Source organism: Lepidochelys olivacea (genome assembly GCF_965140295.1).
Source record: "Lepidochelys olivacea isolate rLepOli2 genome assembly, chromosome: 6".
NCBI lineage: Eukaryota > Metazoa > Chordata > Testudines > Cheloniidae > Lepidochelys > Lepidochelys olivacea.
Window position 1 is genome coordinate 8049703 of NC_140416.1, and position 70297 is coordinate 8119999.

At 53.9% G+C, this 70297-nt stretch overlaps 2 protein-coding genes across 3 annotated transcripts in view; one reads left to right on the forward strand and one right to left on the reverse strand.

Annotated features, from left to right (window-relative positions):
- Positions 1 to 8794, forward strand: part of LOC311521795 (lectin-like) — a 10247-nt gene extending 1453 nt beyond the window's left edge. The window contains exons 2-6 of the mRNA XM_084630391.1: positions 511 to 629; positions 4090 to 4236; positions 4817 to 4931; positions 7213 to 7285; positions 7965 to 8794. Coding sequence (XP_084486517.1) covers positions 511 to 629; positions 4090 to 4236; positions 4817 to 4931; positions 7213 to 7285; positions 7965 to 7986 — 476 coding nt within the window. The 3' untranslated portion in view covers positions 7987 to 8794. The remainder of the gene's footprint in view (positions 1 to 510; positions 630 to 4089; positions 4237 to 4816; positions 4932 to 7212; positions 7286 to 7964) is intronic.
- A 9144-nt stretch (positions 8795 to 17938) lies between these two features.
- Positions 17939 to 43810, reverse strand: DTX4 (deltex E3 ubiquitin ligase 4). 2 transcript variants are annotated; one of them, XM_084631894.1, is made up of 9 exons: positions 42956 to 43810; positions 35366 to 36089; positions 30664 to 30725; positions 30029 to 30190; positions 29687 to 29748; positions 28698 to 28850; positions 26278 to 26439; positions 22882 to 22971; positions 17939 to 21312 (listed from the first exon to the last, which is right to left on the reverse strand). In XM_084631894.1, the coding sequence occupies exons 1-9, from the start codon at positions 43161 to 43163 to the stop codon at positions 21079 to 21081; spliced, it is 1857 nt and encodes a 618-aa protein (XP_084488020.1). In that variant the 5' UTR covers positions 43164 to 43810; the 3' UTR covers positions 17939 to 21078. The 2 variants fall into 2 exon arrangements, with proteins under 2 accessions (XP_084488020.1, XP_084488021.1); XM_084631895.1 differs by lacking the exon at positions 28698 to 28850.
- Positions 43811 to 70297: the final 26487 nt, after the last annotated feature.

Consider the following 70297-nt stretch of genomic DNA (forward strand, 5'->3'; position numbering starts at 1 on the left):
AATGAAGCAATCGGTTAAAATCATTAACAATTATAGCAACCTCTAGCTCACTCTTCTCCCTGCATGAGGGTAATGATACTGCTATGGTGGTGCCACCAGATGGTGCTGTTACACACAATCTTAGTATGTGAGCCAGAGTACAGTCTTGGCAGACATAGTCTTTTTAGTTTTGTAATGCAGTTTATTTTTGGTGGGCAACTGTTGCAAAGGGAAGGAGGGTTTGTTGCTCCCTGGGAACCTGGCACTGATGCGTGGACTGAGATCCCTGACAGAGGGGCTTGGATGTGTGCTGTTTGTGACCACCTCTGTTCCAGGACTGCTGGTGCATAAATGTAAATAAACAAGGTGCACTAAGAAACTACTCAGACTCCGTATCACTGATTTCTCCTGCAATGAGCAATTGGTGTAGTATTTACCTGCCTTTGGGACCAATGCATGAAATATGCTGCACTAATGTTTTATTCTCTCTTGCATGCTTATTGCACTTGTGGTTCCCAATCTTGACACTAGGTGCCTGCTCCCAGGAGAATTGTCTCTGCACCCGTGGCTTTTGTGCTGAAGGCTGGGTGCAGTATCAAGATGCCTGCTATAAGGCTGTGATGAAACCGACGAAGTGGCCCGAAGCTGAGGCAAGTCTGAATACAGGGAGGCAGCAAGGCCTAGTGGAAAGAGCCCCAGCCTGGGACATAGGAGAGCTGGATTCTATTCCCAGCACTGGTTTGCTGGGTGACCTAGGGCAAGTCACTCTCCTCTCTGTGCCTCAGTTTCCCAGTCTGTAAAATGTAAAGATACTGACTTCCTTTGTAAAGTGCTTTGAGATCTTTTAACAGTGCATGGACTCTGCTCCTATCTTTTTCTGAGCGCACAAAGCACTTGGAGATGCTCTGCTTGGGAACACTACGTGTAGCTGATTTACAGCAGTGATCACCAACCCATCGATTATGATCGACTGGTCGATCCTGGAGCCTCTGCCAGTTGATCGCAATCTCTGGGCCGTTAAAAGTCCCATGGCACAGCGGGGCTCAGGCAAGCTGCCTGTCTTCTGTGGCCCCAAACTGCTTCCAGTAGCTGCTGGCTGCTGGCACGTGTCCGTGGCCCCTGGGGAGCAGGGGAAAGCAGCTCCGGAAACTGGCCAATGGGAGTGGCGGGGGTGGTGCTTGTGGTCAGGGGCAATGCACAGAGATCCGCTGCCCTCCTCCCCCCAAGGGGCACGCAGAGATGTGCCAGCAGCCACCCGCTTCTGGGAATGGTGTGGTGCCATGGCAGGCAGGCAGCCTGCCTGAGCCCTGCTGCGCCACCTACCAGGAGCCACCTGTGGTAAGTGCCTCCTGGATGGAGCCTGTACCTTGTACCCCCTCCTGCACCCCAAACCCCTGCCCCAGGCTGGAGCCCCTCCTGCACCCAACCTCCCTCCCAGAGCCCACACTCCTCATCCCCTCCTGCACCCCAATCCTCTGCACCAGCCCAGAGCCCCCTCCTGCACCAAACTCCCTCCCACCACCCTCACCCCCTCATTCACCCCAACACTCTGCCCCAGCCTGGAGCCCACTCCTGCATGCTATCTCGCGTCCAGAGATTGCATCCCTCACTCCTGCACCCAACCCCTGCCCCAGGCTCAACCAATGCACACCCCACAGTTGAGAATGTTACACAAAATTGTGTCAATCCCTGAAGGATTTTGGATCCATAAACCACAAATGACACTAATAAAAAGTAAAACTCATGTCCAGTGGATTCTATGAGATTTGGTGCAGTGTGACCATATGACCCCTGCACCCAAACTCCCTCCCAGAGCTTGCACCCCTCACTCTTGCACCCCAACCCCCTGCCCCAGGCTCAGCTTGGAGCCCCCTCCCACACTCGGAACCCCTCAGCTCCAGTCCGGAGTCTGCACCCCCTCCTGCACTGCACCCCCACTCCCTGCCCCAGCCTGGTGAAAGTGAGTGAGGGTTGGGGAGAGCAAGCAACAGAGTGAGGAGGGGATGGAGTGAGCAGGATGGGGCCTCAGGGAAGGGGTGGGGCCTTGGGGAATGGGTGGGGTAAATACTGGGTTGATCTTAAATTCAAAAAGGGATCTAGTGTGTAAAAAGGTTGGAGACCACTGATTTACAGGGTTCCCTCATCACCTTTTCAGCAGAGTGCAGCACCTTATCTGCACTAGCTCATAATCCTCAGCCCCTTAGAGCAAGGACTGGAGAGGGAGGAGCGCTCTCCCTCAGAGACCTTGCCTGGGACTAATGCTGAGGGTATGTCTACACTGCGATTAAAAACCCCACTGCACAGTGTCTGAGCCCAGGTCAGCAGACTCGGGCTTGCAAGACAACAAATAGCTTTGGAGCTATTCGGGCTTGAGCTGGAGCCCAGCTCTGAAACCTTCCCCCTTCGCAGAGTTTCAGAGCTGGGCTGATGATGGAGCCTGATCGTCTACACTGCAATTTAAAGCTCCGTAGCCCGAGCCTCAGGATCCCAAGTCAGCTGACCTGGGCCAGCCATGGCCATGCTGTAGGTCTTTTGATTGCAGTGCAGACACTCTCCCCTGGCACTTCCTTCCTGGGCCTTTTCTACTTTCTGGGCAAATGGGCTCATTAGCCCTGTCTGTCCGCAGCCCATCTCTGATCTGTCAATTAGGCACAGCTCTGCCCCTCTGGTTTACTCTGGGGCTAGTTAATTGGTGCTCTGGTGGTCAGAGGGCTGGTGCAGCTGCTGTCGCCCAGCGCTCTGGCCCAGATCGGTGGATGAGAAGCACTTTACAAGCGCTAGGGAGTATTAACAGCTGGGCTTCTTTGCTGAGCGGGGAGAGAGGGAGGGGACAGGAAATGCTCTTGAGGGCAGGTTACTAAGGGCTGGATTCTGGCCAGCCCCGGGTGGTGCTGTACGTGGTTCCCTTGAGATCAGTGGCACTGTTGGTGGAGTGGGCTCCTATGCAGCGTCTGTTCAAAGGGGTCCACTGACGTCTCTCTTTAAATCCTGAGCCATGTGAGTGAATCTATCCCTTAAGCAGCTGGTGTGACCCCTGCTAGGGGGAATCTTGGAATCCCTCCTCCGCCACACGAACAAGTCTGAGGGAATTTCCCAGCCTTCCAGATGGCCTCTGTTCACCTCCTCTAAACATTCCTCCAATGGCCATTATTCCCTTCCCACCAAGATCTCTGTATCCATAAGCTTATACTCCGCTCGAGGGCATTTCTCCGTGGGTCTGTCTGTCTGCAACGTGATAACACTTGAAGGCCGCATGCCATCTGTCCCAAAACGTCAGGGAACTGTCCAGGCATCGATGCCCAGAGTTCTAGTGATCTGGGGGAAAATCAGAAAAAAACAAGAAAGGGGGAAATGGAGGACACAGGGCCAGTCTTTGCCATCTGGTTAGCAGAGCAGGTAGCTGCAACCACCGCCTCTTGAATTGTTGGTGGATGGCAGCCATTAACACCTTCCGGCATCACACAGCTCCTGATCTTAGCTCTGCCTGTCCTCCCCACAGACTTTTCAAATGTTGACACTCTGAGCCTGTGCCTACACCAAGAGTGGTGGAAACCTCTAAAGGGGGGGGGGGGCATAGGTGCCCGAACCATGGCCCCGCCCCCCACACTGCCCCTTCCTCAGAGACCCTGCTCCTGTGCTAGCCCTTCCCCCACTAGGCCACGCCTCCACATGGCTTCTTCCCTCACTTTTAAAAGTGGGGGGCATGTCCCCTTGCCCCCCTCCCCCCCATTCTGGCACCCCAGTCTTCACTCAAAATGCTATAATGGCACAACTGCAGCTGTGCTGCAGTAGCATAGACACTTACTACCGCCGTGGGAGGGGTGCTTTTGTCCCTGTAGCAAATGGACAAGTCCCCTCCCTGTGGCGGAAACCAAGGTCTGAGAAGCTACGAGACTTGCCCAAGGCCACCTGGTGAGTCTGTGGCAGAACTGGGAATTCAGCCCATCTCTCTTCATGGCTAGCCCACTGCCTCAACGAGAAGACCACTCTCCTTCTCTAGGGCCCTGACCCACTGATGTTCACAGGCCCTTTTTCATTGATTTCTCAGTGTTTTGGGTCAGGTGTGCAGGTTGCAGCCTTGTGTAAGCTGTCCTTGCGGTGCCTTTTCAGGTGGCATGTCAAAGCCTTGGCAGGAACTCCCATCTGGCCTCCATCCACAGCTCAGAGGAAAATGATTTCATCTTTCACCTGATGGGCAAGCCGCTGGATTACACTAAAGGGCAGGCCTACTGGATCGGCGCACACGACACTTTCAAGGTAGCTCCCGTCTCACCCGTCTGGCACAACCCATGATCAGAGCAACTGCAACTTCAGAGCAATTGCCAGGGACGGAGAGTCAGACTGGCCTTTCCACTTATACCCAGGGAAATCCATGGGGTTGAGAGAAGAATTTGGCTTCCTGTGTCTAAAGTTGTGGGCTTGTTATTTCAATCTGAAGCCAGGTCGGTGCTGCTCACTCTGCCAGCCCAACAGACAGAAGGATGGCCCAGCGCTTAGGGCAGTGCAAGGGGACTTGAGAGTCCTGGGTTCAGTTCCTGGGTCTGCCACTGTGTCTCTGTGTGACCTTGGTGCAGTCACTTAATCTACCCTGTGCTGAGTTCCCCTATCTGTAACATGGGGAGGACCCTTCCCCACTCCCCGGGATGGTGTGAGGCTGACTCTGTCTGTGCTGGAGTGGGCTGCAGTGAGGAAAGACATGGGGACACCTAGAGAAGGGACCTCCATAGCTGGGATATTAGGGGCAGCTGAGGTGCTAGAGAGAATGCTGATTCTTGAGTGGCTATTGCTCCACTCCTGGCCCCTGGTTTAGTCACTAACAGCATCACCTTTTCCCTAGGAGGGGTCTTTCATGTGGACGGATGGTTCCAAATACAGTTTCAAGACATTTCCTGCAGACCAGCCCGATGGCCTCCCGGGAGAAAACTACCTGGGCTCCTGGATCCTGGAAAACGGTGGGAGCTTTGTCCTGGGGTGGTGTGTGTGTGTGTGTGCATGTGTGCGGGGGGGCGGGGGCAGATGCTTGGTGGCTCTGTTTGGTCAGGGCTGGCTCATTATCTCAACCCCCTGACTCTCACCAGAAGATCATCGCCCAGCTTCAGTTCCTGCTGGTTGGCTGGACCATCCGATCAAAGCATTGAGCTGTCTGGTTTGGTCTCCTACCTCTGCCCTAGCAACTCAGTCCACTGACCTCTGCCTCTGACTGTCTCTGACTAGGGCTTACGCCAAAAGCTTTGGAGGAAGACAACCCCTGCCTCCCCCCCTCCCAAGACCACCCCAATCCAAACAAAAGCCCTCCCTAGTGGCTGGCCAGTTTCCTGGGGAGAGCCCTCTCCAATACATCCCGATCAGTGATCAGCACATGCACGTAAGCCTGAGGACTGACAATTCCAGTGCATTGTGACCCACTCTCAAAGTGAACTCCACATATGGAACAGTGTGTGATCACCTCGGGCTGGGATCAGCTCCGGCCTGCCCCATGTGCCCTCAGGTATACCACAGCTACATGGGTGCAAACAGGGGATGCGTAGTGGGGTCAAGCAGGGTCGCACCCACCCGCCCCAGATTTGCTGCTTGGCTTGTACTGAGCATGCTCAGTAACACTACTGAAGCTGGCTGCCCTCACTCCCGCCCCCCCCCACTATTGGCAGGCATGGGTCACCCAGTTACACCAATTTGCACTGGAGAAATTGAGGACCCAAGATGCAAGGTGGCAATGGAGCAGGGCAATGTTGCTCTCAGCCTTTCTTTTCAGGCCTCATCTAAGTTCCCACTAGGGTTTTCCACTATTTATCTATCTATCTATCTTTCTGTAACCCTTCTGCCCATCAGAGTTGGCAGCAACAAGGGCCGGGTTCAATATCTAGGGGATCCATTCCAATAACACAATGCAAACCGGCTTGAGCCCCCACCCAGTGACCTGGGACAAATATATACCACCCCCGCTGGGTGCCTCCAAGAGGCAATACTTCCCCTCTCGCAAGCACATAGTCTGAGTGTAGCAAAAAGCCTTTTAATAACAGAGAGAAACAATGTGGCATTATGTTGGGGAAACACCACCAACAGGATTCATAACACAACCCATGAGCAAAAAACCCACCCCAAGCAAATTGGGGCATGCCCTTTTCCCTTTGGTTCTTGAGTCCAGCAACCCCAAATCACCCAAAGTCCCAAAAGTCCAATGACCCAAAAGTCTCTGTCCCTGGTCAGGGCAGCCCCAGAGTTCGAAAGTTTATCTGCGGAGCTTTACCTCCCAACCTGGGTGGAGATGGGACGGGCGTAAGAGGCACCTTACATGATCTGAAGCTGACCGCCCCATAGCTCCATAGGCCTTCGCTTCGCTCCGCAGCCTACAAGCAGCTCCCGTCGTCCCCCGAACTGCTCCGCGTCCCACCAGCAGCTCCCGCCGTCCCACGAACTGCTCCACCAGCCTGTCCACAAGGCACTCCAGCCATCCCGCAAACTACTCCACAATATATCTTCAGGCTCCCCCACTACTTAACACAATACTCAGTAATTTCAGCTCTTAGTCAGTTCAGCTCTTTAGTGAATTCAGCCTGTAGTAGGGGAGCCTCAGTACTGGTGCACCATTAGCCCAAAGTGAGTTCAGCAGCCTATAACTAGACTCCTAATGGAATCAAAATTAGCTCTGATATTCCATAGTAGAGAGAGGAGGAAGTGCAATTAGCATATAAGGTCATCACCCAGAGATCCATGCTATCAAGTATTAATACTTATCCCCAACCACTCTCAATTCACAGAGTTTTAAAACCCATGACCCTTGCCTAGCGAGTGCTACTTAATTGATGGTGAGTCCCTCCATCATAACAAAAGGCCAAGTACAGTTCCAAGCACAGTTCCCATAATCAGGGTAATAACAATTTATTCTTCCTGCCCCAATAACAGAGACACTGGGGATCCCACAGCAGCCAAAGTGACCATTTGGGCAGCTATGGCCTCATTCTAGGCAGGGTGGGTGTGCCTATGCAAATGAGATCAGCCCCTGAAGTTCTTTTCCACAACTTGCCACACCTCACCACCAGATGTCAAGGTGGAGCTCATCCTGACACTGCTTACATTTCTATCACCCCAGTAATGACCTAACAGATGCCCGCACTGGTAGAGTTGTTACATTAGCTCTCACATGCAGATGACTTTCCTAGTCATGGATGTGCCTGTTCCTGCCAGCGGGCGGTTTGTTCCTGGGTTGATTCCTTCTGATTCCATCTCTTTCAGGCTTTGTCACCTGGAACGACTTTGACGGCAGCTGGTCCTTCCCATTCGTTTGCAAATACACCCTGCAGAACAGGTACCATCCAGCTTCGCTCCCACCAGGGCGGGCTCTTCTCCAGACAGGCAAACTCTAGCAGTGGCTGAAGGTGTCCCGGTGACTGTTCGGGCACCCACGGGGCCCTGTTGTTGTTTATATTGCACTTGTGCTCAGACTGTGCCAGCCACTGTACCAACACGTAGGAAGACACAGTCTGTCCCAGTGAGCTCCACATACAGCGATGGCAGTGTCCTGCCTGCATACCGCCTGCTCGGGAAGAGACGTCTCTAGGGAGCTTAGTCTCCAGGGCTCCTCTGGCCCAAGGGTGGGTGACTCCTGTGAGATGGGCGCCATCCTCCCAGGCTGAGATCCTCCAGCTCAGGCAGGAGCCACTAAATGGCCTTCATACAGGAGCATCTTTAGTTATTGCTGACCTGAAACTGGCCATACTGGCATTAGAGCCTCAAATGGGAAAGGCCCCGTATCCCCTTCCCTGACCCCCCTAAATCCGCCAGGACCACTGCCCTGGGGCCACATTGGAGCTAGCACCCCCTACAGGGCAAAGGCCCCATGTCCCATTTCCCATCCCCTGAGCCAGCACCCTGGGGCCAGATCAGAACTGGCGCCCCTAGAGAGGAAAGGTCCCATCCACATCTGGGCACCACAACCAACAGCTGTTTCTCTTCCTCTTTTGCATGGGCAATGCCTGTTCCCACAGCTTCAGGGACCAATCCTGGTAACAGGATGTGGTGGAAGACATGGCCTGTATCCTGCAGTGGAGGCTGCGTCACCTTCCTATGCTGTAGCTTCACATCTGGAACCAATTACTGCTGTGTCCTTATCCCGTCTTTTGTGTCCTTGGTAGAACTGGGCAAATAACAGGTCTTGGGGTTTGCTGAGAATTCTGAAAAATTGGGGTGGGGGGGGGGGTAAATGTTTAAAAAATATTCTGCAAATGGAGAAGTGGGGGAATCATTTTGCACCAGACAAAAATTTTGTTTTGAGTGTGACCATTTAAAAACTTTGTTTGTTTGTAATCAAACTAAAGGCCATTTCAAAAGGAAAAGTAGTTTCAGACCAAACACGCCAAACGTTTAGATTTGTTCTGGGTTGGTTTTTAGTTTTGACAGATACACTTTAGTGAAGCCAAAACAATTCACCAAATGGTTCGATTTCACCAAATCTGCATTTTTCACCGGAAAAGGGGCTGGTCTGAAAAATGTCACCCAACTGGATTCCCCCTCGGTCCCAGCTGGCGGGCGCCTGCTGGGAGCCACTTTCCAATGGGAACCCGCAGCAGGCCTGAGGCAGGGGGAACAAGGGTCACAGTCTCTTTGGACTCCAGAGCCACCCAGCTGTACACTGCGCTCTCACTGGCATGGCATCATTCGGCGATTCTGCTGATACAAGCTTAGCGAGCTCCCTGTTCCGATCCCTGCTTGTCTTTCTCCCTCCCCTTCCTCCTGCTTTATACATGTACCAGGTCATTCATACAAATGTTCTGGGCCAAAACAAAATGATCAATAAAAAAGCTGCGCGCCCAGAGAACGAATGTAGTCGTCATTGTTCAGCTCCTGGCACAATGGGGTCCTGTCCATGGGTGGGGCTCCCAGGTACTACTGTAATACACCTAATAATGTGCAGTGCCTGGCACAATGCGGTGCTGGTCCATGACTGGGGCGCTCGGGTGCTACCATAATACACCTAATAAATAATAATGCCTGTGACAATGTGGAGGCTGTAAGGCTCAGTTCTGCTCCTGAATGGTTGATGTTTTTAACCTTCAAAGCGAGGTGGGGTGGGGGGAGGAAAGGGCAGCGACCTGTGGGGAAAGGTTTATAAAACCACGGCAGCTTTGCCAGGTGGAACACTCACTTGCCGCGTTGCTTGGGGATAAGCCAGGCTTCCAGATTTCCTCTTGACTCTCTGAGATTTCAAGGGACAGGGAGATTTCTACCCTCTCCCCCAGCTGAATTTCCCATCTCAAGTCACCAACACGACCCAACGGGGCTCTGCTGAATCCCAGAGGTGGAATTGCTCTGGCAAGCCTTGGGCTGCGTCTACTCTTGACCATAACCACAATGGACTGAACCCCAGGGCCCTTATCCAGCCGGTGACACTGGGGCTTTTGCCTGGCTAAGGGATGTGTGAAATCTGCAGGCCCAACCTTACAGCCTCATGTTACAAGGTGCCCCATATGGAGACTCTTCTTCTGCAGGGAGGCAGTGTTTACTCCACGGCAGAAAAATGAGGGGCTCATCCCCCTCAGCCCACCTGGATCCCCACCTGCATCAGGCCATTGGAAGACTGAGGCTGACTTGATGGCAGCCTTTACATTCTGCCCAGGGGAGAACAGCCCAGGTACCAATGGGGTGTCTAACCTGGTGGAGAAAGGCAGCACAAGAACCAACAGCTGGAAGGTTAAAGCCAGACACACCTGAATTAGAAACAAGGCATGGATGTTTGAGGCAGGCTGGGTGAGTAACCGTGGCACAGCCTGCCAAGGGCAGGGGGGGGCCTTCAAACTCAGTTGGGAGGCCTTGGGGGAAGATGCTTCAGCCAGACACTTGTTACTGGGCGCAGGGCAGGGGGAAATGGGTGAACTTTGAGGCCTGTGATATACAGAAGTTCAGACTCGATGATCTAATGGTCTCTTCAGGCCTTAAACTCCATGGGTGTCTGCAAGGCACTGCACACACAGGCTCGCCAGGTAGATCTGCGTTGGATCTTGGGCTCCTATGGCTCTTCTCCAGGTCCCTGACAGCCAGCAGAGGGACACCTCAACCAACATCTGCCCCACAAGGGGCACCTCAGAAAAATCAGTGCGGTCTCTGGAGCAGTCTCTAGGAAGCCGGTGGGGGGTGATTTGTGCCCCCTGTGACAAGGTGTGACTCACCACAGTGGCACCTCTTGCTGGCAGGTTGGTGCACCTTCTCCCAACGGTGCTTTCCCTACCATCACATCTGCTCTCGGGTCCATCTCACGGCAGAAGGACCGAGGTATCCTCTGAGTCATGATCTGTGCTCCCCCCTTCTCGGGGGCTGGCAGGCAGCTGTTCAGTCACTTCCCCAGTGGCAAGTGGGGGGACTCAGACCCTGAATGTAAAGGTGCTGGGGGACCCAGTGGGGCAAGTGAAAAGATAAACTAGCCATTGCAAAGGGCAGAGGGAGACCTAGCATACCAGAGGGGAAAGTTTAGCGATGATGTACAGGACCAGGAAGACGTGTGTCCCCTGTTGAGGGAGGCAGACAGAGAAAGGGGTGAGCTATGGATGCAGCTTAGGCAGCTGCAGGGTCGGAGACACCCAACCCCTTGAGGGATGCAGTCTTGAGGGGGATGGTTTGTGATGGGGTGTCTACCTCACACACTGTAAAAGGGGTTAATCCTGCATGCGAGCAGCGGATGTGAGTCCTCCAATCAGCCTAGAGAGGCTGCATTGGGCGCAGGCAATCTGGGAAGGGCTGCAGGGAATGACCAATCAGGGCCTAGCAGGCTCACATAAAAGAAGCCCCTGGGCTAGAGGTGGTCAGTGGCTGCTGGGAGCTTGAGGAGGAAGAAGTGTGTCTCTAGCAGGCAGCGAGCCCTGCGGCACCATGGACAGAGCAGTGCTGGCGGGGACCGAGGGAACTCGCAGCTGGCTGCTAGGACAGACGCGCTGCATCCCTGAGGTAAGGGTGAAGAAGGTGCTGGGGTCGTGGGGAAGTGGCCCCGGAAAATGTGCTGAGCAGTTGGTTGGGGTGCAGCATGTGGCTGCCATCTATAGGGTCCCTGGGCTGGGACCAGGAGTTGTGGGCGGCCTGGGTCTCCCCTCCCCGCCACTGGGGAAGTGACTGGACTGTTAGGCAGGAATGCTAATCCCCCAGAAGGGGGAACACAGATGGTGACATGGCTGGAGGGCCGAGTCATGAAGAGGGTGCTGTGGTTCTTGAGGGGGGTTGCAGGCAGATGCAGTAATGGTGTGCAAGCTGCAGATGGGGGGGCTGGACTTGAGCTCCTCCCCAGCGTGACCAGGAGGAGGTGCCAGTCTGGTGATGCGCCCTGTGACACCCCATCCCAGAGACAGCATCCCTCTAAGCGCTTGTTGCTTTGCATCCTTCTACCCTAGTGTGTCGGTAGCTGCACTGGACACCCGTAGCCTTGTGCTTCACTGTCCTGTTCTGGGTGCCTAGCTCCTGCTGAGGTGTTTGCCTCAGACTGTTGCCAGCCAGCCTCACCTGGGACTTGGGCCCTTCCTGGCCCTGCAGGATTGGGTGGCCCAGTGTTTGCAGGGCTGGCTCGGTGCTGGAAAATGAATGGCAGTGCTTCCCCCGGGGGCTGTGGCATTCACCACAAAGCTTCAGCCCAGAGTGACAGGCCAGGGGCAACGCCCCACTAAAGGCTGTGGCCACAAACTCTTTGGAGGAAGAAACTGCACCACAGGACGTTTTACCAGGGTTGGCCCTTTGGCCCGAGCCATTAGCTGATGTTTGGGGCCTTGTTTCTGTTACCATGGGTCAGTCCATGATGTGAGTCAAGTCTATTCTTTGGTGGCATCTTGTGTATCTCCAAAGAATGTACACACAGTCCTGACAGCAGCAGGCAGCTTCATTGCCAGAAATCCCCACACCTGCCTCTCCAACAGGCTCTCTGCCCAAGAAGCCCAGCAGGTCCTTCCTCTCAGGGCCATGCTCACATCTGCTGCTTCTGGCTTTCTCTGTCTCCAGCACACACAGGCTTCTAAACCAATTACCCAGCCCCTGTGTTTGCAACTGGGGAAACCCCTTGTTACAGGGATTGATCAGCTGCCTCCTGATTGGGTTTGAGAGAGCACCTGGGCCCTAGGCCAGTCCACTGGGAGCTGCTTGACTCTGAGAAGGAAAGGAGAGAGCTGCCAGAGCGAGAGGAGCAACAATACCGAGAGCTTTGGGCATTGAGGGTGTAGCATTTTCCAGATCCAGACCCTGGTTGTCGGCAAGCAGGATCAAACCTGGGACCTCTGGAGCTAAATGCATTAGCCTCTACTGCATTAGCTGAAAGCCACATGGTGCATAGCTAAAGCAGTAGCAGATTCATTAATCTCAAATGGTCCCTGTGCCACTAGAGGGGAAAGAGAATCACACCCACAAGGTGTGTGGGTTACACAGGCAAACCTGATTTCAGTTTCTATGCTTCCTCCAGCTATCAAGCCACCCAGGATCCTTCCCACCAATTGCCTCCAGCTGACCACTGTTGTGCACAGTGATGGAGCACAAGTAGGTGTAGAAAAATGTAAGCATTTAAGAAGGTCGGGGAGGGGCTGTTCTATTATGTGGCCTAGTGGATGGTGCTGTGGACTGGAATTCGGGAGATATGGCTTCTATTCCTGGCTCTGCTGCAACACCTTGGGCAGGTCATATCCCCTCTCTGAGCCTCAGTTTCCCCATCTGTGAAAGGGGGATGCTAATTACTTTGTGACATGCTTTGAAATCTCCTGATGAAAAGTGCACTGGAAACACTAGGGATGACTAATCTGGTCTCCAGCCCTAACTACAGAGCTCGGTCGCAGCTCTCGGGTGGTAAGGTGATGTAGTAGATGACCCTGGGATTACAGGCTGTGATGCAATCAGGCAAAGACCCAAAGAATCGGAGTTAAGGTTGTGCATAGCCCCTTAGCTCTGGCATCTGCTGCTTTGCCAGCGCCCAAGCTTAATGCAGTATTGTTTTTAATGGAACAAATAAAATACATTCCCCATTAGGCCCATCCTGTGGAATGCTCCCTAGAGATTGGGGAGAAAAAGAAATGGGTAAAACAAATGGTGCTTGTATCCTGAAAGCTTTGGATTTCATTAGATACATTGTTCTGTTTCTGGTCTGCCATTGTCATCCAGATCAGACAAGGCTCCCGTTGTATATTTCTTCACGCTTCACAGCCTTAATTCCCAACACAGGTTGAGCTGTGACAGCCACAGTCAGAAAAATGAAGAGACTTCTCAGTGCCTTTATCTACACATCCTGCCCTTATCCTATTTCTAATATTGTTCAATTGTTCATTACTCCACAATTATGACATCATAAATTGAGTCCTACCAAATTCACAGCCATGAAAAACATGTCACACATTCTGAAATCTGGTCTCCCCTGTGAAATCTGGCTATTGGGGGGCAGGCAGTCATGATATTGCCACCCTTACTTCTGCGCTGCCTTCCGAGCTGGGTGGTCGGAGAGCAACAGCTGCTGGCCAGGCACCCAGCTCTGGAGGCTGCACTGCTGCCAGCAGCAGTGCAGAAGTAAGGGTAACATGGTAGGGTATTGGGGTTCTAACTCTGAATTTTAGCAGACATCCTTATCCAGGGCGACTTACAAACATTACAGTTGTACAGTACAATACTTGTGTTTATACTGTATGAACACATCCACAAAATTTACTATTTATGCTGTGATCAACCTTTGAAAAATGTGATTTCTCCACAATGTCAGTAGACCCTAATCCTAAGTAAAGCTGTGTTGTTACCAGTGTAATGATCTGTACCTGCAGGGCGGTATTCGGACATTAGATGTCTCTATGCACTTTATAGAGTTCCAAATGGGGTGTAGGTCCTGGTAAACAATAGTAACAAAACCGGAATTCACACCAGGTGGAAGCCAATTTGTTTGGCACTAGTTGTGGCTGTTTTCTTTCTGTTTATGAATGGTTAGAAGTCCATGGATCACAATCACAGCTAGAAGGAGCTATTGTACTAATTTAGCATAATCCTGCTTTGTGCGACTAATGACACCTCCCTGCATTGGTCTCTCACTTCCGGAGAGCAAAGAAAGGAGCTGCAGCTGGGCTCGTGAGGCGGGTTTAGTCCGTGCCCTCATGTCTGGACGGGGATCAAAAACCAAGGCGTGGTTCCTGCTGCCTTTGTCTTGCCAGCCCCTGTGTCCTCTAGCGCTCTCTTCCAGTCGATGCTGCTGCAGTTCCCCATGGCCAGTCATGGAGATGGATCTATGCACTTTACATGCAAGACCAGGCTGGGAAATGGCCCCAAGGACTGCAAGGAACCTACAGGCTCTAGCAGCTGAAGAGCTATGCAGCAAGGGACTTAGGCCCACATTTTCACAGAGACTTCAGTGCCCAACTCCCATCGCTTTTAATGCGGGTTAAGTGCCTAAAAATACCTTTGAAGATCTAGGCCTTAAAATATCATCCATGCATAGACCTAGAAGCCGCTGTGACCTTTGCTTAGGAGATCAATGGAGTTTTCTTGTGGTATTTGACTCTGTAGTGTAATCCTGGTTCTAGCTCTTTTTATGTACAGAAGGGCCTGGGTTCAAGCCCCAGTGGAACCAGCTGAGCCCTGCTGCCAGAGCGTAAAAGCCAATGCTGCAACTTTCTGGGATGATTTTATATCACTGGGGGAGCCTATGTTAGTACCCACCCCTCTTCTCAGCCATCTTGATTCCCAGAGGCTCTTTCCCAATGAAATGCAAGGGGGCACTGTGTGGCCTAGGGCACTAGATTGTGGCTGGAGAGAGCTGGTTCTAAGTCACTTCGCTTCTTTAGTGTGTTGGTTTTCTCATGCTTAGCACAGGGAGAATGATGCCGACCTGCTCTGGAAAGCGCTTTGAGATCTGCTGATGGCCAATCTGCTATTGGGACCCCTGGCCTGTGCTGCCACCATGTGGTCACTGGCACTCCGCATTCCCTGCTGAGTCCACCAGGGATCCTCATGAATGCAGCAAAGTTATGCATCTGCCTCACCTGCCCCCCCAAGCTGGGGCTGCACCCCACCCCACCTCCCCCACTCCTATCAGCACAAGTGCACCAGCTGTGTGTCAGCAGGGACTATGAGATGGGGCACAGGTATTCTGTGCCCTTTGGGGGGGCTCTTCTGCTGCAAAACAGGGAACCCCCTGGGGGCACCCACCTGGGGACCATGGATGACCCCTACCTGAAGTGCTGCCTGGTGGGATTCAGCCAGCACCTGGCTCTGATCAGCAACAGCTGCCAAGTAGAGTACTGCATCCAGTCTGGGATCTTCACCGGAGGGGCCCTCTCCCCGGCACAGCTCCCTCCCTATATTTGCCATGACCCTGGTGGGCATTGACACAGTCCTGGTGACCAATGCCAAGGGAGAGCGTTGCTGGGTCAAAGATGCCCAGACCCAGCTGTGGCAGCTCAGGGATCCTGCTGAGCCATGCCCTGCCACAGGGCTGGGTGGTGGAGGGGGCCTGTCTGGCACGGCCACGGGCCTGGCCATCCTCATCGCCCTGGCTGCGTATGGCTCCTGGAGGCACAAGGCCAAAGGTTACCGCACAGTGGAAAAGGGACAGAGCCTAGTCCCAGACAGCTCTGCGTATGGCCCCGCTGCTGAGCTGTGGGGGAGATGCCAGCCTGACCCGGAGAGCCAGACAGGTTAACTCCCACTGGCTTCTACTGGGAAAAGCCCCCTCCGGCCCCAGGCACAGCAACAAGCTTCCCGCTGCACAGAACCCTGAGCTCCCGCTCGGCAGAACCTGAACTCTTCTTTCCCTCCCCACGCTGCATGGCAGAGCCACACGCTCCTCTTCCTCTGCTGGGCAGAGACAGGAGATCCCTCCCCTCCCAGGCTGTTGCTGGGTCCAAGCCCCTGGAGCTAGAGATATATGTGCACAGGAGTCAGGGCAGGGGTAACGCTGAAGTCCACCTCAGAGAGCCGTGGAGCGTCTGTGCTCTGAACTGCCCAGTGATTCAATGCAGAGACAGTGAGGGCAACTCCCTAGCCTTCCCCCAGGGCTGACCTGTGGGGGTGGAATTAACCCAGCAGGGTGGTAGGGAACGAGCCACAGTTGAGATCAGGCTGTGGGTGGGGGGGGGATGGCCTGTGACCCAGCACTACACAGTGCAGGGATCACTCTAAAGGTCCCCCTCATGGGCCAGCCCAGAGCGTCTTTGCTCCTTTTACCTCCACCCCACTCCCCTGAATCCCCTTTGCCAATTCTCCGAAATGAGATGTGGGCCTCAATTTCCACAGGGCCCAACCTGAAGTCCCTTAAAGGGACCTGACTCATTGTCCTGGCACCTAGCTCTTGGGGAGTGTCACTTTTTGCCCCCCCCCCCCCCCCAAGTCATGAGTCCCTTCCCAATGCTCAGGTGTAGAAAGGAAAGCATAACCAGCCAGGGTAGGAGCCAGGAGCCTGTCTCCATGGGCAGCTCCAGGAGGAGGGCAGGGTTGCAACGCTGAGGTGCCTGAACAGGGGATGTCATCTATCTCCTGCAAGGTGGTGGCGGGGGGTGGGCAGAGTTCAGAGCCATCTCAGTCTATAGGCACATAGACACCCACCCTCCCATGCAGCAATGCCAGGGAGCCAACACCAAGGGAGGGGGAAATACATGCACTCTGTATTTCAGAGCCCCCATCCCCTCCCAGGAACCCTCAGTCTGGAGCCTGCCTCTTTCTAACCCCTGGCACCCCCTGCCCAGCCACACCAGCTTAATGCCCCTTGTATCACCTCTGCTTACATGGCCCCACCAGGGGTGCTGTGTAGTTTGGGGTGTCTTTAGGGTCATCCTTCAAAAAGGGGAACCTCCCCTACCTACGCCCCCAGCTCTCCTTCCCCCTTTCTCTCATGCTACAGGCCCCAGACCTCCTTTAGCTCTCTTCTGCAGGGAGATGGCTGCCACAGGGCTGCTGGGCTATAGCAGCAGATTGGCAGAGCTCCGTTCATAGCTCTGCGTCCCCACCCCTGCCCCATGTTAGTTTCCCCAGCTGGAAAGGCAGGATAATGTTCACACTGCAGGAGAGGGTGGTGGTAATGGATGGACAGACCTCATTTGCAACCCAGGAGGCAGAGCAAACCCCAATAGAAGCCAAAGAGCCTGCTTTTGGGCAAAAATTGAGAGACACAAAGAGCGGCGTGGCCTTTGTCCATCCATAGGAAGTTTTTCCAGCATGCTCCTAGGGGGCATCCATAAAAGCAAGAACTAAAATGGTTCAAGGTTGAGTTCTATTGAAAATACCCCCTCTCTCGCCCCCATTCCTTCCCCCCCCTTACCCGTTTCTGAGTACTCACAGTTGGCTCATATGCCATTATAGAAAAGGAACTCAGTATCCTGAGTCACCCACTACCTTTTCTCTCTAACCTCTGGCAGGTTTCCACAATAGATTAGAAAGATGCAGCTTTTCTTTTATTTCAGCTAGCAGTTAATTGCACAGGGGACAATGCATTAAAAAAACCTGTAAAAAAATATATATGTATATACTGTGTTGTAGTCTATGAAATCCAGCATGTGTTTGGGTGAACAGATTCCTAGATCAAGAGGGATTTTTCATAGATTGGCCCTGCTCTTCCCTAAGGAAACAATCCCAGGTTTTTAGTGGTGACTCCTAGTATAACCCACCTTGTTCTACCACTTGTGAACTCAGCCCTCTACCTTGGGGTAGAGGGAATTAAACACTCACAGCTCATGAGGGGGGCATCACCTCTGGAGAGTGAGAGGGGCAGTGCCTGCTCAGACAGACCAAAGCAGAGAACTGTTTCAACTCAACTCACTGATACGAAAAGATTGTTGGCAGCCATGCTCGTCCCAGATTTCAGCGAGAGCAGGTGGGCGAGGGAATCTCTCTTATGGAACCAACTTCTGCTGGTGAATGAGAATCAGACTCCGTAACTCCCTCTTGGCCTTGGGTTGACCATCCCCCTGGAAGGAAGAGGCTCTCACATGACCACTTGCCACAAACGGGTAACAAAAGACACACGGACAGGCCCGGGTGATGCAGACAGCAAACGCCCCCACCACCTCGTGGGAGAGCTCTCCGTTTATTAAACTGGCACATACACCCCACACGAGCAGGCAGCGCCATCGTGTGGCAACACACCAGAGAGATGGGCACAGCGCACCGTTCACAAACAGAACACAATATACAGCAGGACACTGCCCCACCCCAGCCGCACACCCCGCATCCAATGCCACGAGGACACACAGAGAGGAGGGATGACCCTTCCCACAGCCCAGCCACCCTGCCCCACCCTGGTCCTTCTAGAGAAAGTATAAAACCACAGTTAGAAATAAAACAAAAGCACAGCTGGAGGGGGAGGGAGGAAGAGACAATCAACACCCCACCCCTCCCTGGGAGGAACAATCACAGGGGCCTGTAGGTGACCCCTTCCAAGCCTCTTCCCCTATCCTAGAAACCAAGTCAGACTGGAGGCCACTCCTTGCTAGCGCAACAGGGGTAGGGGCTGGGTAACGTGTGACAATCTTACTGGCTAGGAGGGGGAATATGGGACTGGGGCGGGAGCTGAGATATACTTGGAGGGGGATAGAGGATGTGGGGGAGGCTAGGGCAGGGAGCTCAGATATGCACAGTGGGGAATCTCAAGGGTTGGGGGGAGATCTGTGTGATTAACAGCATTTTCAGTTTGCTGGTGGTTCAAAAAATAATAATTTAGAAACCAAAAAATTCTGGCAACTCAAAGAAAAAAAGATAGTTTCAAGTTTAGAGCATTTTAAAGATAAAAAAAAGAAAATGGAAAGCAATTTTGAATCAAAAAAGCATCATTTGCCTTGTAAAAAAATCAAAACATTTCCATTTTTTAGTGTTTTTTTTCCTTTTCCCCCCTGTTCTAGTCTGGGGGTAGGACTACTCCCCCATCATTAGCAAGTGCATGGGAAATACAGAAAAGGGTGGGTCTTGGGGCACTGGCCACCTCTGGGGGACAAAAGGGGTGCTCAGGACAAGATGATCTCAGCCCCTCGCTAAAAGGGGCTGTTGTGGCAATGAAGGGGGTTTCCAGGCAGTTTGGAACAGGATCAGTTCCTCAGGCATCCCAGCTTGGCGGCTGCTGTGATCTCTCTGGGGCAGGGTGAACAGGCCTTGTGAAGCCTCTGGGTTTCCCCTCCTCCTCTCCCTGCTCCTGCCACCACTCCGGCAAACTCCATCTGCAGCCAATCGCAACTCCTATCCCTCCCTAGTCCTGCCTCACCTACCCCCACCCAGCCACATCACCTGCTCCCCTCTCCTCTGCCCCACAGGGACTTCACAAGGGCTGCAAGGGGAAAATCCCCAAGCCAGGAAAGCCCAAGAAGCCAAAGAACTAAGCAACAAGACAGGAAAGGGTCAGGATCCCAGCAGGGAGCCACCTCACCCACCCCTTCCCCATCTCACTACAGGGATGGGACCTGGCGCATAGCCCATGGGACCCACCTCACTCACTAGCTGCAAAGAGGCCACTAGGTCGCAGCACCACAGAGGCTGAGCAGGGTTATGGATGAACTATAGATTTTACTGGGCTCCTGTTTCCCCAACATGGAGGCTAACCCCAGGTCAGGCATGTTTCCAATCAGCCCCCTGCCCCCCTCCAAACACTAACAGGAGCGTATTTGTGCCCTTTTCCCACCTTCCTGAGGGGCGTGTGGTGGCCATTTTGCAATGTGGCCAAGCCTGACTGGGCGCCTCTCTTTCAAGATGGCCGCCCAGCTTGCCTCGCCCCCATGCCATGGTGAACGGCCAGTGCCAGCGGACTTGGCCTCTAGGTCTAACTTAAGTACCGTTTCCTTTAAGCATCCTAGCGCCACGTCATCTTCAAGCGTGACGTGATAGATATACATACATATATACGACAAACCCCCAAAACATGAGGTATATAAATTCAGATCCGTATCCAGGGGGACTCCCCCATACAAACAGTTCAAAGAACCCATCTTATGGGGCCGGGGGGGGGGGGGATCAGACCTCCCCTCCCCACATAACAACTCACCCCCACCAGGCCTGACCAGACAGAGCCACCCCGGGGGTATGGCTCCTTCACAGGTACAAGGAGATCAGCTCACACAGTTCTGGATGGGACTGGAGTAAACTACACTCACTGAGACAGGGAGAACCAGACTTGGTTTTGAGCCGTACAGAAGGGATCAGGGAGTGAGGGATTTCTCTCCCGCACACCCCACTGCACAAAACTGAGCCAGCTGGACTGGTTCTGACCCAGGTGAGAATGGATTAGGGGGAGTGGGAGGGGAAGAGGGACCCGGAGAAGACCGGGTCTGGTTCTGATCCATCCATCACGGATTCCCATCCCCTGCTCTAGCACTGTTCACGTAGCGGCTGGAATGAATTATTAAGGAACTAGTTCTGCTCCAGCCCACTATGGACCAGCACCAGGAGACTCGTACCCAGCTAGTTCTGGTCCTGACCCAGTGTGGAACATATCAAGGAGATGGGATTTCCATCTCATTTCCCCAAGGCTCAGATCCAAGCAGGCAGCAGACCTGGTTCTGACCCGATGTGCGGTGGGATCGGGGAGGCAGGCAGGCAGGCCTGGGAGGGTGAGGTGGGTTGGGCGGGGGGTACCAGACCTGCAAACAGCACATTTCCAACTCACACTGAGTCCACAACATGAAAGCAGCAGTGACATAACAACACGCAACCAGTCTCCTAACCGGGGCAAGACTAGGACCGGTTTGAATCCTTGGCATTCCCACAGGCCTTTGCAGCGGCTCCCATGCGGTGCCGGAGCTGCCTTATGGGACAGGAGCACTTCCCGCAGGGTAGTGCCCTAAGAGGCAGTTCATTTTCACAGGGTTTAGCGGTTCAATCCCCCCTCCATTCCCAGCCAAGTGCAACAAGATTAACCTTGGTAACCTTGGGTGCGGGCGGCGCCCATGTTGGGAGACCGGCCCCACAGATATGCCCATTGACGAGGCACCGTGGGCCTCCTCCTCTGCTCCAACCCCAAGCCACACGTCTCAATGGTGCGACTGGTGCCCTCTGAGCATCACAGCAGTGGGAGGAGGAGGTGGGGGAGGGTGCAGGCACCGGGGCAGAGAGGAGGCGGCGAGTGTGGGGCACCGCCACGTGACAAAGCGCTGCTCCCGCCACAAAGAAATGCCATCTCCTCCCCTCCTCCTGTTCTCAGTCCTTCTCCTGGGCCGCGCTCTCCTCCGTGATGCCCTGCACCGCCAGCTCGGCCAGCACATTGTCCAGATAGTTGGAGTCTGGGTAGCCGTGGCCCGTGAGGTTAGAACCAAACTCCGTCTTGTGGTGGATCTCGTTCCAGATCACCGTGTCTGACTCGCCGGTGGTGCTGGAGGTACCGATGGCAAAGATCAGGCGGCGGTCCCAGGCCACGAGCAGCAGCTTCAGCACCTGGGGGAGTGCAGGAAGGAAAGGTTAATACACAAGCAGCTGAGAGCCCACCCCAAGACAGGCTGGAGTCTGCACACAGCCTCTCCCAAGCTTGAGTGGCGCGGTTCATCCCATTGTGTCGTTAACTCTGAAACATAACGATGACATAACATGATAACTCTGTTATTTCACAGCTGTTCATCCAGCTGATGTGCTTCACCACCACCAACCACCAACCTGGCTCCCCAACCAAAATCTCCAGCTGCCTCTCATGACAGGCAAGGCACTGAGTTTTCCATACAAAATGCGGCAACATGTTATGACCAGCACATTCAGAAGCAGCACAAAAGAAACATGAGTTTATTTTCATATCAAAATTCAATAAAAAACTCCAGGGTTTGATTTGGGGGTTTGTTTTTTGTTTTAAATGGTCTGCAACTGACCTTGTATCTGGTCTCTTGTACACAGAGCGCTGATGGACTTAGGTCTGGCTCGCTGTGGAGTATACCGGGGCTTTCTCTGGCATGAACCCACAGCCTCTGAAAAGGCCTCGATTATCCATTAGAGATGTCACTGAAATGGTGGGCTCCTGGCATCTTAGGTCTTTTGCAGGAGACCAAGTGAAAGGAGCTGGTACGTCCCAGAGCTGAAGCTCATCTCCTAAGAGGAGCTTGTGTCGGGGACGCACGCACCAGGCTATGATCCTGTATGAATCCCCATCATCATCCAAAGACCCCTGGGCTAGTCCGGCAACCCTATATCTTCTACAGATTTCCCTCCCTCATCGGCTCTCCAGTGAGGAGGGGGCAGCCTGTCCTATGACAGCCCCTTCTCTCAGCTCCACAGGACAATAACCCCACTCTGTAGGGATGCTCTGTCCCCTCTCTGGGTCTGGAGAACACTTTCCACCTGGGATATTAGAGGTGTGTGGTTCTTCCTTTGGCTATTGTCCCGCCCCAAACCAGCTGCTCTCTTGGGGAAAGCTCACCTCACCCCACCCCACACTGCCCTAATGAACCATTGACTGAAGGCAGAATCCCCCCACAGTCCGAATGTCCTGGGTTTGGGAGACATAGGACAAGACTTAAGTTCCCTCTAAGCTGCACGGCCACACAGCAGCCTATTAAGCACCCCGCAGGCACTCAGGGCTGTGGTGGGGAGAGGCCAACCCAGCCAAGCCCTAGAGCTTCTGTGGTGGGGAGAGGCGCCTCTCCCCTGCCACCCCCTCAGCCCAGGTGCTACTGCAGGGGAGGGGGGGTGAGAGAGAGCTGGTAGGGAGTCCTCTCTCCCCACTGTAGCCCTGGGACAGCCTGCATCCCAAACCCTTCATCCCCAGCCCCACCCCAACCCTCTGCCCCAGTCCTGAGCCCTCATTGCCAGCCAGAGCCCGCACCTCAACCCTCTGCCCCAGCCCTGAGCCCCCTCCCACACTCCAAACCCCTCGGCCCCACGCCCACCACACGAATTTTGTAATGTGCACAATATGAAGGTGATGTGTCACACATTGCCTTCATATTGATGCCCATAACAAAATTCATTCTGCATATGTGTGGGAAAAATCAGAGGGAACGCTGGCAGGACACCCCTCACCTTTCGGCCCTTCTCGCTGTCCGGGAGGTAACAGTGTCGAGGGAATCCACGGGCTGTGAAGCCTTTCCCGGGGTTTGGATGTTCTGGTCCCTGTGCAGAGGGAGAGAGAGAAATTGCATCCTTTGGGATCTTGAGAGGGTGCATAAGCGCTGTTTAATCTTGAGTCATCACAGCATCACCAGCTGCAGGGCCACACAACTGCAGGGCCCTCCAGTGCCCCCATCACCCACTGCTGGATCTACTACAAGCCCCCCGCCAGGGAGGAGGGTGCCCAGCCAGGGGCCCGTGGCCCTGCAGAGAGACATTACCCCGAACTCCCCATGCAGCCTGCCTGTCCGGCAGCACTTCCAAAAAAGGCTGCTTCTAATGTACGCGCCATCACCAAGCAAAAGACAGCTGCTGCACCAGCATGATCATTCCCTCCAAGAACTGGGTCACAACCAGAGACAGCCCTTGGGGGTATGGAGTTATCACAGATCTCTCTCCATGGTTGCACCAAGGCGGCTACACGCAACAATACAGCAACTGCTCTCACAAGAGGCGCCTTCCACACCCATCTGCTCTGATACAGGGGTCTCCTGAGGCCAGTGGGCAGAGTGGGTACATAGGGTTTTATAGGGATCCCCCGAGTTGGATATCTGCATAATAATTCACCAAAGGGTGGCACATGAGGTCTCTACAGAGCGCCAGCAGCCCACTGGTCATCACGATCGCTGTGACATGTATGTACAGATAATATTTAAGGGGTTATGCATCTATACTGAAAATTATGTTCTCAAGGTATGTGAGTTAAGGCTGGTGTGACATTGCACCCCATATTCTTCACAGTGATATGACGATATGCTAAGGACATAATTATGATGCATTTTGTACAAGACGGGTAATGTGGGGTGTCATTGGAAAAGTTATAATTTGCTGAATATGATTATTTGCGTGCATTAATCGTTTTTGTATATAAAATTAGGAATATATTTCCATCCTGCTTACTGTGGGTGACACCCACAACTAGCCTTTCTGGTACAACAATGAAGAAGCCAGACAGTGCTGATGGCCCATCAGCAAAGACAATGGACCATGGAAAAACTTAATCTTCCCCTGTAAACATTCCAGGCAGCCTGTAAGTAATGGCTGCTATAACTCAGCAAGGTATGCAAGGGCATTTAACCAGGCCCCATGACTCTGGGCTCCATCTTGGGGATGTCAGTGTTTTTCCACAAGCTGAGTTTGGGACAAAAGATTCACGCCATATGCTAAAGCTATATAAGGCAGGGAGTGACATCATCTGTTGTTCTTCACTCCACACACAAGAGGACTCCTGAAAACACCTGAGGAACAAAGACTGAACTGGGGGAAGTGCTGGACCCAGACTAAAGGGATTTCTAGCCTGTGTATGAAAACCTGGGGATTCCAAGCTGCAAAGCAAGCTTGTGCCTTAAGAATCTGCAGCCTCCTTGTATCATCCATCAGGGTGAGAGATTGTTAATTCAAATCCTATCTTTCTAGTATGTTGAGCTTAGTTTGCATTTTTGTTTATTTACTAAGTAATCTGCTTTGATCTGCTATCTTTTGTAGTTAAACTTATTTTATGTTTTAATCTAAATCAGTAAGTTTGGAGTGAAGTGCTTGGGAATCTTAGCTCAGGGGGCTGTTGCATTTCCTCTCCACATTTAGGGAGGGATGAACTCTATTAGCTTACAGTGCAAGATGGTATAATTTTGGGTTTATACTCCAGTGTGTGTGTGGGTGGCGGGGGTGGTGGTTCTAGCTGGGAAGCTGGTGGTTACTTTGGCTGTAGCCTCTCTATTTTTGGTCCATGCAGTGCCTGGTCAGAGAGCCTGAAGTAACTGCAGCTGGGTGTGCCCCTACCTGTATGAATGCTGGAGAAAGTGCAGGACCGGGAGTGAGTCTGTTGCTTGTCACAGCAGTATAGTGTGAGAAGAAGCGCCCAGGCTGGTGGGTCAGAGGGCTCAGTGGTACCAAACTTCCAGGTGGCACCCCAGGGGGAACCCATCACAGTGGGTAAACAGGTGACATGCCTCAGACCATTCCAGGCTGAGCTTACCTCCCTGTCTGAGCATTGTCTGTTGTCCACAATGCAGATCTATTTGCATACATAGCCAAGCTGCTAATCAAGTAAGGAAATATACAAGAGATCCTGTTTACAAGTACAGATGACAGATTCTCAGGGGATATCTGGGGGGGCAGAGGTACCCCTGGCATTCTTTACTGAGGACACAAGCGTGACTTGCCTCATGGGAAAAGGATCACAGCCAGGCCTGGCTGAAACACACTGGCAGGGCTTTGGGGGGAGCTTTAGCTGACTTGGTCTAGGTTATCGAACACACGTTATGATTTTACTTTAGATGTAACCTTTTGTTTCTAAAATTTCTACTTGCTTTCATTTGAATCTCCATGCCTATATTGGAATTGGAAAAGGTACAGAAAAGGGCAACAGAAAGGATTAGGGGCATGAAACAGCTTCCATATGAGGAGAGATTTCTAAGCTGAAAAGTCTCAATCTTGTTAAAGAGACAACTAAGGGGGGGGATATGATGGAGGTCTATAAAATCATGATTGGTGTGGAGAAAGTAAATAAGGAAGTGTTATTTACTCCTTCTCATAACACAAGAACTAGGGCTCACCCAATGAAATTAATAGGCAGCAGGTTTAAAACAAACAAAAAAGTATTTCTTCACACAATGCACAGTCAACCTGTGGAAGTCTTTGCTAGGGTATGTTCTGAAGGTCAAGACTATAAGAGGATTCAAAAAAGAACTAGATAAATTCATGGAGGATAGATCCATCAATGGCTATTAGCCAGAATTGGTAGGGATTGTGTCTGTAGTCGCCTCTGTTTGCCAGAAACTGGGAATGGGCAACAGGGGATGGATCACTTGATGGTGACCTGTTCTGTTCATTCCCTATGGGGCACCTGGCATTGGCCACTGTTGGAAGACAGGATACGGGGCTTTGGTCTGACCCAGTATGGCCGTTTTTATGCCTTGTTAAATAAACTTTGGCTTGTTTTCACGACATACTTGTCTCAGTGCTGTGTGTTTCACAGAGCCGTGACTGGAGGTGGAACTGGTAAACTGGGAGCAGTGAATCTGTGAACTTTGTGAGTGTCCAGTGGAGCGGGGGCTGGATGCTCCAGAGAGACGCTCAGAGGGTTTAAGGTTGGAGTGTGCTTAGCACTATGCCATTGAGTGATGGGGGGCTGGCGAGGCCTAGAGGGGATTGAGTCTGTTGCCTGTGGAGGCAGGGAGCAGGTCCCCTGTAGGCACAGACAAGGTTTCCTCACGCTAAGGGCAGGTGGTAGCGAAGTGCCTCCCAACCCCAGATAACTCCGGGAAGTGTCACACATGCCCCCTCCCTCCTGTAGAGCTGGGGTCTCACCTGGACCCCTGGCGCGATGTTGTAGATGATCCGAATGGTTTTACAGTCAGGGTGCCCAGGCAGCGAGTGAGGGATGAGGTGATATTCCATCTTCCCGGGGGGCTGAGTCCCAGTCTTCACCCCATATATGGTTTTGCAGGTTGGGCACTGCAAGCTCCCATCCTGAGAACAAGAGTAAGAAAGGAAGAAAGGAGACAAAGAAACCAAATCAGGAGAGCTTCCTCCTTCATATTTACTGTTGTCAGACTGACATTCCTCCAATCCCGCCACACACCCCTCTACTGAACCACACACACTCCCCCCGCACCTTGTCTAGGAAATAATATGAATGATCAAAAATAGTTTTTCCCGTAAAATGACTGAGAATGAAACATTCTTTGTTTTTTTCAAAAATGTTTATGGAATTTTTTCAGGTTTTTTGACTAAACAATTTCCTTTTCTCCCCCATTTAAATTTAAAATCGAAAAGTTTTGTTCTGAGTTTCATGTTTCTTCCTCACGCCTTTCCCTCGCTTTTCTTGGTGGGGGGACAAAACCCAAAAATGAAAAATCAAAATGATGCAAAACATTTTTGATTCCCCATAAAATTTCAAACCAAACAAAAATTTGTTTGGTTTGAAAAGCCATTTTTCATCAGAAAAATTTCAACCTTCCCTAGGATATATTGAATGGATCTTCTTCTCAAGACACACTGATCAATGGTCATCTGCGTGAATCATTTTCAAGAAGAAAGAGAGAGAGACCTGCCCCGGTGCCCACAGGACACTCTTCTGCAATGTGAGAGACCCAACTTCAAATCTCTTCTTCCGATCAGGTGGTGGGGAGGGAGGGGGATTGAATTCACGTCTCCCACAATCCAAGGGAGTGTCCTAACTCCTGAGAAAAAGCTTTTAAGGGAGGTGGCACCAATGCTTCCTTCTTTGGCCATTTTGTGACTCTAGATCAGTGGTTCTCAATCTTTCCAGACTACCATACCCCTTTCCAGAGGATGATGTGTCTTGTGTGCCACCCCCAGGTTTCACCTCACTTAAAAACTACTTGCTTACAAAATCAGACATAAGAATACGGAAGTGTCACAGCACACTATTACTGACAAATTGCTGACTTTGATCTTTACAATTAATTATAAAATAAATCAATTGGGATGTAAATATTATAGTCACAATTCAGTGTACAGCATATGGAGCAGTATAAACAAGTAATTCTATGAAATTTTAGTTTGTACTGACTTCGCTAGGGCTTTTTATGTAGCCTGTTGTAAAACTAGGCAAATATCTAGATGAGTTGATGTACCTCTGCAAACCCCCAGGGGTACGCGTACCCCGGTTGAGCACCACTGCTCTAGGCCTTTAAAAATGCCCAAAACAAACTTTTTTGATGTGGCAAATTTTTTCAGAATTTTCAAATTCAGCTTGACCCAAACTTTTTTTTTTTTAAATTTTGCAGAACGGTCAGCAAACCAAAAAAAAATGCAGTGATTCACCCCGCTCTACTCACAATACCTTCTGTAGTACAGATAGGGAAAATGAGGCACAGAGCAGGGACCTTATCAGAGTTGAATTTCAGCTGTCTCATGCTCCCATTCTCTTCTATGGTCTGGGCTCCTCAGCTGGACTTCAACTCCCGTGATGCATCATGGCTATACACCAGTCCTGATGCAACCACCTCCCCTCACCAAGACAAGGAGACCATGATGCAACAGGGGAGACATAGTCCAAGCAGGTAGCCTGGCCAATAGAGGAGAATGGCGTCACAAGGCACCCACAAAGTAACTCGTAGGAGGCACCACAGCTTACTTTCCAAATGGAAATATTGGGATTATAGCCAAGATACTCTAGCTTTAGATTTTTTTGCCAAAAACTCAAAAATTCTCCAGCAGGTGAGGGGACATTTTCCAACCATAACTGCACATCAGCGAAGGTCTCATGACTCCCCATCTGGATCTCTAACTACTGCCTCACGCCCAGCAGCAAACCAGATAACCTTTGCAGCACAGACAGGTATCCTAACGAAACAGGATAAAACCATGGGAAAACTGTGTAAAATTCACTGATGGTTTAAGGGAAGAGAATGGAAGAGGCCGTCTGGGGCAGGGATGGCCAGATATGAGGAAGACCCACACTGAGAATGGTTTCTACTCGACTTGCTAACGTTTACTGAGACAGCCAAGCATTCAGGAAGGGTCAATCGGCGCTCACCGCAAAGTGACTAAGCAAAGCCCTCCTGTTCCACAGAGCCAATGGAAGACACCAGCAGAAATGGTAGAGAGAACACTGGGCTCTTACAGCCTATCAGGAAGGAGGATTCAGCCCCAGGCAAGCGATCTGATTGGCTCAGCGTCCAACCCCAGGGAACGTTCTATGCTAGGAGCCAGTCCTAGCCAGGGCCCCGTAGTGGCAGCTGGCCAAGCCCCCCACGCACCTTGTTGCCGTTGTTGTACATGGCGACCAGGCAGTGGAGGTGGTAGATGTGGCCACACTTGGACAGTTTTCCCACTAGGTCGGGCTTGACAGCTGGCTGGGGTCCCTTGTAGCCAGAGGGGGTGGAGAGGCGCTCCATACAGATGGTGCAGTCCTGGGAGGGAGGGGGGGGGCAGCGGAGGAGGAGGAGGCAGTGAGAGGAGAAAGTTGAGTCAGACGGAGAGACAGACCTGGTCTGAATCCAGCCCAGGCTCGCAGCGATTGAGCATGTAGGCCAATGTGAATGAGCCATGTTGGGGGGGAGAGAGGAGCATTTTTCAGCCCAGGTCCCACTGGGCAAGAACTACTGCCATGCAGGTTCAGTGTGGCGGCGAGGCTAACCAGGAATCAGAGCCCCGTCATCAGGGTAGGGTCAGGGCCCACTGGCGGGGGAAGCCAGAGCTGGCCTTGCTCTGTGGAAGGACAGGCAGATGTGAGCTCCAGTGGCATCAGCCTAGCCCTGTTTGCTGGCGCGAGGATCCCCTTCCCGAGGACACACCAACAGCCAGAAGCAAGCAGCTATGAAACGCCCTCAGTGCAACTCTGCCATGTGCTTACACCCACCCAGACAACGTGCACACAGCATGCAACCCCCTACACCTCACATACAGCGTGAGCAACCTTTCCTCACAATTCACCCAAAAGGGTGTGTTTGCATGGCAAGATAACCAACCAGGGACAGCTCCAGCTTGCTGTACGATCCTGGTGTAGACGTGGCTCTGATCTCGCTGTAGCTGGCGGAGGTCACCTGAGGGATGCGGGGGTAGAGCATTGACTTTGTCCAGCTACACTGAGGTCAAATCTACCTGTGCCTTGTCTTCTCCAGGATTGTACAGCCAGAGCGCTAATGCACTGCAGAACTACAGAGATTTTGGCAGTGAATACCTAGCCCAAGACAGACGACCGACCCTACACCCCAACAGACGGCAACCTGGCACACCACGCTCTCACCTCGTCCGGAGGATGACGCACCTTCTGCAGGTATTTCTTCAGCACCTCCTCCGGGGTTTTACCTGGGGCAGGTAGGAAGAGAAGCAGCACATGGGAGCAAGAGTTACACTGCCCTGAACGTGTCTGGGGAGACATGAGGCACCCTAGGAAAAGGGCGCCATGGGGAAGGGAGGGTTGAGTGGGGACAGAGCTCTGGGGGGGGGGGGGGGGAGAGGAAGCTGTGCAATAAGGCTGGGGTGAATGGCACCCTGGTGGGGAGATTGGCAGGACATGGGGACAGAAAGGGGCTCCCGCTAGGGGTGTGCAGACTCCCAGAGGCTCTGAGTAAGGGCTCACACTCACCTTTCTTGGCCTGCTTTTTGGTCGTCTTGCGGCAGGTGTTGGCCACGCCCGGGATGGATTTGATTTCACTCTTGCTGACGGGTGGGGGGTGCAGCACCAGCTTGGGGGGGCGGGTGAGGCAGACGGGCAGCCCCGCCGCGCTCATGAGGATCCCGGTGATCCCTGCCGGAGAGAGATGAGGAAAGGCCCTGAGAAGCCAGCTCCGAGGAATCTCAGGCACCCCCACAAGCCCTTTGGGCCAGCAACCCGAAGCTCCACCCCGGCTCTAACAGATCCAGATCCACCCTGTGAATCCCCCGCACCCCAGCACCCTCACAGAACGGACATCCCAACCCCACTCACTCCTAAACCGCAGCCTATGAGCCCCCTGTCCTGCCCTCCAATGGTGCTCTCCATCCCCTACCTAGAACAGGGTACCTCTCCACCCACCCCTTACAACAAATGGACCAATATCACTGTCTGTCCCCATTCCTCTGAGGTACAGGCTTGCCCAGAACCCCCCATCCCTTTCTACACAGGTGCTGCTCAAAGCCCACTCCCCACACCAGCCCCAGAAGTGTGAGTCTGCCCCCCTGCCCCCGGAGGTCTTTATTGCTCAGTCACACTAGGCTGGCCCAACCGGTTGGCTCCCTCACCTGCCAGCGCGGGGTTAACAGGGCTTGAGCCGTTGAGGTTCTTCACTGGGACGGTGGGAACCCTGAGGGGAAGGAATTGGGGGGTCAGAATTCACTGTGAGTCCATCCCCTTGGGGAAAGCTCCTGGCCCACTGATTGGTGCAATGCATGGACCCACCGGTTCCCAGAGGCTCCCCTGTCTCAGGCCACTGCCCCCCACCACGGGAATCCTGGCTAGGGAGTAGGGGGGCGAGCGAGGAGCAAACAGAAGCCCTCCAAACAGAGAGGGAGCGGGAACGTCAATGGACAACGGAGAGCCCGAAAAGCAGGGGACATGGTCTGGGGCTGGGGCAGGCTGAGCGATCCGAGGACAAGGGGCTCAGCAAACCAGGGAGTGAATGTGGCTCAGCCTGAAGTTCACAAGACACCCCCCACTGGAGAAGGGGGCTGGCAAAGCAAGGGCACGTGGCACATTCCCTTTCCCAGGATGCCTTGCACTCAGCTCCCACCAGACAGCCCGCAGCCACTTGTCCTCTCCTCTCCACTCCAGGCTGCACCTTGCAGGGGATGGGAGCTGTTATTGTTCATGTGACCCAACCAGACCAGCAGGTTTTACCTCCGGCTAACATCCTGCAGTTCACACACCTTGTGGGCCAACCCAGTCTGGCAAGGGCCAGCATGTGCACATGCGAGCCAGGGTGTGCACCCAATCTGGGTAGGAGCATAGGGCTAGAGCGTGGGTGGGGAAGACACTCATCATCTGATCTGGAAATACAGCCACCAGAGACAATGACAGGCTGAGGGGAGTGTGGGGCAGAAGCTAGAGAGCTCTAGTCCCCACAAGGCCTTGCCCCCAAAATTTCCTTGTCCTGATGACAACTGCACTCCAGCGTATTTTTGGTCGTCTTGCGGCGGGTGTTGGCCATGCCCAGGATGGATTTGATTTCACTCTTGCTGACGGGTGGGGGGTGCAGCACCAGCTTGGGGGCTGGCCCTAAAAATCACCTCAGGCCACTGCTCCACCCACCCACGCACTTCAGACATGTCCGTGGCAGCCTGAGAGCAGCAGAAAGCTCCAGTTACACCCAGATGGTACACAGCCCTGTTTTCCGGGTTTAGCTCTTCCGCCAGGACTGACACGGCAGGAGCATCACGATAATCCAGGCAATGGGATTTTTATACGCACATCTCCTACTCATTCAAGAGATCATTTCTAGGGCTGGTGGGGCTACAATCTTTCAGACCTGGAAGCACAGCCAAGCTTTGGAGGTGGCAGTGCTGTTCTGGCCCAGACCAAGGCGCTGGGACTGAATATCACAAGACCTTGGGCTGGCACCGAATCTAATGACTGCACCACCTGAGATGGACTTACGAAAAGGAAAAGACAACACTGCAACAAGACTCGGGGAAATATACCACCAAGGGGGACTCTGGGTACAAGGCAGAACCCAGGGGGCAGAGGTCCCACTACGCAACCCACTCTCGTGTCCAGTGTTTGCTGCCAACCAGGTTGAGCCCAGGAAATTGCAGACATAGGCACCATCGCAGACTGCTGGCTGGGCATGTACCGCTCATTGCCAGTGAGGTCAGCTGAGCCCACAACTGGTGCCCCCCCCACTCTCTCTTCTCCATGCCCTGTGCTTTTTGCTGGTGTCCCAGTGAGGCCTGCTTTGCCCACTTTCTCCATCAATGCTTATGCCCCTGAAGGGCTAAGTGGCGTTGGAGAGTCGGGGAAGAAGTGGGGCTTCTAGGGGGCGATGATGGCAAAACAGCCCCACACACTTTGCACTGGGGGTGGCCCGTGTCCCATTCTGCGGCCTTGGAAGGGACAAACGGCCATGTGAGCCTGCGGAATGAGAGACAGCTCCCCGGCAAGACACAGGGGTCAGGTGGCACAACGCCAGGGCACCAGCGCGCCCGGCCGAGTCGGAATGTGCCATTTCATGGCTGGACTTTTGACATGGCTTAGGGCGGGGGGGGGAGCAGGGGGATCTATTTAATACCTGGGGGCGGCAACAGAGGAGGGCGAGCCAGAACCGGGCACCCTCCTAGCCGGACAACAGTTGCCGTAGTGACAGACCAAGGCCTAGCCAGAGAATCCTCTAATCTAGAGACATGCCCTCCCCCGCGCTCCTCCTCCCCATGTCCCTTTTCTCTCAATCCCCATGTCCCTTTTCTCTCAATCTTTAGAAACCCTGCCTGAGTCTCTAAACCATTCACAGCTCCTTTTGTTCCTGTGGCCCTTTCCTCCTGCTCTCTATCATGGGAAAGTTTCCCGGAGGGGTCACAGGCCTGGGCGAACCGCGACAGAAGGCTGATGGAAAAGACAGACAAAGGGCGAGAACCACGCTAATTAAATGGCCAAGAAAGGGATTTCTGGGGAGGGGGGCGAAATGTTTTCCTCATCAGGCAGCGGCATGAAAAGCTTTCTATAGGCCTTTTGATAGCGCCTCCCTCCCCCTGCAGGGCCGAGTGAAAGAATGTCCCATAGCCTCATTAAGATTCAAAAGGGGATTGCGGGCCTCACCCATTTTATCATTAAAGAGGTGTCTGGTATTTGTCAAGGGGGAAAGAGAGGGGCTGGGATGTGAAGAGGGAGATAGAGAGGGGCTGAGGTGTGGGCTACAGTTACAGCAGGCTTTACTTCTTCCTTAGGGACTTTCCACCACCCTGGAGGTTTGTGCCATATAGATTTGGAGGTGACAAATAGCCACCACAAAGATTCTGGGCCTGATCTGCAGTGGGTGTAAATCAGAAGATGAAGTCAATGGAGCGATGGCCCATGTAGCTCCAGTGGAATCAGTGGGCCAGATCCCCAGCTGGGCTCAAGCTGATTTATACCAGCTGGGATCTGGACCTTGGGGTTTCCTCCACCTACGGCAGCTAAAACACAAATACTATGGAATCCCCAGGCCAATTGTTAACGAAATTCCCAGGTCTTAATGGCTGGAACTTGGGACTGGCTGACATGGTCTACACCCCAGTCACCTGGCGTAAATGCACCCTGCACACTTGGGCTGGGACTCGCAAGGAAACTGCCAGTCTGGATCAGACCCCAGATCCAGCTAGCCCAATCTCCTGTCTCTGACAGTGGTTGGCACCATATGCTGCAGAAGAAGCTACATGAGCCTTACAGGAGCAGACAGGTTATAATTTCCCCCCACATTAGGTCTCATCGTGGTCTCTACTAGAGACTGGCTTAACCCCTGCAGCAGGAGGTTTAATATCCCTGCTACCTTTGTCATCACTTACTGTTATAACTCTGGGTATTCTTGTTAACAGTGAAAATGTCCAGTTCCTTTTTGAACCTTACTAGGTCGTTGGCCTCAACGACATCCTGTGGCAGAGAGTTCCACTGGCTAATGACAAAATGTGCGGAAAAGTATTTCCTTTCATCAGTTTTGAATTCCCCCCCTCTCCGTTTCACTGACTCGCCCTTGTTCTTATGTTATGAGACAGGGATCTCCCTTCTCTAGACCAGTCAGTATTTTACATATTTCCATCACGTCCCCTCTTATACAGCTCCTCTTTAAGGTAATCTTTTACAATCTCTCTTCATAGAAGTTTTTTCAGGGCCCTAGCCATTCACACCGCCCTTCTCTGAACCCCACTAATTCTACAACATCCTTCTGGAACAGGGTGACCTGTGCTGTCAAAGGCATCCAGGCAAAGCCACCCCACTGACTGATGTATTGGCACTACAAGTGTCTGTGTTATTCTCCATCCCATTCCTTGAGCATCCTAACAGCTTTTTTGCTTTTCTGACCATAGCTGCACACTGCGCAGAGGTCTCCACTGAGCTATCTACAATGACAACTTATTCCTGAGCTGATGCGATTAACGTACGGTGCACGAGTGGTTTAAATTTTCCCCTCCAGTATGCATTACACAGCATTTATTGACACTGAACTTCATTTATCATCATGTTGCCCATTCCCCAGGCTTGTTTGGGTCTCTCTGAAGTTCCTCGGAGCTCTCTCTGGTCCTAACTAACCTAAATACCTTTGTGTCTTCTGCACATTTTCCTGTCCACCCTCCTTTCCAGATCACTAATAAATATATAAAATACCGCACGGTTCAGTATGGAAATTATATCCCTCTGTTCACCTTCTGCCGGGATGAGAACTGACCACTGGACCCTACTTTTTGCTTTCCGACTCCTATCCAGATTTTGATCTATGACAACACTTGGTCTCTCATCCCATGCCAGCCTGGTGTCTTGACTGCCGAAGGCCTTTAAAGTAAAACAGCAGCAACACCAGAATGAAAGTATACACACAGCACGAGACTGAAACAACAGATGCATGGTCCCAGATGGGCAGCCGTGGCAGACGGACGCATGCTACAGTGGCAGCACAGATGTCCATGGACAAGGCCGAGGGTGCAGGGCACCGGAAACAAACAGCGGGACCCGTGATGCAGGCTCTCCTTTCAATGGATGTTAACTGAACGCAGCTGAAAGGGCCAGTGGGGCAGCCCTCGGAGCCCATTCCCAGAGTGGGTACTGGACAGGTTACCCCAGGGCAAGTTCCCCCCTCCCGCATGCACAGTCCTGCCAACAGCCACCAGGGAGTTCGGCCTCCATAGCCTACTTCACTGACCCTTGGCTAAGAAGCTGATTAGCACCAGCTATTGGAGGGCTGGCATTCTGTGCTGTGGGTACCCTGGACCTGGGCTGATTATTAAGAACCCCAGGGGGAACCTCGCTTGCTCGCTCACTCACCCGGAGGCAATCAGCACACGGGACTGAGCGATGGCCAGGCGCTGCAGGTGGGTGCGGTTGAGGGTGTTGAGGCTGGCGCGTGTGGTCTTCCCATTGGCGGCAGGCAGGCTGGTGGCCGAGCTCAGGGCCGGTGTGCTGGCTGCCTGCCTCCGGCTCACCTGGGAGGCCAGCGTCTTCAGCGAGCTGCGCGTGGTGGCTGTGCCATCTGGGGGCTTGAGCCCAGGTGCTGGGATGGGAGGCTTGGGGCCACCCAACGGGGCGGAGGCTTTACGCTGCTGCTGCTGGGGGACCGCGGCGCCAGTCCCACCATTGGCCCCAGCCGCAACCGCCGCCTTGACACTCATGACCAGAAGGCACTGGGGGCAGGTGCAGGGTGGGGTGGGAGGTGAGCTGGAAACGCCCGGGCTGGCCGGCCATGACTGGGACTTAGGCAGGGTGCCGGTGACCAGCGGGTAGACCAGGTCGAGGCGTCGGCGGATGCGGCGCTTGCGTTGGGTCTGCCGGTTGATCTGGCCCATAGTGCTGAAGTCAATGACGTAGCAGAAGCCAATGGAGGTGAGGTCGATCCAGGGGTGCTGCTTCTCGTAGGCATGCTGGATGGTGATGCCCACCTCCATGTCATAGGCTGTCCACGAGCCGCTGTCATTCTCCCACTCCCACACCACACCCTTGCCCGGTGCCGAGGAGGGGTCATAGTAACTCCGCCGCACTGGGCGGATGGTGCCTAGGGAGAGCAGGGAGAAACAGAGAGATGAGAAGAGTCTGTGGTAGCCAGGCTACATACATTGTCCATACCCCACTCCCCAAGAGCATCCCTGGGAAGGGACGGGGGTTACAAGCTGGGGGCCCACAGCCTCCATGGGATGGGATGGGGGTACGAGCTGGGGGATACAAGACGTAACCAGCCTAAAGCAAGATGTCAGAGCCTTAGACCAGTGGTTCTCAACCAGGGGTATGTGTACCCCTGCGGGTACATCAACTTATCTAGATATTTGCCTAGTTTTACAACAGGCTACATAAAAAGCAATAGCGAAGTCAGTACTCTCTAAAATTTTATACAGACAATGACATATTTATACTGCTCTATATACTCTACACTGAAATGTAAGTACAATATTTATATTCCAATTGATTTTTTTTTAATAATTATGTTGTAAAAATGAGAAAGTCAGCAATTTCTCAGTATTAGTGTGCTCTGACACTTTTGTATTTTTAGGTCTGATTTTGTAAGCAAGTAGTTTTTAAGTGAGGTGTAGCTTGGGGGTATGCAAGACAAATCAGACTCCTGAAAGGGGTTCAGTAGTCTGGAAAGGTTGAGAGCCATTGCCTTGACTGTAATTGAAATCAATGGGAATTAAGCACTAAATACCTTTTAGGGGATCTGGACTTACGTTTTTAGGGGCAAAGAATGTTTCTTGCACTTCAAACAAAGTCGCATAAGCTTAAGGGGAAGGGCTGATTTTATACCAGTTTATTTATCAGCACAATTGTGTGTGTGGACTCTCTTCCATCAGGCTTCATCTCCACTAGATTCATAGATTCCAAGACCAGAAGGGACCATTGCGATCATCTTGTCTGACCTCCTGTCTAATACAGCCAAGAGACCTGCTCCAAAACAATTCCCAGAGAACAGCTTTTAATAAAATCATCCCATCTTGATTTAAAAATGACCAGTGACGGAGTATCCACCGCGAGACTTGCTAAATTGTTCGAACGATTCATTAGCCTCCCTGTTACAAAGGAAAGCATTTGCAGGTATAGTGATCCTGGCAACCCCTCCTACTGGAGACACAGCTGATGCCAGCAAGAGTTCCTCCGCTGGTAGAGTTTATACCTGTTCTCTGAACAAAACAAGCAAAACCAGCAAAAGGACCTTTTTTGCCAGTGTAACTTTGACTACACTGGAACTTTTACCAGCACAGTTATGTTGACAAGAGGTGTGATTCTCCCTCCCCCCTCGTAATCAACATAGCTATGCCAGCAAATATTTTAAGTGTAGACCAGGCCTTAATCTAGCTGGTAGTAGTCTGTCCCTCATCAGTAGATTTACAAGCAGAAACTAAACAGATATAACCAGCACTAAGCTGGTACACAAGTCCACTCAAAAGTTGCACTCATTTGACTAAACCAATTTAAGTTAGACGAATGGAACTTGGGAGCAAAGACAAGCTGAGGGTCTGTGCAGCACCCACCACCATGAAGCCCAGCTGGAGCTGGGGCCTTTATTGGCTACAAATAATGATTTTTTTTAACTCTGTAAAAGACAGAAAATTTACAGTCATGGTTCCACAAACAGCCTTAACTCAGACCCCACCTCCCTACCCACCTCTCTTTGGACTCTGCTGCTCATGTGGAGGTTACAGATACAAGGTGTATTGCAATCAACAGGGTAGAAAGGGTAGCCTGAGCTTTCTGTCCCCTTGGTTTTGATTTCCTCCCACACAATCACCTCCAAATGCTGTTTGCATCAATGACATTATTTGAATTGGACCTGAATGCAGTTTGACACCGCCCATAGCACTCAGCCCCAGCCCAGCTATGCAAGTCGTAGAGGGCTCTGCTACAAAATGTAGCCACCTCTGAATATAGTCAAGCCACAGGTATCCAGGGCAGTATCATTTCTGGGCTGTAGGCAGAGGGGTAAGAGCAGAAATGTCTCTCTCTGTTGACAGGTGGCTGAATGGAAGGAGAGTCTGTGTGTGAGTTGCTGCTCCATGGAGAGGTGAGAATGGAGGAGTAGAAGCGTATCTACATTACGGTAGTTGATAGTATTCCCAGCATGAATCAGAACCCAAAATTCACAGGACTCCAGTACTGGGAGAGCCCCAGTGAGCTTTAGTTCTCTGGGTGTGGGCACCCCAGAATTGGGCTGAGCCCCAGCAACTCATTTCATCCCTGGCACAGTGCAATGGCATTCTGTGTATTTTTGGTAATTCAAGGTTTGTGGTACATACCGAGAATGCGGATGAAGGGTAGGGGTAGAAGGGAGTGGGGCATGGGTAGAGGACAAGCATTGGTAAAAGTGCAGAGTCCAGTTAAATGAGGTTCCACAAACCAGGAGATTCCTGAATTTCAGATGTTTTGTTGTTAAAATTACTACAAAATTTCTCTTTCCATTTTAAGAACCAACCTCCATTTGTAGCTTTCACACAATTGTGCATTTGGGAATTTCCTTAGTTTTTAAAGGAAATGTTTTACGACACTGATGCAAAAAAATTGTCAAAAGGCAATACACGTGGGACTACAGTCCCTGCAAAGCTGAACCATGTTAGGCGATGGAACCCAAGAAGACAACACTCGGATCCAGTACTCCACGGGTGCCGCATGGACCCTCTCTGACCCAGCGCAGCTCAGTTGGTGAATCTCACAAACTCTGACAGTGTTAAGTTTTAAAACCCTGCTGGGCTTATTCTGATCACATGAGATCTCAGAGAGAGACACTGCTGGGGCACACTAACTGCTCTGCTGTGGTTCCCCTCTTGTGCCCGGTCCTGCCACCACCCAGGGCAGCAGCACAATTTCCCCTGACTTCGACACTGCAGGATCAAACTTCTCAAGAAAAAACTAACCTTTAGCTCTGTATGCGATACCTCATCCAGTCACTATTGCACTAAACAAACATGCAGCTGCTGGACCCAGCCCTCTGTGAGTAGGGCGTTCCCAAAAATAAAAAGCTTCTAGAGACTTTAAAACAAACAAACACAGCAATGGAACCACACTAATCAATACTAATGACAGATTCCCATTAGAAATCCCATCGAGGATGGACAGCCCAGAGGTTAGAGTACCAGCCTGGGATTTAGGACACCCACGGTCAATTCGCTGCTCTGGCACAGATTTCTTGCAGGTTCTTGGGCAAGTCCCTTAGTTTCTTAGAGGTTCCCTTAGAGGATTGGGCCAAAAGAAATCTGGTTCAATGAGGTTCAACAAGGACAAGTGCAGAGACCTGCACTTAGGACGGAAGAATCCCATGCATCACTATAGACTAGGAACCGAATGGCTCAGCAGCAGTTCTGCAGAAAAGGACCTAGGGGTTACAGTGGATGAGAAGCTGGATATGAGTCAACAGTTTGCCCTTGTTGCCAAGAAGGCCAATGGCATTTTGGGCTGTATAAGTAGGGGCATTGCCAGCAGATCGAGGGACGTAATCATTCCCCTCTATTCGACATTGGTGAGGCCTCATCTGGAGTACTATGTCCAGTTTTGGGTCCCACACTACAAGAAGGATGTGGAAAAATTGGAAAGAGTCCAGCAGAGGACAACAAAAATGATTAGGGGTCTGGAACACATGAGTTATGAGGAGAGGCTGAGGGAACTGGGATTGTTTAGTCTGCGGAAGAGAAGAATGAGGGGGGATTTGATAGCTGCTTTCAACTACCTGAAAGGGGGTTCCAAAGTAGATCGATCTAGACTGTTCTCAGTGGTAGCAGATGACAGAACAAGGAGTAATGGTCTCAAGTTGCAGTGGGGGTGGTTTAGGTTGGATATTAGGAAAACCTTTTTCACTAGGAGGGTGGTGAAACACTGGAATGCGTTACCTAGGGAGGTGGTGGAATCTCCTTCCTTTGAAGTTTTTAAGGTCAGGCTTGACAAAGCCCTGGCTGGGATGATTTAGTTGGGGATTGGTCCTGCTTTGAGCAGGGGGTTGAACTAGATGACCTCCTGAGGTCCCTTCCAACCCTGATATTCTATGATTCTTTGGGCCTCAGATCTGCATCAGTAAAGCAGACACACACACGGATGTGTGTGGATAAATATCAGAGATTGTGAGGCACCCAGACACTGCAATGGTGGAAGCAGAATAGAACACACTGAATTTTGCAGCTCAGCATATGAACAAAGAATAAACTGGAGTTTAACTGTAATTACATACGGTGCTTCGTAACATGCACGTAAGCATGCTGTAAAGCACAAGGAAGTCTCAGAGCTGGTCTACACACCAGTTTGGTACCACTGTAATTATTCTGGTGAGATTCTACCTTCACATTTAAATCAGTACAACCCCTAGCATGCTTTATACTGGTATAGCTTCTGCCTCTTCCCAAATGGCAACAGCTATCACATCTTAAGCACCAGTATATAGTTAAAGTGCTACAATTTTGGGGTACAACCCCTCACTTTGTCAGCTCCAACACTTCATTACATCTCCATGGGAGGTCACGCTTGGATTTTTAATTGTGCACATTAACATGGCAGGGGAAGGGAGTTCGAACGCTTCCCATGTGATTTTTCGAACTCCGAGCTTGACAGAATTCCTCAGCCAATTAGTCTTGAGTTTTCAGTAGAAAATATTTTAACTCTCCTCCATCGAGAAAGGCCAGAGAATGAGACGTGAGGGGGACAAAGGGGGAATTGCCAAGGGAGCTGTGTGTGGGGAGGGGTGGGGAGAGAAACCAAGCTCCGAACAGCATCTGTAATTTATTATAATCCCAGATGAGAAGGGGAAGGAGCCAGTGCTGGCATTCAGCATCTGGCAGGTCCAGCGCCATGCAGCAATCCTGTGGGAAAGTCCCCCCTCCCCTCCCATAGCCAGGGACATGCGGCCAGCCTCCCATTCAATAAGGGAAGAAAAGAGACAATAGCTATTCAAGGCTCAGCTGGGGTCGTGACCCCCCACATCAGAACCCCTTAATGACCCAAAACAACAACATTCAGAGCAAGCCAGCCAGAGGCAGAACAATTCCCCATTCAGCCCAGCAGTAGGGCGGGGGGGGGGGCACTCTAGCAGCCAACACCCCACCCCCCTCCCTCCCTCAGAGCCCCTGTTTCACTATTACTCCCTGCCTTCCTCTCAGATGGAACCTGGGGAAAGAGAGGGTTGCCACTGGGAGCCCCATGTATGTAGGGGTGCCTCCACTGGAAACCGACTCCGCATCCCACCAAAGTGGATGGGGGGGCTCTGCTGTCTGCAGATCTCAGGCCTGTACAAAAATGGAGAACCCCCCTCCCCTATCACCCCAGGGGAGATCTCAGAGCTGGGAGTGGGGTGGGCTTAACTCTCTGTGCCAGGAGCACCAGCCCGCCAAGGGGCAGTTCATCTGGAGGGCTGTGGCGCCCTCCCCAGCCACATGGGAAATGAAAAGGGATCTGAGGACGGGTGCAATCACCATTGGGCCACAGCCCCCAGCCACGGACACCTGTAGCTTCTGCCAGGCTTCACGCCAAGAGCAAAACCAACATCCCATTCAGAAAGGCTGCCCGCACCCTGGGTCACCGCCCCTCTCCCGGGCATCCACCTGGGGATCACCATCTCCCTCCCAATCCTCTGTGCTGGCTCACCATGTCACTTTCTGGGCAGACCGTGAGCAATGGATTGCCTGGCCCTTCCATCACTGGGAGTGGTGTGTGTGTGTGGAGGGGTTATTCTGGACAGTCTCTAGAGAAAAATCTGGCCCCAATGAACCTGGACAGACAACTTGCCTCTCTCTCCATGGTGACTAGCCCACTGAGTGGGGTGATTTTGGAGGGCCTGGACCGAGCAGACACAGGGCCAGCGGGAAGGATGAGGAGTGGGAGCTGAGCCACGCCCCATGGGGGAAAGGAACCCACAGCAGGAGCAGCGCCAGTCCATGATCCATCCCGCTTGGGAACATCCAGGACTAGGAGCATGGTGCCCATCTTCCCCAGCATCATGTCCAGCCATGCACAGGCCACCACTGCACCCTTGTTTCTGGGCAGGGCCACTGATGTCTCCAGCTCAGCCCCCACAGCCAACTTATACCCTTGCATCTACGGGGCTGCACGGGGCACCAAGCCAAGAGTGCCAGAGAGGCTAGCCGAGGAGCCAACCATTGTGGCCCCACAGTAGCCCCAGCCAGCACTCTTCCCCATGCCAACAACCAGATTCTGCTCTGCCCTTTCGAGCGGCATAGCTTCAGCCAAGAGTCAGCACTTCCCCACTTTATAACAAAGCGGGGAGGGGCTGCCATAAAGCTGGGAGCCCCTGTGCTGTCAGGGGTCTCCCCATCCCAGCTGGCACTCCCCATGCTGCCATCTCTTCCCCCCACCCCTCCCAGTTCCACTCCCTCCCCCCCCCCCCGGTGCCAGGCTAGGCTCACACTGCTCCACACCCTGCATGTTGGGGGAGCTGCCCCACCTGCAACCTCTTCCCCCCTCCTCTCGGGATGCAGTGGGGATTCCCCAGCTCGGTGTGAGCTCACAGGCGCCCAGGGATTCCCAGGCAAGCCGCCTTTCCTGGGTATATTCCCGTTCTCGGAAACACCCACATCCTTCCCATTGCGAACCGGGGGCTGCCTCCCCGCAGGGAGCCCAGGTGCAGCTGGGCTGGAAACACCAGCCTCCAAGTCTCGAGGACTGAAAAAACCACGGGCACCAACCACAGGCACTGTCACGCTTCGGGACCCCCGCCCTGCCAGTGCCCCTCCAGCCCGACACCTCCCCCCCCAGCTCCCGCCACGGCTCTGCCAGTGCCCCTCAATCCGGACCAGGGCGCTACAGGGCAGAAAACAGAACGACCCGAGACAGGGACGGGACAATGCGGGTCGGGCTCCCCTTCCCCAGGGCGATCCGGGTCAGGCCAGGCCCGGCAGAGCAGGGCGATCCGGGTCATGCTGGGCGCCCCCCACTCACCGGTATCCTGGCGGAACTGGTGCATAGAGTGCAGATCCAGGAGGTAGGGCGCCAGCCGCCGGTCCGCCTGGCCCAGCACCACGCTGCCCGCCCGCGGCCCGGCCCGGATCACCGCCTCGATGTGGTGGCTGACGGCCGGGCTGTAGGGTCTCCAGCGGCCGTGCTCGTTCAGCCATTCCCAGACCACCACGGCCGAGCCCAGCAGCATGGCTCCGCCGGCCGGGTTCAGCGCCGCATCGGCCCGCGACCTCAACAAATCGGGGGGAGGGGGTCCTCCGGGCTGCTTGTTGAGGGGGGATGCGGCTCGCCCTCACTCCCCCCTCCCTGCAACGTGCCCCCCCGGAGCTCTCCTGCAGCGCCGAGACATTGCACTCATCCGCCAAGACCCAGCTACGGGGCGCTGCTCTGCAATGGGGCTCCCAGGAGGAGGATTAGCTCGCTCTGGGTTTCTTGGGGGCGGGGGTTTAGTTACACTAGTTGCAGCGCCTCCGCCTCCTGCTGCTGCTTCTTTCTGCAACAAGCCCTTCTCGAAATTTCATGCTCTAGTTTTTTTCTCCCCCCCTTTGCACGGGATGAGCAGCAGCTCCACCTCCCTGTTGCTCTCCTGCCTCCTTGTTTTAAAGGAATCTGGGTGGCCGGGCTTTCCCGGACGCAGGCAGGGAAATGCAAGCCGTCACCCAGCTCGACGTCCCCTTTCCAAAGCCGGGAAGCGACGCCCCATTGCACGGCTTGGTTGCTTCCTTCCCTCCTGCCTATTGTATCCTCCCCAAACAACTTCCTTGGGTTTTGCAGCCGGGGAGTCTGAGCCGCAGCGCGAGCTCCCAGGAGCGTAGCGTCTCCAGGGCCCTCACTGCCCCCTCCCTACTCTCACCACATTACCTCATGCCCGGCCCAGCGCCAGGACGCCACCTGCTGACCACGTAGCTGGAACTGCAGCTGCAGGGTTGGGTTGAACCATCTCACCCCAAAAGAGGGGGATTTCACCTGGGGGTTAAACCATTTATCAGCACTTTGATGTAAAGAGAGATGAGGTGGGGGGATTCCCCCAGAAAAGGAAGCTCCAGGCCCTGGGTGGGCCTGAGGGTGTCTGTGAGACTCCGCCACACACACAGCTGGGCCAGTGCCCTCGATCCCAACCCACAGCACCCTGCTATCCCAGGCCTACACCCCCAGCTCTGCTCCTGCCTGTCAGTCCCAACTTGCAGCCCCCTAACTATCCCAACCTTGTGTCCCTCAACCTGCACCCCCCCACACGCTATGCCAGCCCAGTGCCCCCAGCTCTGCTGCTGCCCCTCAATCCCAATCCAAAGTTCCCTGCTATCTCAACCCTGCCCCCCAGAGCCTGCCGGTGCCCCTCAGCCCCAACCTGCAGCCCCCCCACTATCCCAGCCCTGCCCCCAGAACCTCTCAGTCCCCACCTGCAGCCCCCACAATATCCCAGCCCTGCACCCCCTGCTCAGCTTGTGCCCCTTGATCCTGACTCACAACCCCCTGCTATCCCAGCCCAGGGCCTTCCCCACATGGCTCTGCAGTTGTATGCCTAACTCAATTGTAAAATCAGACCTGTGGCTTTTTTAGCCTGGCAGGATCCCTTTTAGAATCTTCCTTAAGGAAGCTCTCAGGGCTCATTCGCTGCTTCCCAGCCAGCACTCCCCTTCCTAATCATCCTTAGAATTTGTCAACACAATCTGCTTAGTGTTTGCAGATAGAATGCTGTGCGCAGCCAGAACTGATTTGAACAGCTGCAAACCCTGATTAATAGGCAACTCCTATCCAGGTGTCTGGGTCTTTATGACCCGAGCATGCCAGTAGTGCAAATCCTTTCAAAGGAACATGATCCCCACAGCCAGAGCCATTTGAACTGGCTTTTACTGAGAAGTGACCTGAGTATCAACCCTGTGTGTTGTTGAGTCATTCTGTTGGAGCTGGCTTCCTAGAAACTTGGGCGTAGGCCCAAGGGGAACAGTGACCATTGCTTAGTGACTGGAAGTTGGAACCTGGAAGGTTCAACTCACCAGCAACCATCGCCCATTTCTCTCCCCATTGCCCTTCACACCTGGTAACAGCCACAAAGCCAGCATGTCTCACCTCACCACAGCATTGCAGTGACACCCTAGATCAGTGGTTCTCAAACTTTTGTACTGGTGACCCCTTTCACATAGCAAGCCTCTGAGTGTGACCCCCCTAATAAATTAAAAACACTTTTAAATATATTTAACACCATTATAAATGCTGGAGGCAAAGCAGGGTTTGGGGTGGAGGCTGACAGCTTGCAACCCCCCATGTAATAAACCGCATGACCCCCAGTTTGAGAACCCCTGCCCTAGATAGCTGCGCTGCAGGGTTTGAACCCGTGAGTCGCCGTGACTCTGGGCAGCTATAAAGCAGGGGCTTTGATTGCCTGAGCTAAAGGATGGGCTCCTGCAGCCCCGAGGCTGTAGAAGTCATAAATCTCTATAAGTGATGCCCCCACTAGAGGAAGACAGAGTGCCGCTAGCCTGGGTTATGCATACAGCTCACTGCCCCACTTGTCTGTGAATTGCAATAGCTTCTCCTGACTGGTTGCCAGCAGCACCTGCAGCAGGACTGCCCTGAAACCTTGATGCTACTTTCACACAGCGAGTGTTTCTCTCAGCTGTTCGCTTAGCTTTTGAGTTAAACAGGTAAAAATCACACTCCTCAGAGGAAGAAAAGGAGTACTTGTGGCACCTTAGAGACTAACAAATTTATTTGAGCATAAGCTTTCGTGAGCTACAGCTCACTTCATCGGATGCATTCAGTGGGGATCCTCAGAGGGGAATTGCCTTGGTCAAGAAGATGCCTCCCCAAGACGTAGGCAGTTCCCTGGGGATGCTAGGGTTATAGCATGGCGGGAAAATTGTCCCCTAACTGTCTCAGCCCTTTCCTAACTGCGACCCTGCTCACTCCTGGCTGCTATACCCCCCCCCGCAACTGATTCCCCCTCCTCCTCTGCTCCCCATTTGGCTGAACGAGTCTCCAATCTCTTCCAACCAACAGGGCTGGCTGCCCAGAGAAAGATCTCCCGCAACCATGGGGAGGAGACCCATCCCTGGTTTCCTCTTCACCTGCCCAAGAGCCTCCCGCTCCCTACGCATGAGCAAGGTGCCCGCACCCCCAGCAGCACGGAGCCCAGGAACTCCCTAGCACGGTAGGTGCAGCTGGGAGAGCAGATGCCAGCTGGATGGGAGTAATCAGCAGCACTACATCTGCCCCCCACAGGCCTGAGACCCCACGCCAGGAGCCCAGGGTCGGATAATTTCACAGTAGCGAAGGCGGCCCCAGCCCAGTCAGAATGTTCTGCGTCACCTAGCTGGGGCTGCTCTCATACCACTAGGAAATCCCCACAGATCCTAGCAGGGGCACCTGGTAAGTTTCTCGGATTCATTATCATTCACCTAACAAGGGAAATCATTATTGTGGCGCTAGTGATGAGCCCTGAAAAGCGGGTCGGAGCCAGCTGAGATCTCAGCTTCCCCCTTCCCCCGCGAACCAGCTAGATCATAGAATCACAGAAGATTAGGGTGGGAAGAGACCTCAGGAGGTCATCCAGTGCAACCCCCTGCTCAAAGCAGGACCGATCCCCAACTAAATCATCCCAGCCAGGGCTTTGTCAAGCTTGACCTTAAAAACCTCTAAGGATGGAGATTCCATCACCTCCCTAGGGAACCCATTCCAGGGCTTCCCCACCCCCCTAGGCACCCCCAAAACACCTCGCTCCCTGGTGCCCCCAAACACCTCGCTTTGTGCCATGGGCGAATGCCACAGCTGCAGCACTGAGGCCTAACATCCTTCCAGTGGGTTTAGTGTCTGGGTTCACCTCCCAGCTCTGCTCTGGACTCTTTCCAAGGCCTTGGGTGACTCAGGCAGCTGAATACCTCTGCGGCCCTGGGCCTGTCATGTACACCTTGTGCACAGCAGGTTGCAGGGGTGCTCCTAGCAGGTCAGGCACCTGTACCAGATATGGACTGGCTGCAGAGCTTCCATCAGAGAAAGCATTACCAGAGATGTGTTCCCTTTAAGGGCCATGAATACACTGCCAGGTATGGCTGGTGTATGCTCAGGGAAGGGATGTTACAGATGTTGCCGCCTAGTTGGCATTCTAGCGTAGGGCCTTCTTAGGCCACGTCTACATGTCTACAGCTGTTACAGTGGCCTAGCTAGTACTGCAGCTGTGCCAGTGTAACCCTAGTCTAGATGTGTCCTACAGCAACGGAAGGGATTTTCCATCAGTAGAGTTAATCCACCTCTCCGAGGATTAGGGTTCCCAACCCTCCCTCTTTCACCAGGAGTCTCCCACAATCACTCTCTATCTCCCGGAGGCTACCTCAGCCAAACCAGGAGATTTTGGGCGCTAACAGTCGGCACGGCAACGGAGCGAAAGCAGGCCCCTTTACCTTCTTTCACTCTGCCCCACACCTGGAAGCAGCCAGCACCATCCCTGCAGCCTGGAGGGGAACAGGGAGTCTCCGCGCACTGCCTCCACCCAGAGTGCCGACTCCACAGCTCCCATTGGCCGGGAGCTGTCTCTGTCTCTCTGGGCCTCAGTTCCTTCCCCTGAGATGATTAAAGGATTGGAAAACATGCCATAGAGTGAGAGAGACAAGGGGCTCAATCTGTTGAATTTAACAAACAGAAGATTAAGGGGTGACTTGATCTCAGCCTGTAAGTACCTACATGGGGAACAGACGTTTGATAATGGGCTCTTCAGTCTAGCAGACAAAGCTGTAACAAAATCCAATCGCTGGAAGTTGAAGCTAGACAAATTCAGACTGGAAATAAGGTGGACATTTTTAACAGCGAGGGTAATTAACCATTGGACCAATTTACCAAGCCAAGCCTTGTGGTGGATTCTCCATTACTGGCAATTTTTCAACCAAGACGTGATGTTTTTCTGGCTCAAACAGGGATTATTTGGGGGCAGGTCTCTGGCCTGAGTTAGAAGAAGGTCAAACTAGATGATCACACTGGTCCCTTCTGGCCCTAGAATCTATGGATCTCTGTGCCATGAAGCTATGACCTGGTCCTTCTTTGGAAAGTGCTTTGAGATCCAGCTATAAAAGGTGCCGTAGCTGTTCCATGTCGTATTGTTATTAGCTGAGATGAGATGATCCACTCCATGTAAACCAACAGTCCTACCCATGTCTCTTCACTGACCAAACAATCTACTGCTACATAGCTAAGGGTCATCTATGCCCCAATGCCTTGTGCATCCCACAATCACGCCAGTGCTATCTACCCCCTTGCTACAGAGAGGAAACTGAGGCATGGAGAGGTTTAAGGGCCAGATTGGGCACTTCTGAAAATCTGCTAGACACCTTTGCATCTTTAGGTGCCCACATACCTTTGCAGAGCTGGCCCCAAGTGACTTGCTCAAGGGCAAATGGGTAGTTTGTGCCAGAGCCAGGGAGTGGAACCCAGGGCCCAGGCTAGGGCCTTACCCATCGGGCAGCCTTCTTCTGTGTGGGGGAGCTCAGAAGAGCCCTTTGTGGCCAGATTTGGTGTGAAGAGAACCCCTGCCAACAGTTAGGAGAGGAGAGCCCATGCAATCCACACACAACTCATCTGCCTTGAGGAGTGGACGGGGGGCAGGCCTGCTGGGGTGAGCCTGGGGAGGGGAGCTGAGGGGGGATGGGACTTGGGACTCTGTGGATATGGGGAAAGTGGTGGATGTGATATATCTTGACTTTAGCAAAGCTTTTGATACAGTCTCCCACAGTATTCTTGCCAGCAAGTTAAAGAAGTATGGATTGGATGAATGGACTATAACGTGGATAGAAAGCTAGCTAGATTGTCAGGCTCAACAGGTAGTAATCAACTGCTCAATGTCTAGTTGGCAGCTGGTATCAAGCGGAGTGCCCCAGGGGTCGGTCCTGGGGCTGGTGTTGTTCAACATCTTTATCAGTGATTTGGATGATGGGATTAAATGCACCTGCAGCAAGTTCGCGGATGACACTAAGATGCGGGGAGAGGTCGATAAGCTGGAGGGTAGGGATAGGGTCCAGAGTGACCTAGACAAATTGGAGGACTGAGCCAAAAGAAATCTGATGAGGTTCAACAATGACAATGCAGAGTCCTGCACTTAGGAAGGAAGAATCCCATGCACCGCTACAGGCTGGGGATTGACTGGCTGAGCAGCAGTTCTGCAGAAAAGGACCTGGGGATTACAGTGGATGAGAAGCTGGATATGAGTCAGCAGTGTGTTCTTGTTGCCGAGAAGGCCAACGGCGTATTGGGCTGTATTAGTAGGAGCATTGCCAGCAGATCGAGGGAAGTGATTATTCCCCTCTATTCGGCACTGGTGAGTCCACATATGGAGTATTGCGTCCAATTTTGGCCACCCCACTACAGAAGGGATGTGGACAAATTGGAGAGAGTCCAGCGGAAGGCAACAAAAATGATTAGGGGGCTGGGGCACATGACTTACGAGGAGAAGCTGAGGGAACTGGGGTTATTTAGTCTGCAGAAGAAAAGAGTGAATGAGGATTTGATAGCAGCCTTCAAATACCTGAAGGGGGGTTCCAAAGAGGATGGAGCTTGGCTATTCTCAGTGGTGGCAGTTGACAGAACAAGGAGTAATGGTCTCAAGTTGCAGTGGGAGAGGTTTAGGTTGGATATTAGGAAACACTATTTCACTAGGAGGGTGATGAAGCACTGGAATGGATTCCCTAGGTGGTGGAATCTCCATCCTTAGAGGTTTTTAAGGTCAGGCTTGACAAAGCCCTGGCTGGGATGATTTAGTTGGGGATTGGTCCTGCTTTGAGCAGGGGGTTGGACTAGATGACCTCCTGAGGTCTCTTCCAACCCTGATATTCTATGATTCTATGATTCTACAGGCCAGGTAGGGAGGACCTGGGGAGGGGAGCGGAGGAGGAAAGGAGCAGGGGAGCTAAAGAGGGATGGGACATGCCAGGTGGGGAGGATTGGATAAGGAAGCTATGGGGGATGGGTTAGGCCTGGTGGGGGACCATGGGAGGGGAGCTGAGGTGCGGAGGGAGCTAGCCAGGTGGAGTGTGGGGGGGATTGGCTGAGGGAGTTGGGACGTAGTAAGGCTTAACAGGGAGCAAAGGTCTTAGCATGGCTAAGAAGGGACAAGCCTACTGCGGGCACCTTTCTAGACTTGGGATTTTTAGTGGGGAAGTGCTGATTTGTAGGGAGCGGGGAGGTATGGGATGGAGCAGGACCCTGCATGGCTTGGGAACCTCTGCCCAGCAGCTGCATCTCTCTGCTGTGGAGCGCCTGAGCTGCCCAGGGCTTGTGGATGGATCCGGCTTGTTTCCACACGACAAAGGATTTGTGAAAGTGTTTCTGCGGGGCTGGAGGGCCCAGGAACAGTTTCACGAGCTGCCACTGCCAACCAGCTTTGTTCTGCTCTGTAGCATAATCGTTCGAGCGACGCACAGCTCTTCCCAGACCCGAAGTAGAGCTGTGGGTAGCTGGAAAGCTAGTCTCTTTCACCTACAGAAGTTGGGCCAATAAAAGATATTACCTCCCCTACCTTGTGTCTCTAGTAAACTACTGTGGCAGTAACTGAGCGCCTGGGAATTTATGTTAGCACCAGGAGAAAGCTGGAGGTCAGGGCCATATTTCCGCACTGCATTCTTCTGCCAAAGGTTACAGGCCCAGCGTGTGTGTGTAATTGATGGGCAGGCCCATGCATACAGATGATGGTGTGTGCTAACAGCTTGGGTAGCTGAAAAGGAGCTCACGGCACAAAAGCGATTCCAAGACCATGGGTTTGAGCAACGGGAAAACTGGCACCAGAGCCTGGCAACACCATTTACCTTCCTACTGCTGGTGAAGAGGGAGTTTTGCGGGGTTAGCTGGGGGTTTGTGCCTCAGGGGAGAGGAAGGATGTCCCAGTGGTTAGAGCACTAGCTCAGGATTCGGAATAGCCTGGTTCAGCTCCCTGGTCTGCACAGACTGACTGTGCAACCTTGGGCAAGTCACTGAAATACCTTTACAATTCTGGCCCTAAGTGCCTAACTCCCCAAGACTCTGGCTCTTAGCCTTTCTATGCCTCAGTTCTCCTGCTGAACAAAGTGGAGAATAGCACTGCCCAGCCTGACAAGGGTGTGCAAGGATGACTACTCTAAGGGGTCACACACATCACAGCGTCTGTCAGCTGAGCTTATTGCACGCCCCAGGGATGGGGCTCCTTCCATCTCACCCTTCCCCAACAAGCTCCCTGGGTACCACCCACCTATCCCCCTCTACTTAGACACTTTGCACTTGCCTGCCTCCCTGCTCAGACCAGCGGTTCTGGATTCCCCCCTCCCACCCCCGGTCTCCCCTCCTCCCATGCCAGGTCCCCCCAGATAAGTTTCATAGCTAGGCTGCAGGATTTAGGATTTCAGTTTACAGTTATGAGCTCTTCTGGTTGTAAGGAACCATGAGCCTGGTAGTCCTGAGTCTGCAGGCAGGCAAGCATTGTAGCTCTGAGGGGGGAACTAGCCCTTTGCTAACACTCAAGCCTGCAGATCTCCCCTACTGGGCCTGAGCCAAAGCCCTCTGGAAGCAACGAGAAGACTTAGAGTGAGGACAAAGGCACTGAGCCTCAAAAGTATTTAGGTTCCTAACTCCCACTGGTTTCAAGAGGAGTTAGGCACCTAAATACCCTAGAGATTCTGTGCCAGTGACCATTGTATAGGCTCACTGGCTGGTTCCACCTCCGTCCACACTACAGCCATGGTTTTCAGAAGCGATTAGCAATTTTGAGGGCTTCAGTTTCTGGCAGGGGGCGAGGAGGGAGGTGGGTTTGTCAGCTGGAGATACTAACTCACTGGAAGCCAGGCCTTTGTGGGGAGTCTCCCTTTCCAGGCACCCCTGAGATTAAGGCCCTCCCAAATCACTAGTCACTCAAACTTTGGCCTTATAAGCCCCACCCCATTTTTATAAGCTGTTTGGGACGCACTCCTTTTCCCTGGCTACCAACACAACCGGTCTGCAACTGCACAGCAAGGGTTGTCCCATGGCACGCCCTGCCATCAACCGCATTTGTGCACCGGTATCGCCCACACTGTGTTTTGAACCATTGAATTGTGGGGAAAATCTAGGCCATTTTCCCAGCCTGCCTTGCCAGGGGATAGAGTTTGCACAGGACGTGCACACGGAGCAGCACTGGCTAGGCAAAGCATTCTGGGGCACACTATTGCACAGACAGCTCAGCCGGTTCGGTGACAGGGGCACAGCTGGGAGACTCCCCTCCCCTCTGTGCAGCTAAGACAGTATTAGGCCCTGGTTGAGGAGCTGACCATGTGCCATGCCATTGAGGTCACCAAGAGAAGGGCAGGCACAAACTACGCTCAGAGCCAACCAGCTGGCTACAAACTCAGTTAAAAGTTCTAGTACGAGACAACCTTAGATTTACTCCTCTGTGCCTGGAGCACCAGCAATGAGGAAGGAAAGGAAAATGGTTGGTAACGAGCAGAGATCCTGAGGATCCTTCGCTTCCTCAAACCTGTGAGCTTCCAATGGATACAGTCAAACCCTGGTTTGTTCTGGCTGGGCCAGGCACCAGAAAGCAGTTTCCTGCAGAGATAGCAAGGGTGCCTCTGTGCCCTTCCAGCAAGCAAACTGTCAGGGAGCGTGTGCTTAGCCAGCCGCTGCTAAGGCTTTCCAGGCCCAAGCAAAAGGTAATTAAAGGGCAGACCTGTTTAGAAAAAAAATCCCTTCATTTCTCTTCTGTTCCTGATTTAAAAATAATTGGGCAGAGGTGTGAATGCAGAGCAGCTGGCAGAGATCAGCAAGGTAAGGGCAGCTGAGGCGTAGTTAGGACACCGTGGAGTGAAGTGGCAGAGGACCAGAGACCTCACCACAGATAAGCAGAAGCTGAGGAAGCCAGGGGGAGCCTAAGAAGCTCCTGGCTGCCTGGCCCATCACTCTGGACTGAGCACAGTTACGCACACTGCAGCTGTGTGCAGGGAAGCCGCAGAACACCAGTCAAGAGGCAGAGGCAGAGGCAGAGGCAGGGCCGGGAGCAAGGACAGAGCAGGGAGAGGAGAACTAGCACCTATCTCAGACTCAGGAGGAGCAAGGTAACCCTTTGATGGCAGGCTTTTCCCAGGGGTCACACCAGCTGGGGTTCAAGGGTTAATACCCAGAGCAAAGATCTTACATTCCCTGAATGACCCAGACTGATATAACCTACAGGCAGGGGCTGCTTCCCGCAGTGCCAAGATGCAGCCACCTCTGGGGAAGAGTGTGGCAAACGCATGGTGTTTAGCACAGGAATCAGGAAGGGATCCCATGGTGAACTGAAGCTGCAGGGGTGAGGTTTAATCCCACTGGAGTTTGGCCAGGACCGCAGGGTTAGCAGCCCTACCCTAGAGGGTATCCCTAGCTAGGTATGTGTTAGATTATGATTTCTTTAAATGGCTGAGAAAAGAATTGTGCTGAATAGAATGACTATTTCTGTCTGTGTGTCTTTTTTGTAACTTAAGGTTTTTTCTATGCAGTTCCAGCAGAGCTTTGATGTGTTTGCCTGATTCTCGAATCTCCTCCTTAAAGAACTCTTTGATCAATTCACTTTGGTTCTTTAATTCAGGATACTGTACCAGAACAGCTAGGTTAAATTGATAGAATGCTTCCCCCGTCGCTCCCGAGTGGCCCCACCAAGCTGCTCATTCCTTGCCTTAACGGCACGCTCAGATACAACCTGCACCTCACTCAGATGACTGATTGTCTAAGTCATTGACAAAATTGTGACTATAGTGGAATGTTTCGCTGTTCTCCACTAGATACCACTCGTCTTCCTCCAAGAGGGGCAAAAACCGTCCATCCTTGCTCAGAGCAGTCTTGATGGTCTCCCCTTTTGGGGCAAAGACGCATATCTTGCAGCACTCTTTTGTAAGCTCCTGGCACAACATTATTTTTTGAATTTGCACCCCATCAGGCCCTTTCTTTCCAGTGGAAGTGATATAAAATACAATGCATTCAGTCCTTGTGCTGTCGAGCTGGCGGTATCCTTGCTCACCACCTTTCTGGTCTCTCTTCACTTTATAAAACTTCATTGCAAAGTGGGACTTCTGAGGAAGGCACTTGAGGGGCATTCCCAACTTCACAAACCCCTTAATCTGCCTCTTCCGCTGCAGATACGTCTCCTTGCCCTGCTGCTTCTCGATGTGAGTCCGGATACGTTTCAGAGCCATCAGGGCCGTGTAAATACTGTCACTGGCTTTGCCTTTCACCACATACTTCACTCCATTTTTACCTAAGTTAATAGTGAATTTTCTATCCTCACTGTCATCGGATTCAGGGTCTCGGGTTCCAGGTTTTTCAGTAGACATCAGCGTATTGCCAATGTCCTTCAGAGCACTGCACCAGTGTTTGATCTCATCCTGTTTGGCGTGAGGGGGTTTGAACCCTGCACATTCTCTTGCTGAACAACAACAACACAAACCAGTGTGAATGAACAACAGCTGCAGTTTCCCTTTTGTAGCCCTACGTCAGTGCTCTTCACTATTTTTGAAGTGTGGGCCACTTTGGCAAAAAACCTTCAATGTGAGAGCCACATGGGGTGGGGTCGAGGGGTTCAGAGTGTGGGAGGTGACCCAGGGTAGGGCAGAGGGTGGGGTGCAGGGGTGAGGCCTGCCAGGTGGGGCCAGGGATGAGGGGTTCACGGTGCAGGAGAGGGCTCAGGGCTGGGACAGAGGGTTGGGATGCAGGAGGGGGTGAGGCTCTTGTTCGGGGTGCAGGCTCTGGGGTTGGGCTGGGAATGAGAAGTTTGGGGTGCAGGAGGCTGCCCGGGGGCTGGGACCATATGCCAGAAGACAACAGCCTCTGTCCTCGAGCTCTACAGTGAGTACATAATGTTCCCATAGCCAGAGGACTCCCCCCAGCCCTCTCCCTGCTGGTGGGTGGCACGGGAGCTCCGGGGGAAGGAGCCCTTTCTTCCCCCTGCTGGCGGGTGGCACGGGAGCTCCGGGGGAAGGAGCCCTTTCTTCCCCCTGCTGGCGGGTGGCACGGGAGCTCTGGGGGAAGGAGCCCTTTCTTCCCCCTGCTGGCGGGTGGCACGGGAGCTCCGGGGGAAGGAGCCCTTTCTTCCCCCTGCTGGCGGGTGGCACGGGAGCTCTGGGGGAAGGAGCCCTTTCTTCCCCCTGCTGGCGGGTGGCACGGGAGCTCTGGGGGAAGGAGCCCTTTCTTCCCCCTGCTGGCGGGTGGCACGGGAGCTCTGGGGGAAGGAGCCCTTTCTTCCCCCTGCTGGCGGGTGGCACGGGAGCTCCGGGGGAAGGAGCCCTTTCTTCCCCCTGCTGGCGGGTGGCACGGGAGCTCCGGGGGAAGGAGCCCTTTCTTCCCCCTGCTGGCGGGTGGCACGGGAGCTCCGGGGGAAGGAGCCCTTTCTTCCCCCTGCTGGCGGGTGGCACGGGAGCTCTGGGGGAAGGAGCCCTTTCTTCCCCCTGCTGGCGGGTGGCACGGGAGCTCCGGGGGAAGGAGCCCTTTCTTCCCCCTGCTGGTGGGTGGCACGGGAGCTCCGGGGGAAGGAGCCCTTTCTTCCCCCTGCTGGCGGGTGGCACGGGAGCTCCGGGGGAAGGAGCCCTTTCTTCCCCCTGCTGGTGGGTGGCACGGGAGCTCTGGGGGAAGGAGCCCTTTCTTCCCCCTGCTGGCGGGTGGCATGGGAGCTCTGGGGGAAGGAGCCCTTTCTTCCCCCTGCTGGCGGGTGGCACGGGAGCTCTGGGGGAAGGAGCCCTTTCTTCCCCCTGCTGGCGGGTGGCACGGGAGCTCCGGGGGAAGGAGCCCTTTCTTCCCCCTGCTGGTGGGTGGCACGGGAGCTCCGGGGGAAGGAGCCCTTTCTTCCCCCTGCTGGTGGGTGGCATGGGAGCTCCGGGGGAAGGAGCCCTTTCTTCCCCCTGCTGGCGGGTGGCATGGGAGCTCCGGGGGAAGGAGCCCTTTCTTCCCCCTGCTGGCGGGTGGCACGGGAGCTCCGGGGGAAGGAGCCCTTTCTTCCCCCTGCTGGCGGGTGGCACGGGAGCTCCGGGGGAAGGAGCCCTTTCTTCCCCCTGCTGGCGGGTGGCACGGGAGCTCTGGGGGAAGGAGCCCTTTCTTCCCCCTGCTGGTGGGTGGCACGGGAGCTCCGGGGGAAGGAGCCCTTTCTTCCCCCTGCTGGCGGGTGGCACGGGAGCTCCGGGGGAAGGAGCCCTTTCTTCCCCCTGCTGGTGGGTGGCACGGGAGCTCTGGGGGAAGGAGCCCTTTCTTCCCCCTGCTGGCGGGTGGCACGGGAGCTCTGGGGGAAGGAGCCCTTTCTTCCCCCTGCTGGCGGGTGGCACGGGAGCTCCGGGGGAAGGAGCCCTTTCTTCCCCCTGCTGGTGGGTGGCACGGGAGCTCTGGGGGAAGGAGCCCTTTCTTCCCCCTGCTGGCGGGTGGCACGGGAGCTCTGGGGGAAGGAGCCCTTTCTTCCCCCTGCTGGCGGGTGGCAGGGGAGCTCCGGGGGAAGGAGCCCTTTCTTCCCCCTGCTGGCGGGTGGCAGGGGAGCTCCGGGGGAAGGAGCCCTTTCTTCCCCCTGCTGGCGGGTGGCACGGGAGCTCTGGGGGAAGGAGCCCTTTCTTCCCCCTGCTGGCGGGTGGCAGGGGAGCTCCGGGGGAAGGAGCCCTTTCTTCCCCCTGCTGGCGGGTGGCAGGGGAGCTCCGGGGGAAGGAGCCCTTTCTTCCCCCTGCTGGCGGGTGGCAGGGGAGCTCCGGGGGAAGGAGCCCTTTCTTCCCCCTGCTGGCGGGTGGCACGGGAGCTCCGGGGGAAGGAGCCCTTTCTTCCCCCTGCTGGTGGGTGGCACGGGAGCTCCGGGGGAAGGAGCCCTTTCTTCCCCCTGCTGGCGGGTGGCATGGGAGCTCTGGGGGAAGGAGCCCTTTCTTCCCCCTGCTGGCGGGTGGCATGGGAGCTCCGGGGGAAGGAGCCCTTTCTTCCCCCTGCTGGCGGGTGGCACGGGAGCTCCGGGGGAAGGAGCCCTTTCTTCCCCCTGCTGGCGGGTGGCACGGGAGCTCCGGGGGAAGGAGCCCTTTCTTCCCCCTGCTGGCGGGTGGCACGGGAGCTCCGGGGGAAGGAGCCCTTTCTTCCCCCTGCTGGCGGGTGGCACGGGAGCTCCGGGGGAAGGAGCCCTTTCTTCCCCCTGCTGGCGGGTGGCACGGGAGCTCCGGGGGAAGGAGCCCTTTCTTCCCCCTGCTGGCGGGTGGCACGGGAGCTCCGGGGGAAGGAGCCCTTTCTTCCCCCTGCTGGCGGGTGGCACGGGAGCTCCGGGGGAAGGAGCCCTTTCTTCCCCCTGCTGGCGGGTGGCACGGGAGCTCCGGGGGAAGGAGCCCTTTCTTCCCCCTGCTGGCGGGTGGCACGGGAGCTCCGGGGGAAGGAGCCCTTTCTTCCCCCTGCTGGCGGGTGGCATGGGAGCTCCGGGGGAAGGAGCCCTTTCTTCCCCCTGCTGGCGGGTGGCACGGGAGCTCCGGGGGAAGGAGCCCTTTCTTCCCCCTGCTGGCGGGTGGCACGGGAGCTCTGGGGGAAGGAGCCCTTTCTTCCCCCTGCTGGCGGGTGGCACGGGAGCTCCGGGGGAAGGAGCCCTTTCTTCCCCCTGCTGGTGGGTGGCACGGGAGCTCTGGGGGAAGGAGCCCTTTCTTCCCCCTGCTGGCGGGTGGCACGGGAGCTCCGGGGGAAGGAGCCCTTTCTTCCCCCTGCTGGCGGGTGGCACGGGAGCTCTGGGGGAAGGAGCCCTTTCTTCCCCCTGCTGGCGGGTGGCACGGGAGCTCTGGGGGAAGGAGCCCTTTCTTCCCCCTGCTGGCGGGTGGCACGGGAGCTCTGGGGGAAGGAGCCCTTTCTTCCCCCTGCTGGCGGGTGGCAGGGGAGCTCCGGGGGAAGGAGCCCTTTCTTCCCCCTGCTGGCGGGTGGCAGGGGAGCTCCGGGGGAAGGAGCCCTTTCTTCCCCCTGCTGGCGGGTGGCAGGGGAGCTCCGGGGGAAGGAGCCCTTTCTTCCCCCTGCTGGCGGGTGGCAGGGGAGCTCCGGGGGAAGGAGCCCTTTCTTCCCCCTGCTGGCGGGTGGCAGGGGAGCTCCGGGGGAAGGAGCCCTTTCTTCCCCCTGCTGGCGGGTGGCACGGGAGCTCCGGGGGAAGGAGCCCTTTCTTCCCCCTGCTGGCGGGTGGCACGGGAGCTCCGGGGGAAGGAGCCCTTTCTTCCCCCTGCTGGCGGGTGGCACGGGAGCTCCGGGGGAAGGAGCCCTTTCTTCCCCCTGCTGGCGGGTGGCACGGGAGCTCCGGGGGAAGGAGCCCTTTCTTCCCCCTGCTGGCGGGTGGCACGGGAGCTCCGGGGGAAGGAGCCCTTTCTTCCCCCTGCTGGCGGGTGGCACGGGAGCTCCGGGGGAAGGAGCCCTTTCTTCCCCCTGCTGGCGGGTGGCACGGGAGCTCCGGGGGAAGGAGCCCTTTCTTCCCCCTGCTGGCGGGTGGCACGGGAGCTCCGGGGGAAGGAGCCCTTTCTTCCCCCTGCTGGCGGGTGGCATGGGAGCTCCGGGGGAAGGAGCCCTTTCTTCCCCCTGCTGGCGGGTGGCACGGGAGCTCCGGGGGAAGGAGCCCTTTCTTCCCCCTGCTGGCGGGTGGCACGGGAGCTCTGGGGGAAGGAGCCCTTTCTTCCCCCTGCTGGCGGGTGGCACGGGAGCTCCGGGGGAAGGAGCCCTTTCTTCCCCCTGCTGGTGGGTGGCACGGGAGCTCTGGGGGAAGGAGCCCTTTCTTCCCCCTGCTGGCGGGTGGCACGGGAGCTCCGGGGGAAGGAGCCCTTTCTTCCCCCTGCTGGCGGGTGGCACGGGAGCTCCGGGGGAAGGAGCCCTTTCTTCCCCCTGCTGGCGGGTGGCACGGGAGCTCTGGGGGAAGGAGCCCTTTCTTCCCCCTGCTGGCGGGTGGCACGGGAGCTCTGGGGGAAGGAGCCCTTTCTTCCCCCTGCTGGCGGGTGGCAGGGGAGCTCCGGGGGAAGGAGCCCTTTCTTCCCCCTGCTGGCGGGTGGCAGGGGAGCTCCGGGGGAAGGAGCCCTTTCTTCCCCCTGCTGGCGGGTGGCAGGGGAGCTCCGGGGGAAGGAGCCCTTTCTTCCCCCTGCTGGCGGGTGGCAGGGGAGCTCCGGGGGAAGGAGCCCTTTCTTCCCCCTGCTGGCGGGTGGCAGGGGAGCTCCGGGGGAAGGAGCCCTTTCTTCCCCCTGCTGGCGGGTGGCACGGGAGCTCCGGGGGAAGGAGCCCTTTCTTCCCCCTGCTGGCGGGTGGCATGGGAGCTCCGGGGGAAGGAGCCCTTTCTTCCCCCTGCTGGCGGGTGGCATGGGAGCTCCGGGGGAAGGAGCCCTTTCTTCCCCCTGCTGGCGGGTGGCAGGGGAGCTCCGGGGGAAGGAGCCCTTTCTTCCCCCTGCTGGCGGGTGGCACGGGAGCTCCGGGGGAAGGAGCCCTTTCTTCCCCCTGCTGGCGGGTGGCACGGGAGCTCCGGGGGAAGGAGCCCTTTCTTCCCCCTGCTGGCGGGTGGCACGGGAGCTCCGGGGGAAGGAGCCCTTTCTTCCCCCTGCTGGCGGGTGGCACGGGAGCTCTGGGGGAAGGAGCCCTTTCTTCCCCCTGCTGGTGGGTGGCACGGGAGCTCCGGGGGAAGGAGCCCTTTCTTCCCCCTGCTGGTGGGTGGCACGGGAGCTCCGGGGGAAGGAGCCCTTTCTTCCCCCTGCTGGCGGGTGGCACGGGAGCTCTGGGGGAAGGAGCCCTTTCTTCCCCCTGCTGGCGGGTGGCACGGGAGCTCCGGGGGAAGGAGCCCTTTCTTCCCCCTGCTGGCGGGTGGCATGGGAGCTCCGGGGGAAGGAGCCCTTTCTTCCCCCTGCTGGCGGGTGGCATGGGAGCTCCGGGGGAAGGAGCCCTTTCTTCCCCCTGCCGGCAGCAGGAGCTCTGGCTGGGGAGAGGCATACAGCAGCCCTGCAAGCCTCAACTTGCTCCTGTCCCCAGTTCCCGCTCCCCCCCTACTTCTCTCCTCTCCGGGTCCCTGCTGTGTGGTCACCCAGCCCCAGTCCGCCCCTAGCCCAGCTCTGCCCTCGCTCCCTCTCTGCCCTGCAGGCCAGCTCCACCTTCAGCCCCAGCTGCTCCGCTGAGCCGACTCTGCAGTAGTGGAGCGGGGTACAGACAGATTCCATTAGGGGGCGGGACAGGAAAAGTTTGAGCGCCACTGCTTTAACGGGGCTGGGACAGGAACTGGCTTACATTATGTGTGCAGGCAGCACCTACCACAGTAAGGTCCTGGACCATGACTGGAGCTCCTATGTGCTACCACAGTGCTAGTAAAATAATAATACATCATATGAGGAAATCTGATTTAGAGTGAATTACCAGAAAGTAATATGGGATGGTGTATTTCTGGGGGGCACTGGCTGGACTCCTGCCGATGGGTGGCTTCCTGGCACTCATGCTGGCTCAGGAGCGGGAATAATAAACTAAAGAGTCAAGAGATTTCAGTGTTAGGAGACAGCTGAGAGAGAGTACGGACAATCCCTATTCACGTCCCATCTGCTTTGTCCTTCATCCTCCCACCTCATCACCACCCCTGCATCCGTGACACTCAGCAGAATGAGTATGGAAACAGTGCACCATTGCACACAAGTTTTTGGAAACACGGCTACCGCTCTGAAACCTGTCCTCTTTGGAAATCCCCGTGGATCGTCCCACCTGGCTGGGGCAACAGGTCACACTCAGTACTGACCACACAACAGTGTGGTGGGGCAGGCAGATACCACGGGGAAAGGGAAGGAAGAGCTGACTAGGTGAGAGGGATTTTTTGTTTTCTCTGCAAAAGAGATTTTTGGTTCATTTACCCACTTGACCCTCCCTGAGAGGTCCTCCCCGACTCATGAGATCCAACCCCCCCCATTCCCCCATGGGGGCCTCCCCCTCCTGATCCCCACACAGCCCTCCCCTGCTCAGCCCTCCCATCCCCCCCAGGGTCCTGCCCTCTCTCCTAGTCCTCACAGGATCTTCCCCCTCCCACCCCCCGACAGGGTCCTGCCCTCTCTCCTGGTCCCCACAGGATCCATCCCTCTCACAGCCTCCATCTAGGACAGTGGTTCCCAAACTAGGGGTGCCGTTTGTTCAGGGAAAGCCCCTGGTGGGCTGGGCCAGTTTGTTTACCTGCTGCGTCCGCAGGTTCGGACGATCGCGGCTCCCAGTGGCCGCGGATCACCGCTCCAGGCCAATAGGAGCTGCAGGAAGCGGCGTGGGCCGAGGGATGTGCTGGCCATCGCTTCCCGAAGTCCCCATTTCCCTGAACAAGTGGCGCCCCTAGCTGGGAACCACTGATCTAGGACCTGCCCCCATGGGATCCTCTCCCCATCTATCCCCCTTCCAGGCCAGTCCCCCAGGGGCTGCTCGAGCCTCTCACTGGGTCTCGGCTGCGCAGGTCGCGAGGCCAGCGGACAGTCACATGGTTCCCGCCATGGGGGAGAGGCGGGATTCACGTCTCATTGGCCGCTGGGACATGGAGCGGGGGGAAGAAGATGGGGCGAGTCCTCCTCGTCATTGGGCCGCCCTCAAAAGCTGATTGGCTGCAGGCTTCGCGGCGGTTGCTGAGTTGGGGAGAGCACGGGGCAGGGAGGTAGTTCGGCTTCCTTCAAGGAGCGCAGCCAATGTGGGGAGAGGGGCTCGATCACCATGACAACCCCGTCATGTGCCTGGCCCCGCCCCCACGAGGTGGGAAGGCGGCTGGAGATTTCCCCACAGGTGCAGGCGGGGTGACTCCTCGGGGCCAGGGCCGGCTCTAGGCACCAGCAAAACAAGCAGGTGCTTGGGGTGGCACATTTCTAGGGGTGGCTTTCTGGCGCCGGCCACGCCGCCCCAGGAACGTGCCCCCACCGCCCCAGCTCGCCTCCACTCCACCTCCACCTCTGCCTGCTCCCCTGAGCGCGCCGCCGCCGCTCCGCTTCTCCCCGTCCCTCCCAGGCTTGCCGCACGCGAAACAGCTGTTTGGCGCAGCAAGCCTGGGAGAGAGGGTGGAGAAGCCGAGTGGCGGCGTACTCGGGGGAGGCGGCGATGGTGGAGCGGAGGTGAGCTGGGGCAGGGAGAGGGTCCTCTACCCCCCCCCCGCTACTTCCTGCTCTTCCGCATTTCCCCCCCACCCTCGCTCACCTCCACTCCGCCTGCTCCCCTGAACGCGCTGCCTCTCCCTCGCCTGAGAGGGAGGGGGAAGCGGAGCAGTGGCATGTTCGGGTGGCAGGCAGAGCGGAGGTGAGCTAGGGCGGGGGGTTGTGGGGGGGGAGCCGCAGGAGGCAATGGGGGAGGAATCCGGCACACCCAAGGAGGATGCGGGGCCGGGGATTTGGGGAAGGGGTGGGAGGTGGGGGGCACGAAAAAAAAGCAGGGGCTGCCAAAAATTTTTTTGCTTGGGGCAGCAAAAATCCTGGAGCCGGCCCTGCTCGGGGCTGAAGCCCTAAGGGGAGGGGTGGCAGAGGCTGACCTGGAAATGGGCCAGTTAGAGTCTCTTTTTATATTTTACTCCAGCTCTCGCTCTTTTTAACTCCCTTACCATCCCTGTGCTCTTTGATCCCCACTCACATATCTTCCCCTTCAGCTACCCCCTGTGATTTTCTACCAGTCTCCATAGGGCGATTCCCTCACTCTCAGAACCACATGGCCCAAAATTCTTCTGCATTACACCAGGATACATTGTGGACACAGTGGTTTAACGCACATCTTTACCATGGGGGCTTCTTGAGCTTGGTGATATCCCAATAACTTGAAGACCACTCAGGTTTCAATGTAAACAAGAACAAACTTTATTTTACAGGGACTTACTGGCACCCCTTCTTGGCTTTTCTTCCACATGACCCCCCCCTGGGGCAGGGCCCCTTCCTCTTCTGGGTTTCTAAAAAGAGCCACACCTCATAAGCAGACATTCCCAAACACTACAAGCTTGCCATCCTACCTACCTGGAGCTTAAGAACAAACCATATGCCAGCTGGTTATGGACTGCCCTCTTAATCATCTTGATAGTGGCTTGATGCGCTTGATGTCTCTGATTGATGCTGCCATGACAGAGTGACTACTTTGTTACCCTAAAATTTAGATGCAACTTATGTTACCTACAAATGTGTCTAATTTAACAAAAGGGTAACAAGATTGTGGTCCACCTTAAAGGAATTGCCAGGGTGTTACCAGGGGGCTTGTGTCTGACCTTCAGAGGGCTCCCCAGAGCAAGCTAATCTTGCTAACCCCTGAAAGGACACAGATACAACCTCCCGCTCAAGGATGGACACACAAGCAATAATTCTTTGAAAACAAAAGAATTATCTGTTTAAAGGAAATAAGTGGTTACAATGTATTTAATAAAGCAAGAAAGAATACACAGAACATAGTAAAATGCAATAGAATTACATTTAAAGAATCATATAAATAAAGCGGTGCAAAAATAAGACAGACTACATAGAATAGCTATCACATACAAGAAATACAGTAGTTTCAATGTAACTTGTATAAAGGTTCCACATACATAAAGGCTTTTAGTCTTACTGTTACAATCTAGTCCCATGCTTAATACAATGTAATATGTGCAGTCTCTATATACACATATGAGAAACCATCAGTGTGCCATCAGAAGCCACATGCCAGAAGACAACGGCCTCTGTCCTAGAGCTCTACAGTGAGTACATAATGTTTCCATGCCGATTCGGTGATATTTTAACACTCACTCTGTGCAGATGTGTATGACACCACTCTAAAGCAGCAGAGAATCAATTCCTGCTCCTCTCCACCTCAGCCCCTTCCCAATAATTTCCCAGTTAATTATTTTTAAAGCCCCATCTAAAATTACATGTTTATGAACTTCTTGATTTGAAATCATTAAAAAAAATACTACTTTTTCCCATGGTGTTATAATGAACTGGGCTGTGTGAATGTGTTATTAGTGCCCTCTAATGGAGGGAATCAGAAGTACTGTACTTGTCATACGCCCTGGACTGCTCGAGATTCTCCTTTAGTCCAGGTGAGTGGGTAAGCTCAGTTTTTAGGGCATGAGGAGCATTGTTCTATCTCCACTGCCTCCCTGAACTCTGTCCTTGCTCCATATGTACAGCATAGTGGTGACAAATGTTACAAGGGCACGAAAATTAGCAATAACCACTTGCCTTACCCTATCTGTACCAGTAAGTGGCATTAACACTCACTGCATTTGTTGCATTGTCCTGTGACTTAATTTCCTTTCCCCCTTTCACATCAGGTCTTTAAGCATTCCCATGGGAATGAGAACTGGAGCTTTCTTGGCAATGGGTTATCCTGAGATACAGCCAACGCTGCAGTCAGCCCTGCTGGGTCCAAAGGGGTCTCCTTCTGATGGGATGGTGGAAAGGTGCAATCAGATTCTGGGGGTTCAGCTGGCTATCTTTACAGAACAACATCAAAGGGACTAAGGGTATGTCTACACTACAAAATTAGGTCGACTTTATAGAAGTCGTTTTTTAGAAATCGGTTTTATATATTCGAGTGTGTGTGTCCCCACAGAAAATGCTCTAAGTGCATTAAGTGCATTAACTCGGCGGAGTGCTTCCACAGTACCGAGGCTAGAGTCGACTTCCGGAGCGTTGCCCTGTGGATAGCTATCCCACAGTTCCCGCAGTTTCCGCTGCCCATTGGAATTCTGGGTTGAGATCCCAATGCCTGATGGGGCTAAAACATTGTCACGGGTAGTTCTGGGTACATATTGTCAGGCCCCCGTTCCCTCCCTTCCTCCATGAAAGCAACGGCAGACAATCGTTTCACGCCTTTTTTCCTGAGTTACCTGTGCAGACGCCATACCACGGCAAGCATGGAGCCTGCTCAGCTCACTGTCACTGTATGTCTCCTGGGTGCTGCAGACGTGGTACTGCATTGCTACACAGCAGCAGCAACCCATTGCCTTGTGGCAGCAGACGGTGCAATAGGACTGGTAGCCATCATCGTCATGTCCGAGGTGCTCCTTGTCGCCTCTGTGAGGTCGATCAGGAGCGCCTGGGCAGACATGGGCACAGGGACTAAATTTGGAGTGACTTGACCAGGTCATTCTCTTTAGTCCTGCAGTCAGTCCTATTGAACCATCTTATGGTGAGCAGGCAGGTGATACGGATTGCTAGCAGTCCTATTGCATCATCTTCTGCCAGCCAGGTAAGAGATGAGGATGGCTAGCAGTCCTATTGTACCATCTTCTGCCGAGCAGCCATGAGATGTGGATGGCATGCAGTCCTTCTGCACCATCTGCTGCCAGCCAAAGATGTAAAAGATAGATGGAGTGGATCAAAACAAGAAATAGACCAGATTTGTTTTGTACTCATTTGCAAACATCCCCCTTTCCCCCCGTCTAAGGGACTCATTCCTCTAGGTCACAGTGCAGTCACTCACAGAGAAGGTGCAGCGAGGTAAATCTAGCCATGTATCAATCAGAGGCCAGGCTAACCTCCTTGTTCCAATAAGAACAATAACTTAGGTGCACCATTTCTTATTGGAACCCTCTGTGAAGTCCTGCCTGAAATACTCCTTGATGTAAAGCCACCCCCTTTGTTGATTTTAACTCCCTGTAAGCCAACCCTGTAAGCCGTTTCGTCAGTCACCCCTCCCTGCATCATAGCAACGGCAAACAATCATGCATCTGAGTTGAGAGTGCTGTCCAGAGCGGTCACAATGGAGCACTCTGGGATAGCTCCCGCAGGCCAATACCGTCGAATTGTGTCCACAGTCCCCAAATTCGACCCGGCAAGGCCGATTTAAGCGCTAATCCACTTGTCAGGGGTGGAGTAAGGAAATCGATTTTAAGAGCCCTTTAAGTCGAAATAAAGGGCTTCATCGTGTGGACGGGTGCAGGTTTACATCGATTTAACGCTGCTAAATTCGACCTAAAGTCCTAGTGTAGACCAGGGCTTAGGCTGAAACTATATATTTTGGCAAATAAACTATTCATCTGAAAAATTTTGCCCAGCTCTGCCTCCAACAATGACAAGACAGCTACAGTCTCCAACCAGCTCTAGAGATAAGCAAATCACCTAGTCACGCAGCCACCTACTGAGGATGATGATAATGAAAGACAGGGCCATTGAAAGGTAGCTGGAGCTCCATGCAATCTGAACAACATAAAGGTGAAGAGAACACAAGGGAAGGGGCAAGAGCAGCTCTCTTTGGACTCACCTGGGAGGGGAATTTGCCTGTATCCCTTTGTTATCTCTAACAACGTTGATGAAATTTGTTGTTCCATGACCAGAAGAGTTAGTTACTAAGCCCTGGACTACACTAGGACTTTAGGTTGAATTTAGCAGCATTAAATCGATGTAAACCTGCACCCGTCCACACGATGAAGCCCTTTATTTCGACTTAAAGGGCTCTTAAAATCGATTTTCTTACTCCACCCCTGACAAGTGGATTAGCACTTAAATCGGCCTTGCCAGCTCAAATTTGGGGTACTGTGGACACAATTTGATGGTATTGGCCTCCGGGAGCTATCCCAGAGTGCTCCATTGTGACCGCTCTGGACAGCACTCTCAACTCAGATGCAGTGGCCAGGTAGACAAGAAAAGAACCGCGAACTTTTGAATCTCATTTCCTGTTTGGCCAGCGTGGCAAGCTGCAGGTGACCATGCAGAGCTCATCAACAGAGGTGAACATGATGGAGTCCCAGAATTGCAAAAGAGCTCCAACATGGACTGAACGGGAGGTACGGGATCTGATCGCTGTATGCGGAGAGGAATCCATGCTATCAGAACTCCGTTCCAGTTTTCGAAATGCCAAAACCTTTGTCAAAATCTCCCAGGGCATGAAGGACTGAGGCCATAACAGGGACCCGAAGCAGTGCTGCTTGAAACTGAAGGAGCTGAGGCAAGCCTACCAGAAAACCAGAGAGGCGAACGGCCGCTCCGGGTCAGAGCCCCAAACATGCCGCTTCTATGATGAGCTGCATGCCATTTTAGGGTGTTCAGCCACTACTACCCCAGCCGTGTTGTTTGACTCCTTCAATGGAGATGGAGGCAATATAGAAGCAGGTTTTGGGGACGAAGATGATGATGATGATGATGATGAGGTTGTAGATAGCTCACAGCAAGCAAGCGGAGAAACCGGTTTTCCCGACAGCCAGGAACTGTTTCTCACCCTGGACCTGAAGCCAGTACCCCCCGAACCCACCCAAGGCTGCCTCCCGGACCCGCCAGGAGAAGAAGGGACCTCCGGTGAGTGTACCTTTTAAAATACTATACATGGTTTAAAAGCAAGCATGTGAAAGGATTAATTTGCCCTGGCATTCGTGGCTCTCCTGGATGTACTCCCAAAGCCTTTGCAAAAGGTTTCTGGGGAGGGCAGCCTTATTGCATCCTCCATGGTAGGACACTTTACCGCTCCAGGCCAGTAGCATGTACTTGGGAATCATTGTACAACAAAGCATTGCAGTGTATGTTTGTTGGCATTCAAACAACATTCCTTCTTTATCTCTCTGTGTTATCCTCAGGAGAGTGATATCATTCATGGTCATCTCATTGAAATAGAGTGCTTTTCTTCAGGGGACACTCAGAGGTGCCCATTCCTGCTTGGCTGTTTGCCTGTAGCTGAACAGAAATGTTCCCCGCTGTTAGCCATGGGGAGTGGGGAGGGTTGAGGGGGTAGCCATGCGGTGGGGGGAGGCAAAATGCGACCTTGTAACGAAAGCACATGTGCTATGTATGTAATGTTAACAGCAAGGTTTACCCTGAAAGAGTGTAGCCACTGTTTTATAAAATGTGTCTTTTTAAATACCGCTGTCCCTTTTTTTTTTCTCCACCAGCTGCATGTGTTTCAATGATCACAGGATCTTCCCCTTCCCAGAGGCTATCGAAGATTAGAAAGAAAAAAAAACGCACTCGCGATGAAATGTTCTCTGAGCTCATGCTGTCCTCCCACACTAACAGAGCACAGATGAATGCGTGGAGGCAAAGAATGTCAGAGTGGAGGAAAGCACAAAATGACCGGGAGGAGAGGTGGTGGGCTGAAGACAGGGCTGAAGCTCAAATGTGGCAGCAGCGTGATGAGAGGAGGCAGGATTCAATGCTGAGGCTGTGGGAGGATCAAACCAATATGCTCCAGATTGCCACTGCAGCCCCGGTGTAACCAACCGCCCTCCTCCCCAAGTTCCATAGCCTCCTCACCCAAACACCCAAGAATGTGGTGGGGGGGCCTCCGGCCAACCAGCCACTCCACCACAGAGGATTGCCCAAAAAACAGAAGGTTGGCATTCAATAAATTTTAAAGTTGTAAACTTTTAAAGTGCTGTGTGGCCTTGTCCTTCCCTCCTCCACCACCCCTCCTGGTGCTTCTCTCCTCCACCACCCCTCCTGGGCTACCTTGGTAGTCATCTCCCTATTTGTGTGATGAATGAATAAAGAATGCATGAATGTGAAGCAACAATGACTTTATAGCCTCTGCAAGCGGTGATCAAAGTGGGGAGGAGAGGTGGGTTAACTTACAGGGAGGTAGAGTGAACTAAGGGGCGGGGGGTTTCATCAAGGAGAAACAAACAGAACTTTCACACCGTAGCCTGTCCAGTCATGAAACTGGTTTTCAAAGCTTCTCTGATGCGCACTCTGTCCTCCTGTGCTCTTCTAACCACCCTAGTGTCTGGCTGCGCGTAACCAGCAGTCAGGTGATTTGTCTCAACCTCCCACCCCACTATAAATGTCTCCCCCTTACTCTCACAGATATTGTGGCGTGCACAGCAAGCAGTAATAACAGTGGGAATATTGGTTTCGCTGAGGTCTAAGCGAGTCAGTAAACTGCGCCAGCGTGCCTTTAAACGTCCAAATGCACATTTCTACCACCATTCTGCACTTGCTTACCCTGTAGCTGAACAGCTCCTGACTTCTGTCCAGGCTGCCTGTGTACGGCTTCATGAGCCATGGCAGTAAGGGGTAGGCTGGGACCCAAGAATAACTAGAGGCATTTCAACATCTGTAACGGGTTATTTTCTGGTCTGGGAATAAAGTCCCTTCCTGCAGCTTTTGAAACAGACCAGAGTTCCTGAAGGTGCGAGCGTCATGTACCTTTCCCGGCCATCCCACATTGATGTTGGTGAAACGTCCCTTGTGATCCATCAGAGCTTGCAGCACTATTGAAAAGTACCCCTTGCGGTTTATGTACTCACCAGCTTGGTGCTCCAGTGCCAAGATAGGGATATGGGTTCTGTCTATGGCCTCACCACAGTTAGGGAATCCCATTGCAGCAAAGCCATCCACTATGACCTGCACATTTCCCAGGGTCACTACCCTTGATATCAGCAGATCTTTGATTGCGTGGGCTACTTGCATCACAGCAGCCCCCACAGTAGATTTGCCCACTCCAAATTGATTCCCAACTGACCGGTAGCTGTCTGGCATTGCAAATTTCCACAGGGCTATCGCCACTCACTTCTCAACTGTGAGGGCTGCTCTCATCTTGGTATTCATGCGCCTCAGGGCAGGGGAAAGCAAGTCACAAAGTTCCATGAAAGTGCCCTTACGCATGCGAAAGTTTCGCAGCCACTGGGAATCGTCCTAGACCTGCAACACTATGCAGTCCCACCAGTCTGTGTTTGTTTCCCGTGCCCAGAATTGGCGTTGCACAACATGAACCTGCCCCATTAGCACCATGATGCATGCTTTGGCAGGGCCCATGCTTTCAGAGAAATCTGTGTCCATGTCCTGATCACTCACGTGACCACGCTGACGTCACCTCCTCGCCCGGTATCGCTTTGCCAGGTTCTGGTGCTGCATATACTGCTGGATAATGCGTGTGGTGTTTAATGTGCTCCTAATTGCCAAAGTGAACTGAGCAGCCTCCATGCTTGCCTTGGTATGGTGTCCGCACAGAAAAAAGACACATATCGATTGTCTGCCATTGCTCTGACGGAGGGAGGGGCGACTGATGACATGGCTTACAGGGTTGGCTTACAGGGAATTAAAATCAACAAAGGGGGTGTCTTTACATCAAGGAGTATTTCAGGCAGGACTTCACGGAGGGTTCCAATAAGAAATGGTGCACCTAAGTAATTGTTCTTATTGGAACAAGCAGGTTGGTCTGGCCTCTGATTGATACATGGCTAGATTTACCTCGCTGCACCTTCTCTGTGAGTGACTGCAGTGTGACCTAGAGGAATGAGTCCCCTAGACGGGGGAGGGGGGGGAGAGGAGGGGAGGGTTGCAAATGAGTACAAAACAAATCTGGTCTATTTCTTGTTTTGATGCACTCCATCTATCTTTTACATCTTTGGCTGGCAGCAGACAGTGCAGAAGGACTGCAAGCCATCCACATCTCATGGCTGCTTGGCAGAAGATGGTACAATAGGACTGCTAGCCATCCCCATCTCTTGCCTGCCCGGCAGAAGATGGTACAGTACGACTGCTAGCAATC

Coding starts and splice junctions, on each gene's coding strand:
- DTX4 (XM_084631894.1), bottom strand. CDS start 43,163: ATGCTGCTGGGCTCGGCCGTGGTGGTCTGGGAATGGCTGAACGAGCAC. Junction 36,090..42,955: donor CCAGTTCCGCCAGGATACCG/GTGAGTGGGGGG, acceptor TGCTCTCCCTAG/GCACCATCCGCCCAGTGCGG. Junction 26,440..28,697: donor TGTACAACAACGGCAACAAG/GTGCGTGGGGGG, acceptor TCTTGTTCTCAG/GATGGGAGCTTGCAGTGCCC.